General features: G+C 35.2%; 2 protein-coding genes and 1 non-coding gene across 3 annotated transcripts; all 3 read left to right on the top strand.

Annotated features, from left to right (window-relative positions):
* Nucleotides 1-5,009: 5,009 nt before the first annotated feature.
* Nucleotides 5,010-5,116, top strand: LOC112534287. The gene has a single exon (XR_003078583.1). It is a non-coding gene; the product is annotated as a small nucleolar RNA R71 (small nucleolar RNA).
* Nucleotides 5,117-30,375: 25,259 nt separating this feature from the next.
* Nucleotides 30,376-31,707, top strand: LOC8264461 (ribosome-inactivating protein gelonin). Its single transcript, XM_002514372.3, has one exon. It carries the CDS (start codon nt 30,593-30,595, stop codon nt 31,496-31,498), a length of 906 nt encoding a protein of 301 aa, XP_002514418.1. The 5' UTR covers nt 30,376-30,592; the 3' UTR covers nt 31,499-31,707.
* Nucleotides 30,593-31,498, top strand: LOC125370250 (ribosome-inactivating protein gelonin-like). Its single transcript, XM_048375250.1, has one exon. It carries the CDS (start codon nt 30,593-30,595, stop codon nt 31,496-31,498), a length of 906 nt encoding a protein of 301 aa, XP_048231207.1.
* Nucleotides 31,708-72,089: the final 40,382 nt, after the last annotated feature.

Genomic DNA, 72,089 nt, shown 5'->3' on the forward strand with positions numbered 1-72,089 from the left:
CTTGTAATTAAATTTCTAAACTTAATTAGAATTTTTTAATTACTAAAAGAGTTATATGAATAGTCAATACAATCAATGTAACTACAACTAGATTTATATTATTAATTGCAAAAAGAATGCAAGAAAGGAAACTCAACCAATCTCAACAATTCAATACAAAGCCAACATAGCAAGAAACCCTAATGGGTTCAACCAATCCAGCTACACATGTTCATGTCTAAAGCAAATAGTAATTCAATTACAATGAAAGAATAAAGAAATTGAAACATATACACCTTTTTCCTAGAATTGGATGAACAGCTCAAAGCCTTGATCTACACTGCAATTGATCTCTAGAATTGCTTCTTGATTTGCTCTAAAACTCCTCCTCAATCTTCAATCCAAAACCCAGCATCACGAATTTGACGTCCAAGATGTTCCAAGGTGGAATCAGTCTCTTGGAAGCCGCTGTAAAATGCCTGAAAACTCATCTAGCAAAATTACAAAGTAAGATGAAGAGTCAAAATCGCAGATCCGGAACTCTTCTCGCTCATTCAATTTTATACTTAATGCAAATACAGGCGTGTTCGAAGCCCGTGTTCCTCAACAGGGATGGTGTCTAGGCCGTGTTGGTCTTTAAATGATAGAATGAACTAAATCAAGTAAGAGCATTTTCTGGCCCATGTTACCAATACGAGCCGTGTTCTCGACTGTAACAATGGCGTGTTCTTGCCTGTGTTAGCCAACACGGGCGTGCTCTTGGGCGTGTTACCCTAAAAAAATGTGCTACTTTTAAAGTGCTTAAGGTACATGGCTTGGAATTTCTACACGGGCTCAAACATGGGCTATGTTGACTTCCCAAAATTCAACCCAAGTTCAAACGCCTCTGATTACGTCCGTTTTTGCTCGAAATTGATCTAAAATTGCTTGAACACTAATGATGGACCTATAAAATCTCCTAGAACACAAAAGGACACAAAACATGGTTGATCTTGGAATAAAAATAATAAATGCTAAGAAAATGCACAATAATATGCAAGTAAACATGTGAAAACTATGCACATCAAATCACCCCCACACTTAAGCTTTTGCTTGTCCCCAAGCAATTAACAACCCAACTCACAAAGATGTAGTCAGCAAGTCCTCAAAGTTCATGCCCCTAGGCCACAACAAATAGCATTCAATACATCTCAAAAGAAACTCAATCATAAGTTAAGTTGCAAATTATTAACATAGAATGGAGATAATATCAATGCATAAATAACTTAAACAACAACTCAATAACAAACATGAAAAACCAATGCCTCACAGGGATCACTCAAGTCACTCAAGGTGTATATAAGGTGAGAAACAAATTCCTCAAAGCAAATGCACAAAACCCGCTTACCATTAGCTTGCTCATAAAGGTGTATATAGGGTCTTTACCAGGGTTGTAATGGGGCTAAAGTAAAGGTATGGAGATTTGGGAAAAAAGTGTGAAAATGCTGGAGACTCTTGTAATAAACAACAATTTATGCTCAAAGGATTAAATGCCCAAAAATACAAGAAAATATTCACTAAATCCTCAATTTGTAGAATAATGCTCGAAAATACTATCAATCCAATAAAGAATAAAGAAATAAAGAATTTTGTTGTTTGTTTTTGTTTGTTGTTTGTTTGTTTTTTTTATGAAAACTGAACTAGCAGCTTATAAGAGAACTGTTGCATACAACTAAATAAAATAAAGAGCAAAAATACAATTTGGATTAAAGGGGGCGTTTAAAATATCAAAAGGACTTAGTGAATTTACCAACATAGCAAATGGCATTTAATCCCAAATAAGAGTGAGCAAATCACAAAAGATTACAGCATAAAGGTAAAAGAAAGATAAAATGAAAGGGCTAATATGTAAAACGTGAAGTGGTGTAAAAATGAAGAAAAAGGGTAAATGCTCAAACATGACTGACTAATAGAAACACAAAAGGTAGGCTTTTGGCCAAATGTGTTGAATCCTAAGTTGCCCAAATCATCTCATGGTGTTCAAAAATTCATGTAACATCAACAAGCATTACAGAGCAAGTTCTAGAAGCAAAGCCAAATACAATGCACACTCAAACAAGATATATAAAGAGCACGTGTAAAATGAATGCTCAAAATGGCTCAAAATCTCACATTTGAATTGTGGCATTAATTGCAATTAGTTCTCAACACCATCAATTGGGTCATCATTTAAGAAATACATGCATATGACATAATCAACATTCTATGTTACAATTCGACAACTTGAGAAACAATTAAATAACGCTGGTTTAACCTGGCAAAGTTGATGTATTAAACACCATTAATTGTTTTCCAAGGACAATGAACAACGAAGAAAAGTAACTACAATTCTATAAATCAAATTATTAATCAGCTCAAAAATAGCATAACTCAAGTGCATAAAGACATATTATTCTAGCATCCTAACAATATACAACATCAGCAATAGCAATTTCAGACACATCCAAAATCACAAGAAAGAGAAAAGAGCATACGGTTTTACCCACCCCACATTTGAAAAACACACTGCCCTCAGTGTAAAACGAAGTGGGTACCCCGCATGGGATGTATAAGTAAGAGAAGCTGAAGCAATAAAATCTAAGTACATAACATGTATGAAAAATAAAGTAAAAACAAAACACAGAAAATGAAAGAAAATCTAGTGGAGACTACCCTGATCATCCGCTGAGGTTGGTGGAGTGAAAATCAGTGCGTCCTCTACAAGAGCTGAAATTGGAAAATACAGAAATAACAGAAATTGAAAATGAGAATTAAATGAAATATGAAAACTAAAACTAAGAAAGTTTTCCAAAACTAAAGATCAAACTATCAAAAACATAAAATAAAATTTAGGGTGCCTCCCAAAAGCACTTCTTTTTCCCCAGAGTCATTTAGCTGGACTCGTTGACCATTCCCTGCATGTGCGGGTTTAACTTGTGCTGCGGTCCAATCGCTAGGTTATTGATGTCGTCCATAAGAATCCTAGATGAGCAATAAGTGCGGCTAATCCTTGGAATGTCAATAATCCTCCAAGCAAACGCTTTTTGGTACTACCTTAGAGAGGGCAATATCATCTTCCTCAGCGCGAATGTCAGGTCAATAGCTAGAATGATTGGCAACCTGTTATCCTCATATAGATATGCATAGTTGAGATGTTGTGGGAGCTATTTCAACTTGAGGACTGGTGGTTCCTCAAGTGATGGCCTCAACTTCTGCACACCTACCCTGTCAATCACAATAAACTTATCAGTATTGTTGCTTGGCTCATTGTTAATAGAAACTTAAACTGCTCCAACGCTTCCTCATTTGATAGCTCATGCTCATCTCCCCTTGGCAAAGCAACTTGTGGAGGGTCTTCAACTAAGACTTCCTACAACTGTGTCTTAATAGCATCATCAAATACATTAATAGCCTACACAATATCATCATAATCTAAAGATTGTCTCATAGAATTATATAAGTCATAGATGACAGTCTCATCCCTTACCCTAAGTTTTAGCTTTCCATCACAAACATCTATAATTGCCCTAAATGTTGCAAGGAAAGGTTTACCTAGAATCAAGGGTACACTACTTTCACCATCCATGTCTAAGATTAGAAAATCAATAAAAAATATAAATTTATCTACTTTTACAAGCATATTCTCTACAATACCCCTAGGATACTTAACAGACTTATCAGCTAACTGTATACTCATCCTAGTGGGTTTAGTCTCTCACAGCCCCAATTTTGCAAACAGGCTGTACAGCATTACATTAATGCTAGCTCCTAAATCAGTTAAGCATCATTAGTAGATAAGTTACCTATAATACAAGGAATAGTAAAACTCCTTGGATCATGTTGCTTTTTCAGTAACTTGTTTTGGAAAATTACTGAACATTCCTCGTTTAATGTCACGCATGCCAAGTTCTCAAACTTCCTTTTGTTACTAAGAATCTCCTTTAAGAACTTCGCATACCTAGATATCTGCGAAATAGCTTCAACAATAGGTAAGTTTATGTGTAGTTGTTTAAATATATCCAGAAATTTACCAAATTGTTGCTCAACTTGCGCTTACTTCAACCTAGCAAGGTACAAAATTTTGGGCTGGTATTCCCTTAATGGAATCTCTTTTGCCTATTCCTTATATAGTTCCTTCACCTTGGTAGCTTTAACTTCCCTGCTTGAATCTACCTGCACATCAACATCATTATTAGAAACTAGAGAAGAACCAGGAATATACTTATTTGACCACAACGTGATTGCGTTCACATGCTATATCGGGTTGGACTCTGTATTGCTAGGCAAAGTCCCTGGCAGCCTCTCAGCCAACATCCTAGAAATCTAGCTTATTTGATTCTCCAATTTCTGTAAGGAGGCCTCTTGATTTCTAAGACCTGCATCCGTCTACTGAAACCTGTTTTCTGAAGTGAACACGAACTTAATCATCAACTCCTCTAAATCAGGCTTCTTCTCCCGCCTAAGGCGGTTGAGGAGAACATCTCTGTTAGTTCACCGGTGCAAAATCTGGTGGTCCCTGGGTATTGTTATTTCGCCACCCAAAGTTGGGATGGTTTTTTTACCCTAGGTTATATCTGTTGCTATACAGGTTATTCTGCTGCCTAGGCGCATTTTCCATGTAATCAACCTATTCATGGTCAGTAGAAGAAGATGAAGAAAAAGCAAACATATCTCATACATTACAGTTTGCACTATAGTGCAGGCCACCACAAAACTCACAGCCAAGCTGTGCTGCTTGGACTGGCATCTGGAGCTGGTTGATCTTCTTAGCCAAAAGCTCCACCTGAGTTGCCAAGGCTGATGTAGAATCTACCTGGTTCACCACTCCCTGCCGTCTTGGCTTACTCCTAGAAGACTACCACTGATATGTATTCATGGCCATCTCCTCAATTAAGTTTTGCGCCTGCTCTGGTGTCTTACTATTGATGGCCCCACCTACAGCTGCATCTACCATCTGTCTCATGGCCGAGTTTAAGCCACTGTAAAAAGTCTGCACCTGCATCCATAATGGCAAACTGTGGTGTGGTCAAGATCTCAGCAAGTCCTTGTATCTCTCCCACGCATCATACATGCTCTTATCATCAAACTGCATAAAAGAAGAAATATCGTTACGCATTTTTTACAGTCTTAGCAGGAGGAAAGTACTTATAAAGAAACTTTCAGCCAAAAATTTCCAGGTGGTGATGGTGTTAGCTGGCAGGGACTGTAGCTATCTCTTTGCTCTATACCTCAAGAAAAATGGAAACAGCCTAAGCCAAATGGCATCATCGGTAGTTCTATTAATCTTGAAGGTATCACAAATCTCCAAGAAGTTCGCGATGTGGGCATTAGGATCTTCATTAGGCAAGCCCCCAAACTGTACACTCTGTTGCACCATCTGAATAACATTTGGCTTTATTTTGAAATTATTCGCTGCAACAGGTGGCCTCAATATACTACTGTGTGTCCTCTCCAAGAAAGGTCTAGCAAACTCATACATCATCCTGTTTGCTTTAGCGACATTGTTGTTGCCATCTCCCATATTTACTGGTGTATGGACAGGAATCTCAATATGTTCCTCCTCCTCCACATCTGATCACTTCCTTAGCTGCCTGAAGGATTGCTCTAGCTCGGGCAAAGGGTCTACTAGTGCAGGATCAGAACTCCTTATCATAAACTACCTAAAATGAATAAGGCAGCAATAAACCAAACAAATAAATGAATAAAAAGCAATGACAAAAACAGAAAAGAAAAATGGCTAAAGTAACAAATAACAAATTTCACTCTAGTTTTCAAACAAAGTCTCCCCGGCAACAATGCCAAAAAGTTAATGTGATGCTTATGCAACTATAACTAAGGCAGTGAACCTATCAATGTAGCCTAGCACAACGGGAATTATTAAAAATATCATATCCCTCAGGAAAGTGAAATTCTAGAGTTACTACTTCGTTCCTTGTTATCTAGCCTAAAATTTATAACGGAGGTTTCTAGATTTACCAATGACTAAAAACTAAATTCTAAGTGTAATGCAAGAATGAATAAGCAAAGACAATAATCCTAGAAAGAAAGCAAACCCAAAGAAGACCTAGACTAGTTAGCTATCAAATAAAAGATAACGAATTGTTAAGTTCGATTATGCTACCTGTGGATGGATTCCAAACTGAATTCAGTTTTCCTCTCGAGATAACCTAATTCCTAAACCTAAGAACCTAAAGTTAGAATCTCTTCCTAACAATTGATTATTAAGTAAGCCTTAAGCTTTAATCCACCTCTATTAAGCTTTATTAGTTCTTAATCCGGCAAATTAATTATCCTTACCTCTAAGTGAACATTAACCTGTTCTTACAATTAAATTTCCAAACTCAATTAGAATTTCTCAATTGCTAAAAGAGTTATATGTATGGTAATCAATCCAATCAATGTAATGACAACTAGATTCATATTATTAATTGCAAAAAGAATACAAGCAAGGAAACTCAACTAATCTCAACAATTCAGTACAAAGCCAATATAACAAGGAACCCTAATGGGTTTAACCAATCTAGCTACACACGTTCATGTCTAAAGCAAATAGTAATTCAATTACAATGAAAGAATAAAGAAATTGAAACATATATACCCTTTTCCTAGAATTGGATGAACAGCTCAAAGCCTTGATCTACACTGCAGTTAATCTCTAGAATTGCTTCTTGATTTGCTCCAAAACTCCTCAATCTTCAATCCAAAATCCAGAATCATGAACCTGACATTCCAATATGGAATTAGTCTCTTAGAAGCCACCCTGAAATGCCTGAAAACACGTATAGCAAAATTATAAAGGAAGATGAAGAGTCAAAATCGCTGACCCAGAACTCTTTTTACTCGTTCAATTTTATATTGTATGCAAATACGGGTATGTTCGAAGCCCGTGTTCCTCAACGTGGGCTGTGTCTAGGCCATGTTGGTTTCCAAATGATATAATGAACTGAATCGAGCAAGGGCGTGTTCTGGCCCGTGTTACCAACAGGGGCTGTGTTCTCGACTGTAACAAGGGTGTGTTCTTGCCCGTGTTAGCCAACACAAGCCGTGCTCTAGGGCGTGTCACCCTCGGAAAACATGCTGCTTCAAAGTGCTTAAGCTACACGGCCTGGAATTTCTGCACGGGCTCAAACATGGGCCGTGTTGACTCCCCAAAATGCAACCCAAGGTCAAACACCTCTAATTACGTCCATTTCGCCCGGAATTGATCTAAAATTGCTCAAACACTGATGATGGACCTATAAAATCTCTTGGAATACAAAAGGATACAAAATACAGTTGATCTTGGAATAAAAACATAATAAATGCTAAGAAAATGCACAATAATATGCAAGCAAATATGTGTAAAACTATGCACATCAGAAATTGAATACAGTGTATGTTTGTCTTTAATTTTATTATTTAACGAGTGGTTCTTGCATCACTACACCATTATCACACATTGTGCACTTTGGTCCTTATAGCCTCGATGGCGTTGGTTAGTGATTCTTTGGTTCCACTTGAACCTTGGAATTGCGACACTGACCAACCATCACTCACACGTTATGATTGAATTTCCTTCATCGCATGGACCCTTGATTGGAGAGACGAATCAAGGAAGAATATTTTTGCTTGTAGGATCCTTTTATCCTTACTTAAGACTTAGCCCATGGTAATGACAATAGAAAATCTCCCTTAGGAACCCTACTGCTTGCTATTTGGGATGTTTCTCTTTGTAAGTATTTTAGCCCACATATTGAAAAACCTTAGCCAAGAACATGTGGAATTAGGTCAAGACCCAAAATATGCTGGCTTCATACTTATATTGGGAAACATCACCTTGTCTGTTTAATTTTTTGCTTTGAGAGTTTATGGCATGCAGGTCGGGCCTACTATCCTCTTTTGATAGAAAGCTCAGACCCAAAACCCTAGGAAAGAAAGATTCACCACGAACCGTGTGCGGGAGTAACAAGGTTGGAATGATGTTTTGTATATTAATGTCTATGCTAACCCTTTTCTCTTCTACCTTTGAGCATAGCACATGCATCATACTAACTTTTTATTTGTTAGCTATATAGACACTCCTTTAGGTTGGAGGAGACAAGATAGTGGAAGGCTGGAGAGGATACCAATCTTACAGAGAATTTGGATTGTGTTAAGGCCTTGAAAAGCCAGGACATCAAGCTTCTATAAGTGAGACTGAAGATACATCTGAAATGGCTAATGAAAGAGATAATGAATAAGATGTTGAGATCCTTAAGAATGTCATAATCGACGATATAAGGGGTGTGATTCAGGTGGAACTCCAACAGCTTTTGGCTAGGATGGCAGCGAATGAAGCCCCACTTACCGCTCCGATTGCACCAATTAATCCCCTCGCTGCTATTGACCTAGTTGCAGTTATAACTGAGACTACTATTGCAACCGCTACCACCACTACTGCTGCTGCTAATAGCAATGCCGAAGACCTTGCTAAAAGGGGAGTGCCTCAAAATTTCTAGGATTTTGACGAGTATGTGCTGGACCAAGCTAAAAAGGAGACAGTCCTTGCCATTAATGAAGCTATAAGTGGCTTAAGCACCAGGCTTAACAAGATGCAAGGCATGCTAGAAATCAAAAGGTTAAACCCGGCCTATGATATTGAGAATTTGGCATTGAAGGGTGAAGACAAATTGCCTGCAAGAAGTTCAGGATACCCGAGATGAACAAGTACAACAGGACTGGTGATCCGAAGGTTCATCTAAAGTAGTATGTCACCATCATAGGAACTACATAGCTGAGTAGGACCCAAATTGCCAAACTCTTTATACCTGTCACTAAAAGGACCTATTATAAACTAGTATCATAGTTTAGAAAAATTCGCCAAAGCTGAATGGCGAAATTTATGTAAGTCATTTGTTAAACAATATGACTATATTATTTAGTCATGAATCCTTCTCTGATTTCTTGACCAGGTGGAGAGATAAGGTTGGGTTGATGAAGAATAGGCCCTTTGAAAAGGACCAAGTTCATATGGTGGTTCAGATGTTCTTCTTAGTTAGGCCAAAAGGCTTCAGATAATGAACCTGAAGACTTTCATGGATATGTATAATGATGGAATTTAGGTTAAGGAAATTGAAAATGATAAAAGAAAGACTATGCGAACTGGTAGAAGGTTGAATTATCACGCTAGAGGGAGCAGGACTTTGGATGTGAATGCTATCTAATAACCGAGGAAGTTCTCTAACTTCAGGCAATCTCTCTCAATGATATTTGAGAGGTTAGTACAGAATGGCATGCTCTGACCAGCCACCCTAAAAAATGCACCTATCCCAAATGGACCTAGCTACAAACCCAACAACTATTGTAAGTTCCACCAAGCACCCGACCACCATACAAATAACTACATCTAACCAAAACATGAAATTCAAGACCTCATTGATGCTGGAAAGCTAACCAACCCAGACTAACCCAGGACTAAAAGAAATCCTTTGTCAAATTACAATAACACACCACCACCAAACCAAGTATCCATGATCACCCCTGACTTCAGTGGAAAGGAGGTCATGAACTCTTTTAAAGACATATCTCAACCCAAGCTAGAGCCAGAGCCAAAACCAGATAGCCCATAAAGAACCTTCACTGAGCTAGGGGCATCACTATCTGTGGTGTTCCATCACCTAAACTTAACAATGGCTAGAATTGTGAGTATCACCAGGCTTTCGGGCATGTAATGGACCAGTGCAACTGTCTCAACCATGAGGTTCAGGACTTGATTGATCGTGGGGAATGGCAAGTTGAGCAACTTTCTCAGTATGAATGTGAAGACCTGTTAAGGCAGCCTTCATGCAAGTTTGATTTCATGGTTTGCTATTAGAGGCCACCTTCAACTGGTATTTAGATTAAGGATATTATGCTAAGCAGTTGGGGGTCAGACAATGAGTAAGCTGCTTATGAACCTTATCTTTTAGAGGTTTAGAAGGAACGAGAAAAGAAGTCGGTCATGACCATTGACATATAGATTAACTCTAGGGATGAGTATGAGGTCGAAGATATCGGGGCAAAGGATATCTGGGCAAACAATGACTCTGCCAAAGAAGTCGAGTCAGTGAGTAAGACACGGAAGTTCAAGAACTAAAGTAGGTTGAGGAAGCTCTTGAAGGGGATAATCGGTTATTAGAACAAATGAAGAAAGAAAAGAAGACAACTGACATCTAAGAGTTGCTGATGCACTCATTGGAGCACAAAAAAGCTTTAATCCAGGCCTTGTCTAGTATAAGCATTAGCACAGCGGCTACCCTTGAGGAGATGATTAGAATGGTAATTGACAAGACCATCCAGATGATCACTTTCTCGGATGAGGACTTATCACTCGAGGGAAGAGACCACAACAAGGCTTTCTATATAGCAGTAGAGATCAAGGGGAAAAGGACTCCATGCGTGATGGTAGATGATGGGTCAGCCATCTACGTGTGTCCTTCTTACATACTCCCTAAGCTACGGATGACTACAAAAGATCTAAAGTCATCAGATATGGTGATAAGAGCCTATGACAAGACAAATAAAGATGTAGAAGAAATGTTCTCAACATTGGTAAAGACATGTCCAATTGAATCTTAGATGGAGTTCACTGTCGTGGAGATTCCAGTAACTTTTGCACTGTTATTGGGAAGGCCATGGTTCCATGCCCTAGGAGGAGTCCCTTCCACTATGCATCAAAAGGTAAAGTTCCCTTATTAAGGTGAAATAGTAACCATTAATGCCAAAGATGATAAGATTGTCTTGGCTATTCAAGAAGTTGTGAAAGAGCTAGAAGCCCCTATTAGGTTCCAAGTTGTTGTTCTCTACGAGGACTATATGGATCCTAAAGTAGCTAGCATGTTAAAAAAGATGGATTTCATACTTGGAATGGGGCTAGAAAAGAACCGACAAGGTATTGTAGAGCTGCCAGACTTCAAGGGTCAGAAGACCCGACACGAGCTGGGTTATCATGAGGATGAAGATGAGGGCAAACTAAAGAGTAAGACTCTATAAGACATATTTGTCCAAGAGTACAAGACTTACATAGTTTCTATGATAATAGCTGGGACTAAGATGTTGGAATTTGAAATATTTTTGACATGATGGTCGAGTTGAGCATCAAGGAAGTTTGTAAGATGGTTGTCCGCACCCTTTTTCCAAATACAATTATCGAGGGAAAAACAAAAAAACCTTATTATGAGAGTTATTGATTTCTCGGGTCCCAAGAGCCGAAGGACAAGCGAATCCGAGTCTATGGTCAAGGTTAATCCAGCTGGTATTAGCTTCTTGAAATAAATTTGGACCTAATTTTCAGAAAAAATTAAGTTTAAGGGTCAAATGATAATTTTTACAAAATCAGGCACTAAATTGAAGAATTTAAAACTTATTCTTTAGAGCCAATCGGCTTTATATAGAGCCAATCAGTTCTATATAGTGCAAATCAGCTCTATGATAAGGCCAATCGGTTCTTTATAGAACCGATTGGATTTTGACTCCCCAACGTCGTTCTTTTGAACGATTTTATCAATAATTAATCTTATTCTAAATAAATAAATGGGATATTTATTGATATATTCCTAGGATCTATCTATTTCTATAGTGTTTCCTATGAAACCCTACCTCTATAAATAGTAAGAGGTGTTTAGGGTTTCAGGGGGGAGACAAGAATTGAGATTCGATCAAAAGTAATATTAAGAGAAAAGAAACACTAAACAAGAAAAAAAAAAGAGAAAAAGAAAACATAAGAGTTTGCCTTGTCGATCATAATCAGAATTCAAAGACTCAAGTCATTAAAGAAAGAAGAATTTTAGGAAGCTAGCAACTTAAGAAATAGCACTTTTTGAAAACTCTTTTTTAATTGACAGAAGATATACCAAAGTCAGATTCAGCTTTAAATTCCTACCAAGTTCTTGATTCAACTGCTTCCTCATCACCCGAGACTCGCAGATCCAACATACACGGTGGCAACTTGAGGCTTTCTTCCATTATACATCTACATCAATCATAAAAACTAGTTTTTTTATTCCTTTTTTTGTCTTTTATTTGTTTTATATTATTTTCTCTTAGAAACATTATTAGAATTTTCATCTTTGATCAGAATTATTAGATTAGGGTTTTTTGAATATGCATATTAATAGGATTTTAAATATGATAATAAGAACTAGGGTTTTTTCTTAGATTTGATGTTTTTGTCGATTAGGTTCTAGATTTACTTAAAAACATGTTATAGGATTAATATTTAATTTTTATCAGTATGCTTTGTTAATTAAGCCTAAATAAAAAACATTTGATAACCTACTGTCAGTTATATGATTTTAGGATTTTTAGCAATTTAGGATTTTTAGTTCCTGTACTTTATTTTGTTATTTCTTTAGCTATTTTATCTCATTCTAATTTCATTTAAACATTTTTGCATGTGAAAATTGACTCTGGAGTGTGAGATTGAACTAGCAAACAAGGGAGAATTGAAGAAAAACTGACTGAAGTGCCCCCTGGACTCTAGAGCCGATCGGCTAACTATGCTGGCCCGTATTTCTTTTGCTTTTTTGGCATTTTTTAATGTATTCTTGGCCCCTATTCAGTTTTAGGCCTTTCTAGTTTTGTAATTCTAATTATATGGGGGTTGTAATATTTAGGGTTTCTTTTTCTACTTTATTTTTGATGTGTGCTACTTGTGTTAGCTACAATCTAAGGTAGTGTACCTATCGATGCAGTCTAGCACTAATGGCGAGTATCAAGGTCGTATTCCTCGAGAAAGTGAAAGCCCAGAGTTACTCCTTTGTTCTTTGTTATATTAACCTAAAATGAGTGATGAATAATTTCTAAACTAACTAATAGCTACAAGTTAAGTTCTAAGGGAGATGCAGGAGTAATTGATAAATAAAATAACCAAGAAAAGAAAGCAAACCCAAAGGGAACCTAAACTAGTTGGCAATCAAACAAATGATAAAGGATTGGTGAGTCTAATTATGCTACCCGTGGATGAATTCTTAATCGAATTCTGTTTCTCTCTCGAGATAACCGAATTCCTAAATCTAATAACCTAAAGTTGGAATCTCTTCCTAACGATTGATTCTTAAATTAGCATTAAGCTTTAATCCGCCTCTATTAAGCTTTGTTAATTCTTAATCTGGCTAGTTAATTATCCTTATCTCTAAGCGATTATTAACTAGTTCTTGCTATTCAAAATTCCAATTGCCAAATGGACTTCTCAATCACACAAAGCAATCTAAACACACAATTCACAATGTCTCATGAATAATGCATTATCTTATTAATACTAAAAGCAAGAAGAATACGAAACTAACCCAAACAATCCAATAATATAATACTAAGCCAACATAGTAAAGAAATCTCAATGGATTTAATCAATCTAGCTAATCATGTTCATTATCAAAATCCACAAGAATTCAATTACAACAATGAGTAAAGGTAGAGAAACCCGATTACACCCTTGGATGAGAGTAAACAGCCACAATTCCTCTTGCTCGAATTGAATCGATTCTTGTTCCTCTTGCTCGATTTGAAAACCAATCAACAAACCTCGCCCAATCTTCAATCTTTGAAGGGAATCCGATTAAAACCTTTATCCAAGTCTTCATTTCCCTTGGTTCCAGCTCAGAAAACCCTTAGAGAGAGGGATATTAGGGTTTGGGACGTTCTCCCCTGCTCTCATTTTTCTTCTCTTTCCTCCCTTCTTTCTTTTAATTAATTCCCCCTGTCGCCACCAAAATGGCCTTGTTGATACCTATGTTCCCAACACGGGCTGGTGTTTATGCCCTTGTTACTCTCTGTGGCCGTGCTCCCTAAAAACTTCTTTTTCATTGATGTTTGATGCACCCAACACGGCCATGTTGGTGCCCGTGTTGGGAACACGGCCAGTGTTGAAATCAATAGGGCCATGTTCAGCTTCCTTATGCACATACTTAGCTTGTTTCAGCACCTTTGACGTCCAATTATGCTCCAATTCTTCTCTTTATCATTCTTTGACTTCTTTTGGACCTAATGCACACAAACAGACGCACTGGGTGAGTGTTGGGACCAATTCACATCCAAATGTCCATAAAATCAATCTTAAAAAACCCCATTTAGATGTGTGTATTTTACGCACATTAAATAACCCCACACTTAGCTCATTGCTTGTCCTCAAGCAATCAAAAGTAAAATAAGGAAAATAAACCACTAAGGAACAACACTTAAACTGACGGACAAACTAAAGAGCTCATTGATGAGCATAGTTTTACACATATTTGCTTGCATATTATTGCGTATGTTCTTAGCAATTATTGTGCTTTTATTCCCAGATCACCCGTGTTTTGTGTTCTTTTGCATTTCAGGAACATTTATAGGACCATCATCGGTGTTTAAGCAATTATAGATCAATACGTGCGAAAACGGATGAGAATTCATCAAGATCGGACAAGAGCCCGCGTTGCACACATTGAGCACGGCCTGAGTCAAGGCCGTGGTGATCATCACGGCCTGGACTCTGGCCGTGACTAACCATCGAAACTTGGTCTTCAAAATAATGGTTTGAGCACGGTTTCCGTAGCCACCACGGCTTCCAGCACGGGGAGCAACACGGTCATGGTGAAACCCTAGTTGGTGAGATCCACAATCTCAGCACGGCATGGACTCCGGCCGTGCTGAGTTAAATATATAAGAAAAAATGAATTTTTCTTAAGGGAGAGAGGGGGAAAAAGAGTGACATTGAGCCCCAGTGGCTGGTTCGGTTTCTGCACAATACTGAGTGCGAGAGAGAGTTGCAGTGAGTAAGAATCCCGGAATCGTAAGATTCCGAGTGCAAAACAGTAGTGGAGCAATTCAAGAGGCAGTTTGGGAGATTAATCAAAGTGTAGATCCAGATTTGGAGCTGTTCATCCAATTCGAGAGAAAAGGGTGTACATGTTTTATTTTCATTATTCTTTCATTGTAATTGATTTCCTAGATTGTTTTAAACATGAACATGTTTAGCTAGACTGATTTAATCCATTGGGATTTCTTTGCTATGTTGGCTTGATATTATATTGTTGGATTGTTTGAGTTGGTTTTGTATTCTTCTTGTTTCGGTGATTAATAAGATTATGCATTATTCATGAGACGCTGTGAATTGTGATGTTTAGATTGCTTTATGAGATTGAGAAATCCGTTTGGCAATTAGAATTTTGAATAACAAGAACTGGTTAATAATCACTTAGAGATAAGGATAATTAACTAGCCGGATTAAGAATTAACAAAGCTTAATAGAGGCGGATTAAAGCTTAATGCTAATTTAAGAATCAATCGTTAGGAAGAGATTCCAACTTTAGGTTATTAGGTATAGGAATTCGGTTATCTCGAGAGAGAAACCGAATTCGGTTAAGAATTCATCCACGGGTAGCATAATTAGACTCACTGATCCTTTATCTTTTGTTCGGATGCCAACTAGTTTAGATTCCCTTTGGGTTTGTCTTCTTGTCTTGATTATTTCACTTATCAATTACTCCTGCATCTCCCTTAGAACTTAGCTCGTAGTTAATAGTTAGTTTAGAATTTATTCATCATCCATTTTAGGTTAATATAACAAAGAACAAAGAAGTAACTCTGGGCTTTCGCTTTCCCGAGGAATACGACCTTGATACTCGCCATTAGTGCTAGACTGCATCGATAGGTACACTGCCTTAGATTGTAGCTAACACGAGAGCCACACATCAAGTTTTTGGCGCCGTTGCCGGGGAATTGTTTGAAAACTAGAGTGAAATTTGCTATTTGTTAATTTAGCCATTTTTTTTTCTTTCTTATTATTTTATGATTTTTTTTTATTTGTTTATTTATTTTATTTTATTTGTACATATTTATTTAGCTTAAGTTTATGATTCAGATAGTGAATGATAAGGAGGTTCAATGCTAAACCCAAAATCTTTGTATGACGCATTGGAAAATGAGAATAGGAACCAAGAGAGTGCTAAAAATTAGGATGCCCGTGCATCTTTAGATGCTCGGGTGGAATCGTTTTGCAGGGCTACCGATCAACTCTCTTCTCCTATCCTTTCATCTCAAGTCTTTTGTGAATTTTGTTGTGGTTTACATATGTGTAATGATTGTCCATTGTATAGTGATGTTGCTCATTGTTCTTATAACTGTGAATAGGTGAATTATACGGGAAGTTGGCCAAGTGACTCGTATGGAAGCACCTATAATCAAGAGTGGAGTACTCATTCACCCTTTGGATGGAGCTTAGATGGCCAAGAACCACTAGGAATTCAGCAACTACATCAGCAGCCTAATGTTGCACCTTCAACTTAAGATGAAGAGTTAGTGTCAGAGGAGCTGATGATGAGGTTCATAACAAGTCTTGAGGAAAGATTCCAACAAACAGAGAGGATACTTGAAGATCAACAAGCCTCGATTAACAACATAGAGCATCAAGTAGGCTTAATCTTCAAGTTACTAGCGGAAGAGCAATTGAGAACTCCATCAAACGCTGCTGAATCCAAGGAACATTTGAGCGCAATCACTTTGCGTTCAGGTGAGTGTTTAGGTTTGTGACCCTTGCCAGCATGCAGGTAATATCTCTTCTCGTGATGAGATGCCCCAAACTGGTGTGCAAGTCGTTGAGATTTTTGATGTTTGGGGTATCGACTTCATGGGACCCTTTCCCTCTTCATATGGTAATAAGTACATTCTGGTTGCTATTGAATATTTCTCTAAGTGGCCTGAAGCTCAGGCTGTAGCCACTGATGATGCCAGGGTTGTCTGCAGGTTCCTTAAGTGATTGTTTGCTAGGTTTGGCATACCTAGGGCGCTTATTAGTGATAGAGGAACACATTTCTGCAACGCCCAATTAGAAAAAGTACTTAAGCGGTACAGAGTTACTCATCGATTCTCTACTCCCTATCATCCTCAGACTAGTGGGCAGGTTGAGGTAACTAATAGGGGTATTAAACGTATTTTAGAGAGAACCGTTAGTACCAGTAGGAAGGACTGGACTCTTACGTTAGATGATGCATTATGGGCATTTAGGACTGCTTTTAGGACATTTATAGGTTTTACGCCCTATCGCCTTGTTTATGGAAAGTCATGTCATTTGCCTGTTGAGTTAGAGCATAGGGCACTTTGGGCCCTTAGAATTTGTAACTTTGATATTGATTCTGCAGGTAAGGAGCGACAATGGCAGCTGAGTGAGCTAGATGAGTGGCGCCGAAGCGGCATTTAAAACTCCTCAACTTACAAAGCAAGGACTAAGAAATGGCATGATCAAAGGATTCGTGAGCCTAAGGAGTTTCAGGTTGGGGATCGAGTGTTGCTTTACAACTCTCGCCTTCGTCTGTTTCCCGGGAAGCTTCAGACTCGTTGGTCTGGACCATTTCAGATCGGACAAGTCTTTCCATATGGAGTGGTAGAGTTGTATCATCCAGAGAAGGGAGACTTCAAAGTGAACGGCCATCGGCTAAAGCGATACCATTGTAACTCGTTGGATAGTGAGGAACGAGTTGACCTGGTTTTATATGCACAGGAAGGGTGATCCGAATGAGTCAAGCTTAAGACTCTGTAAAATAAATAAATAAATAAGCACTTTTGTACATTCAACTTGGATTATACTTTCATGTTTTTAATTAGTTGTGATTGTTTCATTATTTTCCTTTGACTTTATTATAGTTGCTTAACAGTAATTAGGGTTTTTAATTTTTCAGACTTATGTAATCGGAGAGGACGGACTCTTCCGTTTGACCATATCTACTTGTTTTATGATCTAATTACGTGCGTATATGTGTTAAATACAGGGAGCAAGGCGACTCGAGATGGCAAAGGAAAGCCCAGAAACACCCCGTTTCACCACGGTTTCCGTGGCCATCAGGGGCTACAACACCAGGCCGTGCTGAGGAGCACGGCCAGAGTCAAGCCCGTGTTGAAAGATAAAGAATAAATGGTCACGGCTTCCGAAGGCATCACGGGATACAACCCCATGCCGTGCTCATTAGCATGGCCGTGCCAAGGTGCTCACAAGAAGGCTAAAGGCTCAGCACGGGCTGAGTCCTAGCCGTGCTGGTCAGCACGGCCTTACCCTCACCCGTGCCGACCACGTGCCTATAAGAAGGGGAGGCCTCCGAAAATTTTGCTTCCCTTTTATTTTTCTTAGCTCAAAGGTGTTGTTCTTATACCCTTATCTCACCCTTCTCACTTTCCTCAGCGAACTCAAGTAAGTCTTTTCATTTGTTGCTTTATTTTTTTTTTTTTAATTTTTTTTTATGATTTGACTTCTATTTTATACATATACTTTTGTTAGGACATGCTAGGATGTCTTGGTGGCTTTATATTGTAACCATATGACCTTGGTTAGGTTAATTTACATTAGTTGTTGTGTTTGCGGTGTAGTCGGTTATGAAAATGATAAGTGTGGGGTTTTGGTGGAAATAAAATTTGCCTACAGCATGCAAAGCATGAATAATGTTTAGACTAAAATTGCAATTGCTGGTTCACGATAAATTAGATTGGTATGTATCGGCTTATTAGTTTATACAAGTTTTTGGTTAGTCGAATTATAATCATTATGCTGTTGATTTTCGGTAGCTTATTTCTTTCATTAACTTGAATTCTTGCACACACAAAAAACTAATAATTCGTTGCATTAGGTGATATGACGGACTGCGATAAATCTCGTAGAAAGCAACTGAAACGTGTCGCTACCAGCAAGCGATCGCATGGTGAAGGAACGTCTTCCTCCACAAAGACCGAACCAGCACAAGACCAAAGACTTCCACCTCCACCACAACAAAGAAATAGTCCGACCTCGGAAAGCACCTGCTGTGAACCCATCCACACCTGGCCGTCATCTATTGTGGACATTCCCTAATGCAGACAATGAAAGTAGATTCCAAGTCATGAGATGGAAGCAAATGATGGCGGGCCGTTGCATAGACTTCACATCCCTAGAGAGAGTGGGATTGGCTCAAGATGTGCACACACTGTTCGAGACTCTGTTGTATGCGAGATTCTTTGACATCATTGAGCCAACCTACCGTGAGCTTACGATAGAGTTCCTCAGCACCTTCTTCCTGCAGCAACAGATCACAAACTGGCATCAGCCTGATGCAATTTATTTCAGGCTTGAGGGAAGGGAGTTCTCGATGTCGGTCCCATATTTTAGCATGCATTTGGGATTATGGACTGAACAAGAAATCTTGGGGGAGGAGTATCAGGGATGTCTCTACATCCACCCAATTTCATATGACACCATGTGGGACTCATTGGTAATGAGGCCGGAAACATACTACCCAAGCAGGTCTAAGGCATCTAGCCTACCGAACCATCTCTGCTACCTTCACACCCTACTAGCTTACACCATTACAGGCCGAGGGGATAGTTTTGGGGCAGTAACACAGACTGATATCTTTATTCTCTGGGCTATGCAACATCAGAAGAAGCTAGACTTGGGATATTTATTGGCTCGCCAAGTCCGTTCATTTATAGTAGATGCCCAGAAGAAGATGCATTGTTGTTTCGGTCCGTATGTGACTAGGTTAGCTAAGAGACTGGATGTATTGGACGACTGTCTCTCGTAGCTTTCAAATATTGGTGACATGACACCACTAGGGATCAGACAGATGATCAACATGCAGATGATCACGGCCACTAGACATCCACATGGTATTGAATATAGGCTCGTGAGCACAATAGTCAGGGAGGCTAGAGAGGCAGCGGCTAGAGGAGCCCAACATCCGTCGTGAGATTCCGGATGTTAGGATTCCTAACCCAGCCTAGAGTGTTTATGCCCTCATCCGGAGCCTCATCCTCTCATTCGGCAGGGACATCGAAATCGATGCTATGGCCGTCTAGATCGAGTCTGCGATCTACAGCAGCAGATATCACGAGTTTGTGCGGTTTCAAGAAGAAATGAAGGCACAGTTTGGTGGTTTGAACAGTATGCTTCAACAGCTCATGAGTGGTTTAGAAAGGCAGGCCACCCAGACAGACTTCATAGTAGAGCAGATTCAAAAGATGGCAGAGACTGGAGCACAAAATCAGTGGCTCATTGATGATATGGAGTTCGATTTGGCAACATACTTCACGGACCCTGATCCACCACCGCCCCCCTTCCTCAAAGAAATTTCCGCCCCAACTTCCAGCAGATCCAACCAGTGAGGATACACCATCAGCAGACTCCTAGCGAAAAAAAATTTTATGATATTTTCCTTTCCTTTTTCTTTATTTTTTTTATTTTCTTTCAATTTATTATCTCCTTTTACTTTCTTGCTTGTAGCATGCTTAATTTTATGTTATTTCCTTGCATTTGTCTTTTTATGTTAAGTAGAACACTATGCCTTTTTAATTAAAAAAAAAATCAGCATGATCTTCCATAACCATAATGTGTGAATCATATGCTTGCTCAGTCTTAATCTCTCTAACACTGTGGACAGTGCTATACTAAAATATGGGGTAGGTACCTACCGATGTTGTGCCTATCTTGAGTTTTGTTTTAATTAAGTAGTTGATGACTTTTTCTCCTTTGAATGGATTCTCTTATAGCTTTTATCGAACCTTGTTGGGAAGAAGGCAATGAACGAATCTCTTAATTACAATCCAGCTAGGTAAAACTGGTATTTTTCCTTAATTCTTCCATTTTACTTTATCTTAGATATAGAACACTATTAATATTGTTGCTTATTATTGTGATTGACTATTTAAACTTTGGTTTGAGAATTCATGCAATTTTAACCCACTTAAATGGTGAGATTTTGAGCCAATTGGTGCATCACTATTATGCTCCCTTTTCTTTCATTAGTGAGCATTGTACAGAATCTCTGTTTCTAGAACTTGCTTTACGATATCTTTTGAGATTACATGAATTGTCAATAATCTTGAGATGATTTGGGCACTTAGGATTTATACAATTTGGCCAAAAAAGCCTAACCCTATTTTTCCCTTAGCCAACCAATTTTGAGCCTTAGCCATTCCTTTCATGACAATAATAACAGTGACACTCATTTTATCACTTCTATTCATTTGACCATTCTTTCTACCATTGTTGCTCGAAATTATATAAGTTTATGCTGCATTTTATTTTGGATCAATCTGCATTCATATATTTCACTAAGTTGTTAGATTTTTCATAGATGCTCCCTTCAATTCATCAAAAAAAAAAAGAGGGGATATTCAGTCTTATTGTATGTGTCAATAACCAACAACCCCTACATAAGCTGTTGTAATATATATACATAGTATATATATATATAAAAAAAAAGAGTATTAATTTAGTTCATTTCGAGCATCATCTTATTTTTAGAGCAACTTAGTATTCATTTTGGTACAGCTCTTGATCCTTCGTTACTTTCTTGCATTACTTGCTTAACTTCCAGCAACTTGTAGCCTACTTTCAATATTTATACATACCTTACCTTAACCCCATTACAACCTGGCTCAAGACCCTTGATCATGATTATTGATTATTTCGTAGTAGTGGAGATTTGATCCATAAGCAAGCCTATGGTAAGCACTTTTTCTGTATTTTTGCGTTGAGAGCTTGGCGATCTTCTTTCACCTATATACACTTGTGTGTTTTGAGTGACATCTTGTGAGGCATGGTTCTCAATTTCTCAATTTAGATGGTTTATCATTTTAACTTTAGCAACTTTATTAAGTTTGTTCTCTTTTAAGGATTTAGTGATTTGGGGATTTTGGAAAAAATCATTACGGAGTTTTGAAATTTGTTTTGAGCTAACCTCCTGCAATGCATTTGATTGAGTTATTTGGTATCTGTTTGAGGAGTGAGATGTAAATTGCTTGAGGACAAGCAAAATTTTAAGTATGGGGTAATTTGATAGGCATCATACTACACATGTTTTCATGCCCGATTGTTTACATTTTTATGCATGATTATCCCGTTTTATGCTAGAATCATCTGTCTTTTGTTTCCTTTCTCGTTTCAGGTCATTTTCGAAGGACATCATCAATAATCGAGGGAAATACGTGTGATTACGGACCAAAATCCATCAAATTAGGCGAGGACTAGCACCCCGAGGGTTGAGCACGGCCTGGACTTCGGCCGTGCTGAATTGCCAAGAAGCTATTTCCAATTGTGCCATTTCAGCATGACTTCCGAAGCCACCACGGCCTCCAGCACGGCCTGTGGTGGCTCAGCACCGGCTTGGGCACGACCTGGAAGGAGTCAGCATAACAGACTCCATGATTGACCGCCTGGACTCGGCGTCTTTGAATCATCACAGCCTGGACTCCGGCCATGCTGAATCAACTATATAGGCAATTTTGAATTCTTTTGGAAAGGGGGACGAATTTTGGACTCAATTCCAAGACACACACTTAATCAATTGTTTCCTATACCTCAATTGTAGACCTTGAGAGATCAAATTCATCAATTGAAGGAGGAATTTCACTTGTTCCAACATCGAATTGAAGATCAAGACAAACTTTGGGGAGCATTCAAGAGGCAACTAAGGTTTGAGATTTCGAATTTGCAATTTTAGGGTTTCTCATTCAGCTTGAAAGAGAAGGGTGTACATGCCTTTAATTTTCTTTTCCTTATTTTGTTCCCTAATTGCTTTAACCATGAACATGAGTAGCTAGATCTTTTGAACCCATTGGGGTTCACCTTTGTTGATGGATTATGCTTAATTGTTAGTTTTATAATTGTCATTCTTGCAATCTTCTTGCTATTTAGTAATAAAAGTTTGATTCAGTTAATTTGAGACGTTGAATTAATTGTTTATTGGGTTGTTTCTTGACATTGAGAAATGCTTGTTACAATTGGACATTGAATAGTAAGGACTGGTAGTTAACACTTAGAGATAAAGTTGATTTACTCGCCGGATTAAGAATTAATAACTCTTAATAGTTTTAAATCATACTTAATGCTAATCTGTAGTAATCCGATAGGAAGAGATTCCATTAGGTTAGTGTAGGTTTAGGAATTCGGTAAGCGAGAGAGAGGAACCAGGATTCAATTCAGGATTTAGGCACGGGTAAGCAAGATCGGCAATCCATAAAATCCATCTTTAGAATTCCATCACTTAGGCTCCCTTTTGAGTTTGTTTCTCTCTTTACAATTGTCTTTTGATTGTCCGTTGTTCTTCATTTACTTATTTGCACTCATAACCATTAGCTGGTACGTTAGAACTTTCACACCCTATTTCAGACTAGATAACATAGCAAACAGTAGTAACTCTAGGTTCACCCGATCTCCAGGGATACGATCTTGATACTCACTAGTGCTAGGCTGCATTGGTAGGTTCACTGCCTTAGGTGTAGGTTGCATAAAGAGTCCATCAGAATTCTAACTATGTATATTTTTTATTTAAGTAAGAAAAAATAATATTTTAAAATGGCTATACCATGATACTCCTTTATCTTTTGAAGCAATTTTTATTGGCATAATACTTCTGGATCTTTTGGATGAGGGAGAATTAATTCTACCAGAATTTGTAATTCGCCTGATAAAAGTGAGACATCATTTGCAACAGTATTCAGTGAAAAACTGTAAGTCAAATTCTTCCTAAATATCACCGGGAAAAAAAAATGTTTCAAATAAAAAATCATATTGAATACATTAATGTTTTTTAAATACTAATTACTTGCTTTAGTAAATATTTTTTTTTTTTACATATTTTTATAGGCCAGAATTTCAGTGAAGCCTCTTGTAATGGAAAAAACATTTTAAAATTCAAAGCTAAGTTCAAATTGACGTCATGATATACATTTAAGTACTTGGTTCTAATAATTAAAAAAAAGAACTTTGCCCTACCTAACGCATATGAGACATTTTCCCGCTTATTCTTTTGCCATGTTGATGGTATTATACAAATATGTAATGATGAAATATTTTTTAAAAATTTGTAAAGTTTTCACCATATGGAAGATGAATGTTAAAAATATTTTCATGCTATCTTCTGATTATACCACTCATATTTCAATACTATTTTTATTATAGAGTTAATAGATAAAAAAAAAAAAAGAAGAAGAATTTCGTGCAGGTGATCTGTTTAGTAGTAATAATAATAATAAATAAATAATTTTATAATTATAATTTATATATTACAAGAAAAACTATTAATATTGTCTTATATATATATATATATATGTTAGAATAAATTAAAGACTAGATATATACTAAATGTTTTATTATGTCTAAGCGGTTTTGCTACATATATTTCTATTAGTTTACTTTACACAAGATAGTTATATATTAATATTAATTATTTAACTCATTAATACTTAAAAATAAAATTATATATATATATATATATATATATGTAAATTTAGTATCATGAATATCTCTAATGTTACTATACTTACAAAATTCATTTATTATAGTAAATTCATCTACAAATGAAGTTATTTATATTTATAAAATCTATACTAATTATTTTTATAGTTAGAGGTAGATAAATTTTATGGATAATTATAGATAAGTACTCTATAATTTCACAATTTTATAATTTTTAGTATTGCAAATTTGGTATTTACATAAATCTTTTTTTATCTTTTAAATTGAGAAAATTAGAAAACTTAATTCTCTATGACATTTCCGGATAAGGTCTCGATTTATAGGTATTCAACCATCTTCGTTCAGGTCAGCCAACACTATTATATTGTTTGTATTTGATAATATGATTTAGTGTTTAATAATTCAAAACATTATTGTTTAACTGCTAAATCGGTATCATCAATCAGTAACTTCTTATATCGTGAATTGACGGTCCGAAAATAAAATTAAGAGTTATTAAACTCTAAACTTATATCATCAGATACATATAACATGATGGTTGATATGAGTGACTCTCCAATATTTTTTCTTATCAATTAACGAATAATTTATAAAGTAGTGTTTTTTCTAATATTTCTTAATAAATTTGAAAGGATGACCGCACAATTTTCCTAGGAGAACATTATATGTTATCTTACTCTTGTTATTTATTTTTCCTCCAATGGCATGAGCGTTAAGCACATGAGAGATATAAATGAAGATAAACATCCATGTCAGCTTAGAATTAATATTTGCAAATGTTAATCATGAATTAATATTAAAAACGATCATCGTATTTTAGTTTAAATAACAACAACGTTTTTCTTAAGTTTCAAATGTTGAAAGTAAAACTTTGTCTTTTATATTATATAGTTGACTGCTTATTAATTAAACCTCCTATAAACTAAAATATATAATTACTAAAGTATGATAAGCTGGGTTACATGCGAAACTTGCTTCGTCCAACTAAGTTAATGTGATATGATGTAAAACAATTCAAATTTTATAATCTTTACATCTTTCTAAATTTGGAATTTAATAATACAAATTCCATCCAATTCTTTTCACTATTAATCTTTATAGATTTCCTGCAAGTCTAAATTATTAATTATTAGTCTACAATTTTTTCGAAACAACTTAGATAATCAAAATTCGTATGTAATAGTTAATACAAATTATACTTATAGAACTTCCAGTCAATTAAATTTATTTAATTATGTTTTAGTGAGAAACGGATTAAAGAAATAGAAAAGTATCACTTATCAATGAAGATTTTAAAAGTTCCAGTCAATTAATATTGTAAAACAAATATTGATAATAAATGGCGTTCAGAGGAATTTACTACTCCCAACCCATTTGAAGAGACAAGGTTCGGATTGAAAAATAATGGAAAAAAAAAAAGAAATTTTAAATCTTTTTTTTTATTGTTGTTGGGAGAAAACATATTATTAAACCGCAAATTACCAAACTCAGAATTATGGATAACTTTATCAAAAGATTAAAACAAAATATAAGTTACTAATATTATTAAGTAAGTTCTCCATAAAAAGAAATGGACATACTTATTTGGACAGCTAAGTCATAGATCAGATAGACAAATAGCATAGTATTGAAGAACTGAATTTTACGTATAGTTAGATTCTGTAATATATAAAATTGAATATATACTAATAATTTTTTGGGAGTACATATAATTAGTTTGATATTCGTGCATTATATTAGACTTAATTAAATATTTATTAATAAGTTATATATATATGTAAATTATATAAATTATTTAAAAACTAATTTATTGTATCTGTGAATAAAATTATATAATTAAAGACAATAATCAAATTATCAATTTTTATTTAAACTATTATAATTTATGTATATTTAAATAATCAATAAAACATATATGCTAAATATTTTTTATTATTATTAGTTTATTTTTTAAATATGAATATTATAACTATCCTAGCATGTAAAAGATAAAAGTTTTGACAATAAAATCAGTCGATTCTGATTCACGATTTCAGTTTTAGTTAGTTTTAATTAAATTAAAAAATATAAAAGTTTAATAAAAATAAATTAAATTCTTTTTATGATTTGAAATAAGAGTTGATGATTCTGATTCTAACCGAGGCAATTTCTCTTTTGATTTTATACTAATTTGAGTCTGATTCTAATTTTAACTAATCTAGTTCTGTTTCCAAACTAGCTTGTGATCAGCCTAGATTGAATCTAATTCAATAGTTTTAAATTAATAATTAATGGTAAAGAAGACTATACTATATAATTAGAACCTTTAAAATATATAATAAAATGACAAGTGCAATTCATTAGTTAATAAATAATTATATAAAAAGAATAAATTAAATAATTAGAACTCTTAAGAAATATAACAAAATGACAAGTGACACTCATTAATTAAATAGTAAATAATAGGTGGCAAACTGATGTTAATCCATTCTCTTTGTTTGTTATTTACTATTATAAAAGTATTAATTAATTTTTTAAATGTCTTTCCTAAACTTTTTAATTATATTTTAAAAATTATTGGTCTAAACTTTTTTATTAGTGTTGTAATTTAAACTTTATTTGAACAATATTTATTAACTGATTATTAATATTTACATAAATTAATACTGTAAATATATTTAATATTATTATTTTTTAGAATTACAAATTATTGTATAATTAAAAATTAATTTATTAATTAATAAAAATATTAGGAATTTAATTCATAATTTTAGTTCTTAGAAGTAGAATTGTTGTCTAATTAATTTATTAGTTAATATAATATTAAAGATATTATTAAGATACTATTTTTAGAATTAGAGTCATTGTTTAATTAAGAATATAATTTATTAATTAATAAATTAATAAAAAAATAATAAAATCATAAGAAATTTGAATTTCATATGTCAAAAATAAATATCAACATAGAAATTATATATACTAAAATATAGTCATATATCTTAAAAAACTTTTATATTTTAAAATTTAATTTATACTAGTTATTTACTTGCGCATTATAGGCCATCATCATTATTTTGATTAAATAATAATAAAAATAAATTTATGGAAAAGAATTTAACAAAGTTTACAATATGTAACATAATAAATAATAATAAATTAAATATTTTTAGATATTTTTTAAAATTTTTAAAATTTTAATTTATTAATATAATAATATAAAATTATTTTAAAAATATTTATTAATTAATTTTAATATATAAAAATTAATATATTATTGTTTTTAAGATTATATATAATTAGAAAACTGACTTATTAATTAATATAATATAAAAATAATAATTTAAATTGCTATTTTTAGAATTAAAATTTTTATTTAATTATAAAAATAATCTAATATCAAAATATAATTATAATGCTATTATTGAGATAAAAATTATTCTTTAAATAGAAATTTAATCTTTTGATTATTGAATAAATATAAAAATTATAAAATTATATATAATTTTAAATTTTATATGTGAGAAATAAGAATACATGTCAAAATAAAAATCTTTAAAATAGCGGCATATGTTAAATAAATTGTATGTCTAATATATATATAAATATTTTTTTTAATCATTAATTCTCAACTTTTAATTCATAGAAAAGGATGAATAAGTATTGAGAGAAACATTTAATTTTTCTAAAGCCTGGACTTTAATTGAGTTGAAAATTTAATTTAAAACTCTTTCAGACTTAATCTTAATACTTCAAATAATTTCAAGTATGTTTACTATCTTTGTATAGTAATAATGTTTTAACTTGTAAATATATTTTTTGATAATTCTATTCTAATCAATTAGTTTAAGTGTAAGTATAATTATAATATGACATCTTATGTGAATAAAAACTCTAATAGAGTATATCTCAACTTGTACTTATCACCCTAGAATTTTAGAAAAAAAACTCTCAAATTAAGGAGCATAAATTGATAAAGCAATTAAAATATAAAGATTCAAATATAATAAAGAAATTTAAGTTTTTTTTTTTTATTTTTTTTGCGTATGAGAAAAAAATTGTTAAAAATTTCTACTATCATCCACATGAAAATCATCTAATTTTTTTAAAATTAGTTAAAATAATATCTTACAGAAATTATAAAAGATCAAATATAATATCTAGAAATAGTTTTATTGGCATAGTCAACGTGCCTGAATACTACATGTATCTATATTAGCATAAATAAATTTAAAAATAATTAAATATATAAATTCAGATAGTTAAAAGAATCTTAAAAAGTTCAAAAAAATGCTAATTTTTTTTTATGTGCAAGTTAAAATATTTATTTATCTACTTCCCATTTAACCAAACTTTATTAAAAATATAGAAGCTATAACAGTTTAACATAAATGAAATAAAACTAACAATTAAATATATTTATATAATCCATAAAATAAAGTAAAAAAGTATTTTTACCAAAAAATGTAATCAAAGTCCTAAATTTTAAAGTAATTCATTTATATTTCTAAAAAAATTATATTCTTTGAACTAACTCATTTTTTATTAGACAATAATATTATTAATTATTAATTTTTTGAAATGAAGGAGAAATTATTATTATTATTATTTATTTATAACTACTAGAAAGCAAAACTGAGTTTTTTTACACATGCAAAAAGTATGAGTTAGAAAAAATTAAAATTATTTCATTTAGTATCTATAACTAATTGAATCTCATGCCATTGAAGGATGAAATAGATAAAATTAGCATTAGTAAAACTTAAGGATCTAATTACCCTTGCGTCGAAGTTCAAAAACTTATTTATACTTTTTACCTAAAATAAAAGAGAATTCTTGACGAAACTGCCCTTGCAAACTGGTTCACTTCACTCCTACCAAAAACCCATATAGAATAAAGATATATAGATGTTTATTATATATTCTTATAGTCTAATTCTTTATTTTGTCTTAAATGTCAAACGTTTAACGAATGATATATATATATATATATATATTGCTTATAGATATATATATTTTTTAATTTCTTATAACAGATGTTTTTCTATTTATTACTTATGTTTGCTTTAGGTTTTTTAATTGATAACAGCTGTATTTAGTCAAATTTTAATTCTGTATTAAAATAAAAGGATAAAGTACTAACTTATTAAATATTTTAAATTTTATAAAACTAATTAAAAAAGTTAAATATTAAAATTACATGTTTTATAAGTTAAAGATTAACTTATTAAAATTGGACAACAATATATTATCAATTTTGTCATCTAACTGTCATATAATTAAAAATAAGTAATCTAACAGTAATAAATTGTTAAATATTTCTATAAAACAGTGCACTATAAAAGAACTCCATATGATATAATTAGCTTGTCATAATTTTGAGAGATGTCCATCGTTAGTGATTATCAAAGAACAACGAGGTCTTTCCTAAGCAGAAAGGGATTATATATAAAATTAATATTAGATCAAACCACACAATTACATGTGAAACTTGCTTTGTCAATCGCAATTTACATATGAAACTTGCCTTGACAAAGGGAATCTCAACAATAATTTGCATAGTGCCAAGAGCATCATTACATAGCATCGCACGTAAATTAATTAAGGCGGAGATGTTAGAAAAAATGAATGTAAATACAAATTAAAAATAAAAAGTGGGTAGAAAGAAGGGGACTTCTCCTCTATAAAAGCGGAAGATTAGGGTGCTAACAACCATATCTTCTTTTGCTTAGCGGCTTGTAAGTACTGGAAAAAGCTTACAATTTTTCAAATTACCTCTTATATGTTCATAATATTTTTCCCTTTGTTTTTTTAATTCATGGAGAGGGCACGTTCTTGCTATATGAAATTGCTTTTAATTCTTCCTATGTTTATTATTTACTTGATTCATCTACATTAATACATATATATATATATATACAATTTCTTTGTTTTATTTATACGTCCTTATTCTAAATTTCTTGTAAATTTATTAAAATTTATATTATTTATTAATTTATTATACTATAATTTATTATACTACATATATTATATATTAATATATGTTAATTTCATTTAATATTTAATATTATTATATTTAAAATTATTATATATATATATTTATATGTAATAAATATATATTATTTATATAATATTAAATGTACAAAGAGACTATATATTTCAATTTAATTCATTATTGGACCAAATTATACTAAAGCAATGCTCTGAGATACATTTAATATGTTTTTTTATTTTATTTTGTTTTCATGCAATTTATTTTTGGTGACCGGCAGTATAGAGTTTTTTCTTTTAATCTTTAGTTATCTTCTTAATAGGAAATGATTCTTTTATAGCATTATACTTAAGGAATTGTACCTCAAGGAATTGAATTATGTCAATAAGATCAATTTTAACTGAAATATTTTGTAAATGTAGGAAAATTTCAACATGGTTCGGCTTCTCATTGTGGTGGCAGCAGCAACATGGTTTATTTGCTTGGCTTTTGTTTCTGGATCTGCCAGAGTATTACCCTTAACAAAGAGCTACTCCAATGTGACCTTTTACGTAGACAGCAAGGATCCTTATACCTACAGGCTCTTTATCCAGCAGTTACGCGATCTTCTGGCAGAAGATGGCAGTGTTAGCCATTCTATACCAGTGTTGCCCACTAATGTGCCTGCCACTAGTGACAGGAGGTTTGTTCTGGTCATACTGGAAGAAGTGGGCAACTACACAAATCTAGCATTAGATGTAATTTCCGCAAATATTGTTGGGTTTAGTGCTGAAAGATATTCCTACTTCTTTAAAGATGTTCCCGATGATATATATGCATCTCCACTTTTCCTCGGCACACATAAAACCAGGCTTCCATTTGGTGGTAGCTATGGGAGTTTGGAGGATGAAGGAGCATATAGGGAGAGTACAACACTGGGAAGTGGCCCATTCAACGATGCAGCCACGCAGCTCTATGCTTATCATTGGGACAACACAATAGACATTGCTCCTTCTCTTCTAGTTGCTATCCAGATGATTTCAGAGGCGGCACGATTCACATATATCGAGCAAGAATTGTTCGATATCTATGTAGCAGGGCTTGTTCCGAAATGTGACATACTCAGCCTACAGGATAACTGGAGTACCCTTTCTAATGCAATCCAGACATCTGTAGATGGAGACTTTCCCCCGGTGCAGTTGCAAGATGATGCATGTAACACATTCAATGTGACAAATGTTGAAGAATTAGCACCAATGATGGGAATCTTATTGGGCATGACTACCCCTGATAATAAACAATCAATGGATTGGCCATCCAAGGGAGATCGTCTCATCAAGATGCTGTCATCAGTTTTTTGATGATTTGATTCCTTGTGTTTTTATGGGTAAAACTTGCAGCTTATTTGCAGTTAGTTCTTAAACTAAAGGACATCAAATTATTTGGTGTCCAACAGTAAAACTATGCAATAATGATGTCTAGCTGTATTGTTACAAGTTTCCCTGTGTATGATCATCAAAGATCAGTAACTAAATAATGTGATGAGTAAAACTTTGATCCTCAAGATTAATCAAGGAGTCATTCCTCGTCATATTTTGCAAGAAACTAAATATAATATTTTTGCATATATTAATCAAGAGTCATTGCTCATAAAGATTCTGCAAGGATAATCATTAATAAAAGGCTTTGAATGGATGGCAGGAGGTGCCCAAAGACTAATATATCTAGGTGGTAATAATTAAAAAGAGGTTTTTTCTTTATTATTTTTAATATCTCTGCATATTCAAACCTCTCAAATCCAATTTTTTCTGCTTTTTCTAGTTTAATTCACTCGTTGACAGGATGAAAAATAGAGTGAAAAATAATCAATCCTGAAACTTCTGTTAGCCTCCATCTATGATGATCTTATTTGTTATTGATCCTGAATGGTACTCATCACCAACAACTTAGAAGTATTCTCAATTTTGTGTGTTTTAATATTTTTTTTATCGATTTAGTATTAATTTAATTTCAAGTACTAATAAATCTGAAAAGTAGAACTTTATTTTTTGGCAGTGAAAATCAAAAGGTAGCTTATTGCTATTAGGTACTTATTTTTTTAGCTTAATTTTCTAGGAATTCATTTATTGGGATTGCTGCATCCATTGTGACTAAATTCTACTTGCATACCAATTTGCTAAAGATAGACACTTTAGCTAGCTTATTAATTAAGTTGTTAAAGAAAATTCTTTCATTTTGTTTGATGTCATGAATAACAAATAGAAATAAATGGTTGAAATTGGACTGTTTTTTATGATGTGTATTTAAGTTAAAATCTGTAAAAGCACACAAATATGTAAGAAAGTGAAAAGTGATAAATTTGCTTTTAATTAATATTCTTGGTGCTATTTTTTTAAATATGTTCAGAGTTTCTAATTTTACGCTTTAAACTATTAATTTGCTCATGCTATTTATATTTAAGATTTTTATCTTATATATATTGTATATAATTTATAATCTTTAATTATATTAATATAACAAAATAAGTTTTTTTTTTACTTTTATAATTTTTAGTTTAAATTTATCCTAATAATTTTATAATATATTTTTATAAAATTTCTATATTTTTATATATTAAGATAGTATATATGAGAAGTATATATAGTTGTCAATTTTAATTTTTTTATTATTTCTTGCACTAATAAATTCTCAGATCTAATAATTATTTAAAATATTAGATTATTATAATTCTTACTATTTATTTTTTTATTATTTTTTATATCATATATATATATATATAAATTATTTTCTATTCATTATATATTGTACTAATAGGTTTTTCAACATGTCGAAAAATCCTATTAACTGATTTTATGTTCCAAATTTAATATTTTTATATTATGATTATTATTATTATTTATTTTTACATATATGAGTACAAACATAAATTTTTTTGTAAAGATAATTAAGATTTATAGTTTATTTTTCTTCTTTATCTTGAGGTTTATTTTCATTTTTACTTGATTAAACATTTTCCCAAGACTTTTTTGCACTGGAAAGAATACATTGCTTTCTATTTCCCTTTATATGCGTTTGGTGAAAAATTATGAGCATGCTATGTCTGTTGATACATGAACAGCTGCGATTAGTGTGCCATAAATTAAATTTCTAATAAAATTCTCGTGAATTTCTAAACTTTCTTGACAATTTGTTTAGATCCTCAAGCGACTCCACAAGAATGAAATAATGAATAGTATTAAATATTTATAAATAAATAAGCTAAAGGATTTATATTTACTTTGCTGGAAATTTGCATAAACAAACTGGTATTTTGTAATAAATATAAATATAAATAAATGATTGAATGAAAAAGTTTATTGAAAACTAACATCTTTATAGAGAATTTGTGCTGGAGTATCTATACTGTGTAGTTGTTATTTGGTTGATGCTAGGACCCTTTTTCATTCTCTGCTTTTGTTTTTTATAGAGAATCCCAAGTTTCACTTTTTTTAGGAAGTTAATTTCGTCTTTTGTGGAGATAACTGCTCCATAACTTCTTCAACCACTTCCGGTCAGTTGTATCTCATTATGGACTTACGGTCTTGGCTCTTTATTATTATTTGTACTAGGCCTGAACTAAAAAAAGAGGGAAAATGCTTTTTTTAAGCCTTACATGTTGTGTAATATAACATAATAATTATCATTTTTTTAATAGAGAGAGATGGTTGAGTGGATTAAAGCGTTGGATTGCCAATCAGTTGTATGAGTTATTTGTATCGTGGGTTCAAATCTCTCTCTTTTCAATTTCGGTGATGATGTGAAACTTTTTATTTTCTTTTTAGTTTAGCGAAATTTTTTATTTTAATTAATATTTAAAAATATAGAAAAATGTAGAATAGTAAAATGCTAAGAACATTGAAAAATCAAGAAAAATTCTTTTTTTATTTTATTTTAGTTTTACATATATTTATATTTTATTCTTTTATTCTTTATGTCTAGGATTACGTTCTGAATCATTAGATAAAAATCTAAAAATAAATAGAAAAACAAAAAATATCATGACTATGTAAATAAAGAGTTTGAGAATAAGCATTGTAAAATCTCTTAAGATCTCTTTTTTTTTTTGGAAAAAATAGATCTCTATTTTTATACCATATATTCTATTTTGACACCAAGACATATTCTCTATTTTGCCAATGACATGTCATCCTAGTGGCATGTCTTTGTGGAGCTGCCACATCATAAAAAATTTGCCAGAATCTCAATTGGTACCTTGGCTTAAAACGAAAATTGATGTTGTGGTAAAGTAAAAAACCAAAGATCTGACACCAATTGGAAACATGTACCAAAGAATTGGTACCAACAGGGCCTTTTACCCCTGTATTGTTACAAGTTTCCTATATATAAGATCATCAAAGATCAAACTAGTAAATAAGGTGATGAATAAAACAAAGAGCTCTTTGCTCTTTGTTTATAGGTTTGATAATTGTTTTTGAGAAATTCGTCTTTTTATTTTTGATATAAAAGTTCACTTTTAAAATTAATATAGTTATTTAATTAATACTCTTTAAGATGGGTTTGGCTAGAATATACATAATTCTCAAAGTATCGTTTCAACTACCATGGCTATATGTACTTAGATATGGCAAATATGGAACGTATTTCTTTTCTAAAATGATTTATTGTGAACACTCCTTTTCCGGATCCAGATATTAAGAAAAAAATAGAAAATCGAATGATAAAAGTTACTGCCTTCTCGAGTCTCGGAAGGTGAAGGACAAGTGAATCTGAGATTAAGATCGAGGTTAATTCAGCTAGAATTATCTTTTTAAAATCAATTTGGACCTAATTTTTAGAAAAAATTAAGTTTGAGAGTCAAATTGAGAGTTTTTACAAATTCAGAGACCTAATCATAATTTTTATAACTCCTCTACATAGAGCCGATTGGGTTTTTTACATTTTGACATTATTTTTTGCGATAATTTCATGTCCAGATACAGATTCTAGAAGGTTTCCTTGACGATAATAATTATTTTTATTGATAATTATTTAAATTTTAAAATAGAAAAAAATAATTAAGGTTTTGGAGGAGAATGAAGAGCTAAAAATTGACAGTAAGTGAGATCAATACTTAAGAGACATTGAGAAAGAAAATCCATAAAGAAAAAAAAGAAAAATATTGTAGTTCTTAATTGACAATAGAGGATTCAAGCCACTTAAAGAACCGTTTTAGGAAACAAGCCACTGAAGTAAGAACCATTTTTGGAAACTATTTCTTAATCGACAGAAGGTTTCTCTACACTAGATCCAACACTAGATTCCTATATGGCCTTCGACTCAACTGCATTCTTATCGCCTGAGACTTACAGATCCAACATTAATAATGATAGCCTCAGGATTTCTTCAATCATATGTTCACTATCATCATAAAATTAGTTCTTTCGTTCCTTTTTTTGTGTTTTCTTTTGGTTATTTATTTTTAAAAATATGATTAGGGTTTTAATTTATGATCAGCATGATTAGATTAGGATTTTTGTAAATATGCATGTTAATTAGGCTTTGAATCTAATAATAAGAAATCTAGGATTTTAAAATTTAATATTTTACCAATTAGAGTTTGAGATCTAATTAGAAACATGTTATAGGATTAATATTTGGATTTACTTTTCCATTACGATTAGGTGATTAAACATGTTAAATATGATTGCTTGATTGATTTGCCATATGTTAGTTTACTGTACTTAGGATTTTTTATTAGTTTAAGATTTTGATCGTTCAATTGACTTTTGTTGCTTTTTTAATGTTTTTATTCTATTTTATTTTATTCTAATCAATTTTAATGTTGTGCATATGAAATTCGGTTCTAGGGATGCGAAAATGTACTGATGAAGGACGAAAACCAGCCTGGAATTTCTAGAGCCAATCGGCTCAGTGTAGAGCCAATGGGCTCTACTTTGAACCGATCAGCTCTACATATAGAGCCGATTAGTAGTTCATGCCAACCTATATATATATATATATATATATATATATATTGCTTTTGGATGATTTTTTTATGTATCTTGGCTTATGTATAGTTTTTAGATCTTTTCTTTTGCAATCATAGTTGTAGACCGGGTTGTAATAATTATATTTTATTTTCTACTTTATTTTATTTATTATATGGTAAATTAAATATGTGTTATATGATTAATTAATTAAAATGGTCCAGATAAATTATCAACACCCCTTTTCCTGACCTAAAAATCAAGGAAAAAAATGGAAAACCTTATGATAAAAGTTACTACTTTCTCGAGTCTTGAGAGGCAAATGACAGGCTAATATGAGACTGGGATCGAGGTTAATCCAGTTGGAAGTAGCTTTTTGAAATTAATTTGGACTTAATTGTAAGAAAAATTAAGTTTGAGGGTTAAAATAATAATTTTTATAGAATCAAGGACTAAATTTTAAAATTTAAAACTTTCTCTAATGAGCCAATCGGCTCTATAATAAAGCCAATCGGTTCTTTATAAAACCTATTGGATTTTGACTTCCTCACATTGTTTTTTAGATGATTTTACATATAGATATAGATTATTATATCATGAACTCGTAAACATGAAAATACATGTACTTAAGATCAATACACGTGCATATTGTTTGGTAAGATATTAATTGATATTTTATATCATTAAATAGCTAATATAATAAAAAAATAAAAATAAATTAACACCACAAATTTAAATCCATTATAAAATCGATGAATCAGTATATTATAAAATATTTTTTATCATGTTTTTTCCCTTAATTTTATATTCTATTATTATTAAAAATTTATTATTATATTCTTATTTCAATTTTATAATTGTTGTATTTTATGTTTCTTTTTTACTATAATATTAAATTTATATTTTAAGAATATATTAATATTTTTATAAGAAAAGTACTATATACATTAAAATAATAGAAATTTTAAATATACATTAAAATAATGGAAATTTTAATCAACATAATTAAGAGCAAACATAAGAAAAATAATTCTATATTTCTAAAAGAATAAAAGTCTTAACCTTTTTTTCCTCCAAGCATCAACATTATGATTTAAATTTATAAAATGAATAGTAAGTTCATATGTTATAAATTATAGATTCATCATAGGTGTACTTGAGGTCCAATGATAATAGCCTAAAGAATCATAAATTAAAAAACACATTCATATGTTAAAAAAATTTTGTCAATAAAAATTAATGAATATATACTTCATATTTAATGAATCTTACACTAATAATAGATGAATATACAATTTATAAGTAATGAACCTAAAATTTATGTATTAATAGACTTGAGACTACATATAAATATATAAGTAATGAATCTAAAGTTTATCTTTAATGAACCTAAAGTTTATATTTAATGAACCTGAAGTTTATCTTTAATGAACTTCGTCAGCACCTATTTTCCGGATCTAGATATCGTGGGAATTATGGAAAACTTTATGATGAAAGTTACTGCCTTTCTCGAGTTTTGGGAGATTGAGGAGGAATAAATCCAAGTTAGGGTTGAGGATAATAAAATCAAAAATTAATTTTCTAGAATCAGTTTGGATTCAATTAGTGGAAAAAATATTAAATTTGAGGGGTGAAACTATAGTTTTTACAAGCTCGAGGACTAGATTAATCAAAATTTTAAAACTTTTCACCCTTAAAGCCAATCGGCCCTGTGCAGAGCCGATCGACTCTACACAATGCCGATTGGCTGATTTCCAAAATTGAACGCCATTTTACACTTGTTTTCGACTAAAAATGCTAAAATTAGTAAACTAGGTTTCTAAAAGTGTTTTATGATAATTATTGGAATTCTAAAATATATATTTGGTGATAATTATTTAAAGTTTAAGGATTTTAATTTATTTTATTAGATATTAATTTTAAGAGATTTAATTATCTGATAAAAGGAGAAGATAATTGTTTCTTTTTAATTTAAATAATTAAGTAGTTATCTAAGATTTTCTAACTCTACTGCTATAAATAGAACATGATGTCCTAGGTGTAGGGTTGGCAATTTCAATTATAGATTATTGTTACTGAATATACTGAAATCCTACGTTCAATTAAGTAGAGAGTGTTTTTTGTAACTAGAGGGCAAAGCCACTAAGAAAGAATCCTAGATTAGGAAACCTTTTTGTAAATGATAGAAGCTTTTCCACATCTCAAGCAACACTGGATTCCAAAACTGTCTTTGATTCAACTGCATCGTCATCTCTTGAGACTCATCGAATGACCATCTACGGTGACAACATGAGGGTTCCCCTACATCCACTATCATCCATGTTATCTTCTAATAAACTGTGAAGAACAAAGGAAAATCGCTTGTACAAGCCATAGAGCTGATCGGCTCTGCGTTGAGCTTATCAGCTTTATGCCCTATAACCGACCGGCTTAACTCCCTCTAAGCCCTAATTTTTAGTTTTTGATGGATTTTGGATGTATTTGTGTACTGTAACTGGATTTTTAGGCATTTTTCTTTCATTTTAGTTGTGGGCCGGGTTATAATAGTTAGATATACTTTTTGCACTTTTATTTATTTTGTTTAATGCATGCCAAATAATTGTAACATGATTATTTAATTAAAATAGGTCATATAGACTTTAGGTTAAAATTGGACCCGACATGAAAATACTAGTCCATTAAGTAAATCAATGGTAATTAAGCTTAAAACCTAAATCCAATATAGACTTAATGGGCTTTGCCATACTTTAGTTAGGTCGATTAGGCTATGTCAGATTTTTAGGTCATATAATTGGGCTTTTATCGTAATAAGTAGTTCATCTAGGATAAAAGGCTTGTTGGAACATAACTTTTAATTGGGCTAGACTAGGAAAGTCTTGTACATAATTAATTAGTAAATTAGATTAATAACTTTAAGTATTCGGCTGGTGTTAATAAAAATGGGCTAGACTTAAGTGAACTATATATGTTATATGGTATGCTTGTATATGAACTGTTGTGTTTATGGAGAATAACTTGTTAAACAATAAAGTTAAAGACTAAGATACACAAATAAGGAAGTTGGCTTTCACATCCATTTCTGGATTTGTGGTGTAAGCTTTCTTGTGGAATCTAAGAAACGTCACTCATTAGTAAAAGTGTTTCGTTGAATTATCCGAGTGACGACTTTCATCTCCACGCTAGTCTTAATGATTAGTTAGCGTGTTCCCAATCAGGTTGAAAAGCCTTACAATGCCGTAGTCACTAAAGACACTTGGGTGAGCACCTGAAATCGCCGCCCACAGTGGCGACTCCACTAGGGATAAAAAAGCTGATTCTAGTGTATGTTTGTCTTTAACTTTATTATTTAGAAAATTATTCTTGCATTACTATACCATTATCACGTTGTGCACTTTGGTTCCTATAGCCCCTATGGCGTGGGTTAGTGGTTCTTTGGTTCCACTTGAATCCTAGAATTGTGACACTGTCTAACCATCGGTCATAAGTAATGAGTGGATTTCCTTTGTCGCATGGATCCTTGAGTGAGGAGTCAAGCCAAAAAGACCACTTTTTACTTATAAGAACCTTTATCCTTACCTAAGACTTAGCTTATGGTATTGTCCGTAGAAATCTCCCTTAGGAACCATATAGCTTGCTATATGAAATGTTTCTTCTTATAAGTGTCTAAAGCCCAAGTATTAAAAGCCTTGGCCCAAAACATGTGGAGTCAGGCCTTAGGCCTAAAATATGCAGGCTCTTATGCTTATATTGAGAAACATGACCTTGTTTGTTTTAAATCTGCTTTTAGAGTTTATGGCATGCGTGTCGGGCCTACTATCCCCTATTGATAGAAAGTCCAAACCTAAAATCCTAGGGAAGAAAGATTCACCATGAACCATGTGTTGAAGAAATAAGGTTGGGAAGATGTTTTGCATAGTAACTTGTAAAATATCATGTGTTTGCTAACCCTTTTTCTTTGTCCTTGTACATTACATGTGCATCGTGCATCTCATGCATCGCATGCATCACACTAACCCTTTTTTTAGCCATATAGATTCTCCTATGGGTTGGAAGATGCAAGCTAGTAGGAGGCTGGAAAGGGTACCCATTTCTCTAAAAATTTAAGCTGTATTAGAATATCTTGAACAACTAAGATGCCAGTTACTATTGAAGCTACATATGAAATGGCCAACAAAAGAGCTAACGAGCAAGATGTTGACATTCTCAAGAATGCCGTCATTAATGATTTGAGGGGTGTGATTCCGAAAGAGCTCCAATAACTTTTGGCTGGGATGGCCATGAATCAAAGCCCACCTACTACTGCCACTACAACTACTATTGGTATTGCTATTAATGCTAATGTTGAGGATAAAACTAGGAGAGGAGTGCCTCAGAAATTTGTAAGAATTTGATAAATTTGTGCTAGATTAGGTAAGAGGGAGACCGTCCTTGCCACCAATGAAATAGTAAGTGGCTTGAGCACTAGGCTTGACAAGATGCAGGGCATGCTAGAAATCAAAGGTTTGGACCCAACCTATGATTTCGAAGAGCTGGTTCTGACAGGCGAAGACAAACTGCTTGCAAAGTTCAAAATGCCCAAGATGGACAAGTTCAATAGGATTGGTGATCCAAAAGTTCATCTAAAACAGTATGTAACAATCATAGGAACTACTCAACTAAGTAAGATCTAAATTGTCAAGATATTTATGTTGTTTCTTTAAAGGACCCGCTGTAAATTAGTACTATAGTTTGGAAAAATCTGCCAAAGTTGAATGGCATGATTTATATAACTGTTTTGTCAAGCAATATGATTATGTTACTCATTTGGAAGTCTTGATTAGGATCTCGAATCCACCAAGCAAAAGCCAAAAGAGTCTATTTTTTGATTTCTTAACTAGGTGGAAGAATAAAGCTGGATTGATGAAGAACAAGCTCTCTAAAAAGGACCAAGTTCATATGACGGTCCAAAATGCTCTTCTAGAATGGGTTGAAAGGTTGCATATGATGAACTTGAAGATCTTCATGGATTTGTACAACGACAAGCTACAAGTCGAAGAGATCGAAAATGATAAAAGAAAGACTGTGAGAACTGGTGGAAGGACGAATTACCAAATTGGAGGGAGCAAGACCCTGGATGTGAATGCTGCAACAACCGAAGAAATACTCCAACTTCAAGCAACCTCTCTCAAAAATCTTTGAAAGGTTAGTTGAAAATGGCATGCTCCAACCTACTACCATCAAGAACCCACCTAACCCTAATGCACCTGGTTATAAACCTAAATACTACTGTAAATTCCACCAAGCACCCGACCAACACATTGACAACTTTATTTGGTTGAAACAAGAAATTCAAGAACTTATAAATGTCGAAAAACTAACCGACCCTAACCAACCTAGCACTAAAAGAAATCCCATGCCAAACTACACTAACACATCACCCCCAAACCAAGTGTCTATAATCAACTCTAACTTCAACGAAGAGGAGGTCATGAACTCTTTCAAAGATATAACCCAACCCAAGCTAGAGCCCGTACCAGAACCAAACCATATATAAAGGACCTTCACCGATATGGGAGCATCACTATTTGTGGTGTTCCGCCATCTAAAGTGGAGCGGGAAACTCAAGTCCTAACCGCCAAAGGACAACCCTAAGCCTCACAATGGCTAGTATTATGAGTATCACCAGGCTTTTGGGCATATGGTGGATCAGTGCAACCATTGCAAGCACGAAATTCAAGACTTGATTGACTGTGGGGAATGCCAAGTTAAGCAACTTCCTCGGTATGAGTGTGAAGACTTGCTAGGGCAACCTTCGTGCAAATTCGACTTCAAGAAATGATATTCTAGGCCTCCTTCAACTAAGATTCGAATTGAGGATATTGTGCTAAGTGGTTGGGAGTCAGATCATGATCAAGCAGCTCATGAGCCTTATTTTCTAGAGATTTGGAAAGAAGGGGAAAATAAGTTGGTCATGGCTATCGACATTTCGTATAGCTCTAGGGATGAATATGAAGTCTAAGACACCGAGGCCAAGGACATCTAGGTAAATATCGACTCTGATAAGGAAATTAAGCCAATGTGTAAGGATAAGGAAGCTAGAGAACATGAATTGAAGCAAGATAAGTAAGTACCTAAAAATGGGGATATTAGGTCACTAGAGCAGTGGAAGAAAGAGAAGAAGACAACTGATGTCTAGGAGCTACTAATACATTCATCGAATCATAGAAAGGCTCTAATCTAGGCCTTGTCTGGTATAAGCATCAACATAATGGCTATCCTCAAAGAAATGATCAAAACTGTAACTGACAAGACCATCGAGATGATTACTTTCTCAGATGAAGACTTACCACTTGAGAGAAAAGACTATAACAAGGCTCTCTACATAGCAGCAGAGGTCAAAGGGAAAAGAATCCTATGGATGATGGGTCAGCCATCAACGTGTATCTTCACATACTCCCTAAGCTAGGGATAACTGTAAAAGACCTGAAACCATTAGATATGGTTATAAGGGCCTATGATAAGACAAAGAGAGATATGGAAGGAACGTTTTCAGCACTAGTGCAGATGGGTCCTATCAAATCCTAGGTGGATTTCACTATCATGAACATCCTAGTAACTCTTGCACTGTTATTTAGAAGGCCATAGTTCCATGCCCCAGGAAGAGTTCTTTCTATTATACATCAAAAGGTAAAGTTCATGAAGGCAAGATTGTCACTATCAACGCTGAAGGTGGTAAGGTTGTCTTAACCATCTAAGAAGCTGTCAAGGAGCCGATGCCCTACTAGATTCCAATTTATTGTTCTCTATAAGGACTATATGGATCCTAAAGTAGCCAGCATGTTCAAGAAGATGAACTTCATGCTTGGAATAGGGATGGAAAAGAATCAGCAAGACATCATAGAGCTGCCATACTTCAAAGATCAAAAGACTCGGCGTGGGTTAGGTTATTTCGAATAGGAAGACAAGGGCAAACTAAAGGGTAAGACTCTAAAAAATGTATTTGTCCAAGAGTAGAAGCCCTATTGTGGGAGTCTGACCTTGTCACTATAGTTAGGACTTAGGTACTAGGGTTTGAAATCTTCAAGAATCTGATCATCGATAGGATGTTCGAGCTAAGTATCAAGGAAGTCCGAGAGGAGGTCACTACCAAGATAGAGGAGCTGAAGCTGGAATAGTTCACCTATTACCGGAGAAAATGAGTTAAGAGGAACTAGCTGCTCTTATAGAAGATAATATTGTTCATGTCTTTTATGATGATGTAATAATGTTCGACATTTATGACGGCGATATTTCTTTCATTTCTAAGATCAATGATATGAATGTTTTTGCTTACTTGTGCATTGTATTTTCCTGATGGTATTGTGCATTTTGATAATCATGACATGTGAATTTTTTACATCAATTCCATAAAAATTGATTCATTTAATTAAACACAGATGAAAATCCACTAAATATTTTTGATAGCTCATGATATAACTCTTGAGGAGAGGAGAGAATTTGAAAGAATAATAGAGAAAAAAAAATGGTGTTTGCTTGGTTATATAATGACATGCCAAGTCAGGATAGAAAAATAGCAGAGCATTATATTTTAACTCATTAGAACATCAAGTCGGAAAAATAAAAGATGAGAAGATTAAGGCTAGAATGGGCAAAGAAAATACAATAGGAGGTAAAATACAAGAGGAGGTAGCTAAGCAGGTTAAGGCTAATTTTCTTGACGTGGTTGACTACCCTGAGTGGTTGGCAAACATTGTCCTAGTCCCGAAGAAGGATTGCAAGATTTGGATGTGTGTGGATTACTAAGATTTGAATAAGGCATGCCCTAAGGATGACTTTCCTCTTCTTCATATAGACGTAATAGTCGATAGCGCCACCTCAAATGCAATGTACTCCTTTACGGATGGGTTCTTCGGATACAATCAGATCATGATGGCGGTAGTGCACAAGCCGAAAACATCATTTATCAATTAATAACGAACGTAGTGCTACAAGGTTATGCATGTTGGACTAAAGAACGCTTGAGCAACTTATCAGAGAGCAACCACTATTTTGTTTTATGACATGATGCACAAGGAGGTGGAGGTGTATGTAGATGACATGATAGTAAAGTTCGAAATGAGGGAAGGGCACTTCCAAGCTCTTGATGAGTTTTTAGGGTTAGTGAAAAGGTATAACCTGAGACTCAATCCAAAGAAGAGTGTATTCAAAGTTATATCAAGGAAGCTATTAAGGCACATAGTGAGTTAGTGAGGCATAAAGACCGATCCGGACAAGGCGAAAGCTATTCAAGAGATGCCAGCGATGAAGACGGAGATAGAAGTCAAATGTTTTCTAGGATGCTTGCAATACATCGACAGGTTCATTTCTAAGCTCACAATGATTTGTGATCCTATATTCAAGCTTTTGATAAAACATCAACCCGTTTGTGTGGGATGAATATTATCAAAAGACCTTCGATAGAATCAAGGAGTATTTGATGAAGCCGTTGATACTAAAGCAGCCGAAGGATGCCAATCCGCTGATTCTATACTTAGCCTTGGAAGAGGAATCCATAGGGGCAGTGGTAGCATAGTGTGGACCTAATGATATGGAGCATACAATCTATTATCTTAGTAAGAAGTTACTACCCTATGAGTCAAAGTACAATCTCATAGAAAAGACGTGTTTAGGCTACGAGGAAGTTGAGATACTGTTTCCAATCTTATATGGTGCATGTAATCTTAAAAATAGACCCATGAAGTATTTGTTTGAAGCTCCATCTCTTATAGGGAAATTGGCTAGGTGGTTAATGCTCCTAATAGAGTCCGACATCGAGTACGTTACCAAGGAGGTACTCAAGGGTAGGGCTGTAGCATAAATTTTAGTTAGAATGCTATCGAAAGTGATGACCCTTGGGATTTAGAGTTTCTTAATGAAAACCTAGGGGCAATCGAAATACAGGAATGGACGATGTACTTTGATGGAGTTATGTATGCAAAAAGTACAAGATTAGGAGTAGTTCTGATCACACCAGAAGAAGAAATGTTGCCAATGGCCAAAAGATTGGACTTTAGAGTGACCAATAAAATGACAGAGTATGAAGCATGTTTATTTAGATTACAAGTGGATGTGGTAGTGGGAGCGAAGCAGTTGATGGTCTACCGGGACTCCATACCGGTAATCCAATAAGCCTTTAAGGAATAGGAAGTAAAAAAGGAGAGGTTAAAGCCATATGTCAACTATCTCAGGACTTTAATATGTAATTTTTCCAAGTGTTCATTTGTACACTTGCCTCGAGATGAGAATCAGATGGCGGATGCATTGGCTACCCTATCGTTCCTATGGGTCAACCCCTAGTAACTTTTCATAAAGCCTTCGTTGATTATGAAATCGGGTGCACCTTGTTATTAAGGAGAACGGGTAATGCAAGTTCAGATAGGACTGGAAGAGAAGCTTGGTTTTATGGTATGAAGAGGTTTATAGAAAACATGGAATATTTAGAGGAAGCGACTTCTAGGGAAAGATATGCTCTATAGATTCAAGCCAGGAATTACATTAGCCATGAGGGAGTCCTATATAAAAGGATGGTGTCGGGTGTACAACTCCGGTCTGTGACTAAGATAGAAGCTCAAGTAGTGATGGAAGAAATGCACAAAGGAGTATGCAGGCCTCATATAAATGGCATAGTATTAACCAGGAAGATCATGCGTTAAGGATATTATTGGTTAACAATGGAAAAGGATTGATTAGCATTGGTGAAGAAGTGCCTTGAGTATCAGCTGTATAATGACTTGAGTCACATACCTCTGACCGTGTTGCAAAACTTAACGTCTCCATGACCTTTTGTAGCTTGGGAAATCGATATCATTGAAGAAATAAAACTTCCCTCGAATAGTCATAGGTTCATAATCGTAGCAATTGACTACTTCTTTAAGTGGGTTGAAGCTGAGTCATTCACTGTCGTAGGGGCAATGCAGATGGCGAAATTTATAGAAAGGGACCTAATATTGAAAATACGGGGTCCCACATCATGTCATAACGGATAATGGGGTGCAGTTCATAGGTGAAACAATGGACCTACTAGCATAATACAAGATTGAGCATTACAAATCTTCTCTATATAGACCTCAGGCAAATGGAGTAGTAGAGGCAGCCAACAAGAACTTGAAGAAAATACTCTCGAAGATGGTATGGAATCATAAGGACTGGTAGTTTCGGTTACCTTTTACACTTTGGGAATATCGAACTACCAAATGAACGTCGATTAGGCAAACATTATTTTCTATGGTTCATGGGACTGAAGTAGTTTTATCGATTGAGTTGGAGTTGAAGTCTTTGAGAGTTGTATTAGAGGCTAAAATATTAGAGTATTAATGGGTTGAGCAGAGATACCAGCAGTTGGCTCTTGTCAATGACAGAAGGATGAAAGCCCCAATACCATATGCAGTTGTATCATAAAAGGATAGCTAGGGCATTCAAGTAGAGCTGATGATCTAGTATTGAAGCATACAAGATCTACTGCATTTGACCCGAGAGGAAAATTCAAGCCTAATTAGGAAGGGCCGTAATTGGTAAAGAGCATACTGCCTAAAGGTGTTGCTAAAATCTCAAACTTGGAGGGGAATGAATTCACTAAATCGATCAACTTAGATCGTCTTAAGAAATACTATGTATAAAAACAAGTAATAGAAAAAATAGCCTGCTAATCAGGAAAACCTGAAAAGGTTGAGAGCAACAAGAGAGAAAATGATCAACTAGAAAATCTCAAAAGACTAGATGATGACAGGAGTTATATCTTTAGAAATTGAAATGTATAGATATGGGCTTTTACTAAATGAATAAATTTTTAGAATTGTTATCAAAGTATATATGTTTGTTTACCATTCTACACACCAACTGAAAGAAAAACAAAGCTAAAAGTCTTAAGCAAAATAAGGGAGATCTAAAGAAGAAGCATGTTTTCTATCTTCTTCTGTTTGCATCTGCATCCCTAGATAGAGCAGCTAGTTCTCAAATCCTCTTGAACCATGCAATACCAGAGAAGTGGAAATCTGAAGATCAACCCAAGCCTTTAAGTTGTCATTAGTGGTCAAATCGCCTTTGGAGTCGAGGTTTCGCTCTATGTCTCGATGGGCCAAAGTATCTTGATCTTATTAAGAAAATTCAGGAGGGAATTCCAAGTTTCATTACTTCTGCCCATACTAGTAAGAAAGTCTCAAAGGCGTGTAAAAGGTGGATGCCTGTAGTCTGGATAAGGGGTACATAATCATCATACACTATAAGTGTGTCATGCTTGATTCTCTACCAAGGGAAACTCCAAGGAAAAGAAGACATGAAAATGCAAGGGAGGATATTACCCACATGTGTGCAAGTGCTAGGAGTATGGTGATCTAGTGCTCCATGACACCATAGGGGCTCTAGTATGAGACCATAGGATCTGGAAAGAATGTGACGCTCCCTGGGGCCATATTGGACATGGTTGTAGGAGGTTCCTTAGAGGCAGCAATAGTAAAGGAGCTTGTGATGTGGGAAGGCCTGGAACATTAGGTAGATCGCCCCTCAGTCGACTCACGAGTAACGGGGGCATGGTGGATGAGTTATGAAAAAGTGGTTAGAGAAGTGGAATATAAAAAATGAAGAATTCCAAGTAGACCAAAAAAGATACTTGAGCCATAATATCTCGTCGAAAGGTACAATCTCTAGCAATTTAGGAATAAAGGAAGTGTAATCCGTCCTCCGAGACCAGATGGTGAGATCCTCAAGCTCATCATATCCTGTTAAACACTCTACTAGTTCCTCTTCAGTGAGGTCTGCCGTCTAAAACATAGGGAAAGGAGGAGGTAAGGGAACTTGACGTATATTAGGGCCTCGCTCGCACCCATAAAATCTCTCACCTAGGTACCACGCTAGACAGGTAGGTCCGACTAGTAGAATCCTCCTCTACTCAAGTTTAGCTGCAGAAAGCATATAGGGGTCTCAATGACAGTGCTCCCCCAGCCAATCACTCCGAATCTGTAAACCGAAAAGGTATATATATGTATCACGAGTATGACTAATAAATTTTGTTTACTTTGTCCCAGGTTAGGGTGTTGATCCATATGCGGTGCACATGAATCTAGGCCTACTATAATGGAACGCTCCTACTCGAGCCCCAACGACTTAAGCGAGGGAAAGCCCTCGACGTGTAGATAGGTTGTGAGCCCACCAAAAGGCCGATCTCCAAAGCCTAAACCTATAAAATAAGAATTAACATTTGTAATACTAATAAAAGAAACTAGAAAAGTGAAGTTAGAGAATTACTTACATGGATCACGTGCTAGAAGCCACATATCCTCTTACTACCTCAAACAGTAATGTTCATCTAGTGATACAAGTATGCTAGAGCTGCAGATCCCTAGTTGAAGGAGGAGACCTAGTCCAAATCCTACAACGGGACCAAATAGTGGAAGTTTAGTGAATTCTTCGAGTCATTGAACAAAGTCATACTGAAGAGGTACACCAGATTGGCTCAGGCCATCTGATCCACCTCCAAAGTATCTAGAGGCACAAAGCCCCGATAGCAGAGAGGTATGCTCTAGTAAGCGACACACTGGGTGTTCTTGCACGCTAGCAAGAACCTAAGTAAATCAGTAATGAAGCGCTCCCAGACATCGAAGCTCTAATCATGGATCGTATCATCAGATGGCACGGGCATGCTAGTGAAATCAATGCCTATGATGGTAGCAAATGAGAAAGGGCAGAGAGTTAGCTCATCGACCGGGGTATGGAATGTATGGGTGGTGTCCATCCACCTCTCGAGCAAAGCATAGGCAGAGATCTGGTTTGTTCTCTAGTGACTAATGGAAGTGTAGCCATAAACTGACGAAAGCCTGTATCGCTAATCCTGGCCTAGAGGGAGCTAGGGACTCATTAAACCACTTATGAGCCCTATAAAAGCTTCCAGTGAATCAGATTGATACAACATCACCCTAGAAAGCCAGACACACAAGTATTAAACATAATTTATGCACAAAAGACTCTAAACATGTATATATATTTATTTGTTGATATTTTGTGTAAAAATGCCATGAATTCCCCGTTTCGCCCCATGCACAATTAATTCGGACTTTGAAGAGCTTATTAGCTATACACAGCCAAATCGGCTCTATGGGCTAGGGCATGCGATTTTTCGACATTTTTTCATAATTTCTCATGAATTTTGAGCAAATAACATGTGTATCTACTGTATAAATGATAGAAAATAAAGTTTAAGACTAGAAAATACCTCTCCGGTGGTTGAAAATGGCCAGTGAGTGTTCAGTTTCGACGAAAGGGGAATTTCCTCTCCCTTCACAAGCCCTAAGCTGTTTTGGCTAGAAATTGGAGGTGAAAACTCCCACTTTGGTGCTTAGGATATGTCCAACAAATCTAAAGGAAGAGGCTGCTATTTCAAGACCAGTTTCATGAATTTTGATTGAGAAAAGGGTGAGAAATCAAAGAAAAAATGAAAAGTGATTTGTGAATGGTTGTGAAAGCTTACATAGGACCTAAGGAGGGCAAAAGTGTCGTTTAGGTTCCTGACCTATCAAAATCGCATTTTAATCCAAAAATCAATCCAAGTCCCCAAAAGACACATAGAAGGCCAGTTGGCATCTAGAGGTGGAAGTTTCTTTGAAAAATTATAAATTTGGTCCTTGACCCATCAAATTTACATTTTAGTCCCTAAGCGGGCCAAGTACCAGTGTAACTTTCAAAAGACATCAAACAAATCAAATCATACATAGAGGTGGGAAATTCTAACCAAAAATACCTAGAAGTGAAAAATTACTAAATTGACCCGAAGTGGTAAATTGTTTTTAGAAATGGAAAATAGCCAATGAAAAGTCTTTACAAATATCAAATTAGCGGGCGTGGTCCCTATATCAACGAATCTAGTTATGAAATCACTGGATATGGTTCCCTAAATAGTAGGCGAAGTCCTCAACCTAAGCAAGCAAAGTCCTCAATCTAGGCAAGCAAAGTCCTAAAAAATTCAAGCAGGCGTGGTCTCCACATCAAATCAACAATCAAAGTTCGAGCTAATGAGGCATAGTTTCTACAGCTTACAAAGATATTATTTTTACCGTATCCTTGAAATTTATGATTTGTCTCAATTTATTTAAACGCATTGCATGCCTATAAATTTTGACAAACTAGGGCAACTGCCAGAATCCATTTTCTGGATCTAGATATCAAAAGAATTACAAAAAATCCTATAATGAAAGTTATTGTCTTTCTCGGGTTTGAGAAAATTGAGGAGGGGTGAATCCAAGTTAGGGTTGAGGATAATTAAATCAAAAATTGCTTTTCTAGAATCAATTCGGACTCAATTGGTGAAAAAAATTAAGTTTGAGGATGAAACGACAGTTCTTACAAGTTTAGGGATTAAATTGACAAAAAATTTTAGAAACTTTCACTCGTAAAACTAGTCAACTTTGCATACAGCCGAATTAGATTTACACAGAGCCGATCGGCTGAGCATAGAGCCAATCAGCTTTGTGCAGAGCCGACCGGCTTTATATAATGTCGATTAGCTGATTTTCGACTTAAAATGCCAAAATTAGTAAAAATAGGTTTCTAAAAGTGTTTTTTTGATAATTATTGGGATTTTAGAATATATATTTGATTATAATTTTTTAAATTTTAAGGATTTTAATTTATTTTATTGGATATTAATCTTAAAAAAATTAATTATCTATTAAAAGGAGAAGATAATTGTTTCTGTTTAATTTAAATAATTAAGTAGTTATCTAGGATTTTCTAACCCCGCTGCTATAAATAGAATATAATGCCCTAGGTCTAGGGTTGGCAATTTCAATTATAGACTATTGTTACTGAATATACTGAAATCCTACGTTCAATTAAGCAGAGAATGTTTTTGGTAACTAGAGGGCAAAGTCACTAAGAAAGAACCTTAGATTAGGAAACCCTTTTGTAAATGGCAAAAGTTTTTCCACATCTCAAGCAATACTGGATTCCCAACCTATCTTTGATTCAACTATATCATCATCTCTTGAGACTCGTAGAACGACCATCTATAGTAACAACTTGAGGATTTCCCTACATCCATCATCATCCATATATCATCTTCCAATAAACCGCGAAGAACGGAGAAGAATCATCTATACAAGCCACCGAGCCGACCGGCTCTATATTGAGCTGATCGGCTCTATGCCCATAGCCGACCGGCCTAACTCTCTCAAAGCCCTAATTTTTGGTTTTTGATGGATTTTGGATGTATTTGTGTATTGTAACTAGATTTTAGGCGTTTTCCTTTCATTTTAGTTGTAGGACAAATTGTAATAATTAGATTTGCTTTCTACACTTTTATTTATTTTGTTTAATGCATGCCATATAATTGTAACATGATTGCCAACATGAAAATCCTAGTCCATTAGGCTAATTAATGGTAATTGGGCTTAAAACCTAAATTCAATATAGACTTAGTGGGTTTTACCATGCCCTAGTTAGGTCGATTAGGTTGTGTTAGATTTTTAGCTTCATATAGTTAAGCTTTATCATAATAAGTAGTCCATCTAGGATTATAGGCTTTATAGAATATAACTTGTAATTGTGCTAGACTAGGAAGGCCTTCTATATAATTAATTAGTAAATTAGATTAATAACTTTAAGTATTGGGTTGGGGTTAATAAAAATGGACTAGATTTAAGTGAATTATATGTGCTATATGGTATCCTTGTATATGAATTGCTGTGTTTATAGGGAATAATTTGTTAAACAATACAATTAAAGACTAAAATACACAAATAAGTAAGTTGGCTTATGGATCCATCACTCATTAGTAAAAGTATCCCGGTGAATTATTCGGGTGGGGACTCCCATCTCTATGCTAGTCTCATTTATTAGTGGTCGTGTTCAAAATTAGATTGAAAAGTCTTGCAGTAACGTAGTCACTAATGACACTTGGGTGTGGGCTTGAAACCGCAGTTCACAAACTTGAAGTTTATGTTTAATGAAATTGACAATAATACTAAATGAATATACAGTTTATAAGTAATGAAATATACCATCTGTGCATAAAACAAATCAGTACTCATAGGTTCATAAACAACATATTCATTATCTACAAACTAAAAGTTTATCAAAGGTACACTTAAGGTTCATTTAATATAATACATATATTAACATCTATAAAATAGTTATTTAGTCTCAATTAGATATTTGTTTCCTATAATTAAGACTATTAAATGCTTTCTTAAGCTAATGAAATACAAAAGAATGTCAATTAGTATGGAATGGAGGTGTAACTACTGAAAACATTTAAATAATGAATAATTAATATTTAATTAAAAAATAAAATTATTTTTAAAATTGAATGCTTAATAAAATTATTAATTTATCAAAAGAATAAAGTTCAATTTGGCCACTAACCTTGTCATGCAGGCTTAATTTAATTATTTTCTAAATTTATGGACTTTTTAGCCAAACATTTGTATATTTAGCTCAAATTAATTCTATTTTGAAAAAAAAATAAGCAATCAAAGGAACAAAAAAACTTATAAAAAAGATTAATTGCATATAATACAAATTAAAATTCACCAAAATCCAAATAGCAAGAAAATTAGTTCCTGTATATTGCAATAATAGAAATAAAGATCAAGGAAAGAAGATCTCAAACTATTCATAGATGATTAGAGATGAAAATCTTTAATCTTGGAAAACAATAATGGAAATGATGTTCTTTCTTGAAAATAACTAATAAAACCCTACGAAATGAAAGTAAAACTAGTTTTCTAAGTGTTATTCTCTCTAGCAAATGAAAAAATGACAGACTACCCTCAAACAACCCTAAAGTTCATTTAAATAGTAAATTTTTATAATTGACATGGGCACCAAAAGGTCGTGTCATGTCCCACGTATATCCGTAGCTAAAATCTATCTTCTTGGTCACATGAGCATGTAAGCTACCCGTGTGAACCTCATGCACAAATCTGCCAAATCTTGACTAGGTGATACGGGAAGGCGCACGGGCGTGCCACCTTCTCATGTAAGATCCTTCACAGTCTGCCATATTGCTCAATCAACACGGGCAAGCCACATGGCCGTGTGCTTATCGTGTCAGGATGAAAACTTTCTACCACTTTAATATTTTTGCTCCAAATTGTGACACGAGCCAGTGTCTTCCCGTGTCATGCCTATCCGGGACCTTAACCTTGACAGAAATGTACTCCTTTAGCCCGATTCTCATGCTTTTTAATTCCAAATGCCTCATTGCCATGTAAAATCTTTACGATGTCTAAAAGAATTGAAAACCAAGCTCTAAACAAACAAACCAAACTCAATTAGAAGTAAAATCAATATAAAATATAGGTCAATAGTAAGTGCTTTTAACACTTATCAAATTCTCCCACATTTGAGAAATTGCTTATCCTCAAGCAAATTGAATAACATCAAAAAATTGAAATGATAAACTCTCTTCCCAACACTTAGACATTGATAAGCATCATAATACACATGTTTTCATGCCCGATTGTTTACATTTTTTATGCATGATTATCCCGTTTTATGCTAGAATCAATTGCCTTTTGTTTCCTTTCTCATTTCGAGTCATTTCGAAGGACATCATCGAATCGAGGGACATACGTGTGATTACGGACCAAAATCCATCGGATTGGGCGAGGAGTAGCACCCGGAGGGTTGAGCACGACTGGACTCGTACTGAATTACCAAGAGGCTATCCCCAATTGTGCCATTTCAAAGACGGTTTCAGTAGCCACCACAAATTTTCAAGACGCCCGTGGTGGCCAACACGGGGAGAAACACGGCCGTGGTGAAACCCTACTTAGTGAGATCCACAGGACGGCCCGACCCTTGAACACGGCCGTCTTGAGTTAAATATATAAGAAAAATGAATTTTTCTTAGAGAAAAGAAGAGGGGGAAGAAGTGACATAAAGCCCGGCTGGTTCGGTTTCTCGCACGATTGAGTGCAGAGAGAGTCATGGGAGTAAGAATCCCGGAATCGCAAGGTTCCGAGTGCAAAACCGTAGTGGAAGCAATTCAAGAGGCGTTTGGGAGATTAATCAAAGTGTAGATCCGGATTTGGAGCTGTTCATCCAATTCGAGAGAAAAGGGTGTACATGTTTTATTTTCATTATTCTTTCATTGTAATTGATTTCCTAGATTGTTTTAAACATGAACATGTTTAGCTAGACTGATTTAATCCATTGGGATTTCTTTACTATGTTGGCTTGATATTATATTGTTGGATTGTTTGAGTTGGTTTTGTATTCTTCTTGTTTTCAGTATTAATAAGATTATGCATTATTCATGAGACGTTGTGAATTGTGATGTTTAGATTGCTTTATGAGATTGAGAAATCCGTTTGGCAATTGGAATTTTGAATAACAAGAACTGGTTAATAATCGCTTAGAGATAAGGATAATTAACTAGCCGGATTAAGAATTAACAAAGCTTAATAGAGGCAGATTAAAGCTTAATGCTAATTTTAGAATCAATCGTTAGGAAGAGATTCCAACTTTAGGTTATTAGGTTTAGGAATTCAGTTATCTCGAGAGAGAAACCGAATTCGGTTAAGAATTCATCCACGGGTAGCATAATTAGACTCACCGATCCTTTATCTTTTGTTTGATTGCCAACTAGTTTAGATTCCCTTTGGGTTTTTCTTCTTGTCTTGATTATTTCGTTTATCAATCACTCTTGCATCTCCCTCAGGACTTAGCTTGTAGCTATTAGTTAGTTTAGAAATTATTTATCGCTAATTTTAGGTTAATATAATAAAGAACAAAGGAGTAACTCTGGGCTTTCACTTTCCCGAGGAATACGACCTTGATACTCGCCATTAGTGCTAGACTGCATCGATAGGTACACTGCCTTATATTGTAGCTAACACGAGTAGCACCCATCAAGTTTTTGGCGCCGTTGCCGGGGAATGTTTGAAAACTAGAGTGAAATTTGCTATTTGTTAATTTAGCCATTTTTTTTCCTTTCTTATTATTTTATGATTTTTATTTTTATTTTTTTAATTATTTTATTTTATTTGTACATATTTATTTAGTTTAAGTTTATGATTCAGATAGTGAATGATAAGGAGGTTCAATGCTAAATTCAAACTCTTTGTATGACACATTGGAAAATGGGATCAGGAACCAAGAGAGTGCTAAAAATTGGGATGCCCGTGCATCTTTAGATGATCGAGTGGAATCGTTTTGCAGGGCTACCGATCAACTCTCTTCTCCTATCCTTTCATCTCAAGTCTTTTGTGAATTTTGTTGTGGTTTACATGTGTGTAATGATTGTCCATTGTATAGTGATGTTGCTCATTGTTCTTATAACTCGTGAATGTGAATTATACGGAAGTTGGCCAAATGACTCGTATGGAAGCACCTACAATCAAAAGTGGAGCACTCATTCACCCTTTGGATGGAGCTTAGATGGCCAAGAACCACTAGGAATTCGAAGAACTACATCGAAGCCCTAATCTTGCACCTTCAACTCAAGATGAAGAGTTAGTGTTAGAGGAGCTGATGATGAGGTTCATGACAAGTCTTGAGGAAAGATTCTAACAAACAGAGAGGGTACTTGAAGATCAACAAGCCTCAATTAAGAACATAGAGCATCAAGTAGGCTTAATCTTCAAGTTACTAGCTGAAGAGCAATTGGGAACTCCATCAAACGCTACTGAATCCGAGGAGCATTTGAGCGCCATCACTTTGCGTTCAGGTGAGAATTTGTTTGGTTTATCTACTATGTTTGACGATGATGCTTCTGTGCAGGACGATTTCTTGAACATGGAGATGGAACCAGAAAAGGAAGAGGCGAGCATAATTCCTCTGAAAGACTATCAACAGGAATGTACAGTTGATGATGCTGAGTTGCAGTTAGAGGAATTGTTGGTAGATTTTCCACAAGTCCCTTTGATGATGGACGATAAGCACGAGTTATCCAATGATGAAGTCTTGGAGGAGCTCGAGTTTCTTCTAGCAAGTGAACCAAGCCAGGGACTGAAGAAAACCATCGACACTCCTGAAGAGATTGCCCAACCATCGATCCTTCCAATTGGTGAAACTCCAGCTTTCAAATTGGAAGAGCCCCTAGAGCTTCATGACTACGTGCAATTATACGAGGAGCGGGTCTTGCCCATCATACTAGCAACTTGCTTGATAGTCGGGAAGAGGAAGTCGACGATTATCCCTTTAAGCGGATACTTGAAGCCATTTACTTGGAAGAAGGATGGATGGTCGTCAATCCCCACCGTTTACTTTTCACCATGAGTCCAGCTAAGAAGACTCATCATATCGAAAAGAAGCGCTTTTGGGAGGCACCCCAAATTATATTTTTCAATTTGAATACTTTACCCTTGCATTGTGAACTTAGTTGATTAGGTTTTATAGTTGGTTTTTGTTAAGTTTTATTTATGTTGAGTGTATAAGTTGAGGACTTATTGGTTTTGCAGGTGAGAAAGAATGAGAAAGTGCTGACTTTTGCATTATCTGGAGAGCAACACGGGCGTGTTCAAGACCGTGTTCATTAACACGGCCTGTGTTCTAATTGAAGAAAATCAAACAAAGATGAACACGTTCACAGAAGCTAACACGGGAATTTATGCCCTACCGTGTCCACAACACGTTCCCGTGTCCAAGACCGTGACCGTAACACGGGCGTGTTCTCAGAAGTGGTAAGTCAGCACATTTTAATTCGCTTAACACGGCTCGATATCATGACCGTGTTCATGAACACGTCCCCTGTTGGATAACACGGGCATGTTCCGCACACTGCCTATATATATCACTTCATTCAAAATCTTAAAAAAATTTTGCTCTCCCCTTATTTTGGCAATTATCTCCTCTTTTACTCTCTCACTTCTTATTTCTCATCTCGAAGGCTTTGGATATTGCGTTTGTCAAGTAAGTACCCTCCAACTTTGTTTTCCATTATTTTATTCTGATATTAGTTCGAATTTTGTGTTTCAATTATTTTTTTTCATTTTTTTTATTTTTTTGTTTATTTCCTTATTTTATTATTTGGTGCATGCATTTACATTCATAATTGTGCTTGAATTTCTTTTATTTTCTTTAATGTAGTTTATATACTTAACTTGCTCATATTTTCTATTTTTCTTTTCTACCATTATTTACGATTGTAATTAATTCCTTATTTTTCTCTTTATTATTATTGTCGGCCGCTAAACAATACGCTCTATCATAGATAGTCGAGTCTGTTTGTGTCTGTTTTATATTAGCATGTTGGTTTGCCTTGTGATGGATAATGGCGAAGTAAACTCCATATGGATGAATTGCAAATTTAATTGGTTAGCATTGCTTGGCAGTGTTGTGGATTAAATTTTCTTTGCAGGACATTGAGCAGTTTAATTTTATCGAGTTAAATCGTTTGGTTTATTCATTTTATGCCGTTATGCCGCTGAATTTTGTTGATCCTTAGTACTAAAAGTTTTCTTTTCAGGTACCATGTCCACCGGACTAGGATCGGGGAGTTTACAAGAGGAGGCCGACCGATGGTTCCTCTTCTTCTCGATCGTCAGGCCGCACCGACCGGTTTAGGCCAAATTAGACTACCGTAGCCATCGATTCCTACTTTTCCAAGGGCAGCCCACCTTTGAGCGGTAGATATCAATCGATGAGGCACAAAGATTTGGGAAAGGGCGTAGGATAGATCGCCAAGATCGGAGATCACGGACTTGCACCGCAATCACCGATATCTTAAGATGCCCCCATTTCAATATTTCTTTGACATTGTTGAACCAACATATGGGAGTTGACTGTGGAGTTTGCCAAGACTTTCTTTCGCAAAGCCGCCATGGACTTCCAACAACTGGATGCGACCGATTTCAGACTAGCAAGGCGATTTCACGATGAGTGTACAACAGTTTGGGGTACACTTAGGCTTGTGGACCGAGGAGGATGCACCGGAGAGGTTTATACGCCGATACACACGCTCGGTGTGTCATATCCGCAGATGTGGGCCGAGATTTCTGATGACACCGAGGAATACAAGGTCACCCAAGGCGTCTAACTTGCCTCGAGGGACTACGGTACTTGCATGCATTCTTTGGTTAGGACCATCGCGCGGGGGAGATAGCGGTGGTGTAGTTACCCAAATGGACTGTTTATACTTTACAAGATGCACCAAAGCACCAATCACGACATGGGGTACTTATTGGCCGGGATAGATCGTTGCCTTCGCAACAACTCAAAGAAGGTATTTTTCCCGTTTTGGGACTTACATTACTCGACCGGCTAGGAGCTTAGGAGTTTTGGAGGAAGCGATACCATATTTGACAGAGCTCGGGGGTGATGGAGACGTTGGGACTTCCCGGATGGTTAGTATGGGGATGGTGACTGTGCGTGGTCCGCTAGGACCGAGTATAAATCGAGGAATGCTCTCTTGGCGACTCGGAGAGGAGCGACCGCCCCACGAGCCCATGGTACATGGGATGTCCCACCTTCTTCTGATATTCCGGAGTCTTCCTCTAGACCATCTACTTCAGCTCCTTCTGGGTCTTCTTCAGCTGTTTTAGGAGTCTCCCTAATTGAGTTTAGAGAGCTGAAGCTTAGAGTGTAGAGGTTGGCAGAGGAGCAGCAGCAGCATTTCATTCGACAAGAGGCTTTTCAACAGGATCTTTTACAGCTTCAGGCTGAGGTTCAGAGCTAGACGATGGCTCAGTTTGAGAGGCAGAGGGCTATGCTTCAGGCCCTGATTGAGCAGGGAGGTAGGTTAGAGGCCTCTATGGCCAATGACATGTTTGATGATACTTTTTGCTACAGACTTTGCACCTGCCTGTCCACAGAGCCGGGTTCCAGAGTAGAGCCATTTTGACATCCCTCTAGCGGATGATCCAGCTGGCCCTCCCTCTCTGACTGAGCACTTTTCAACACAACAGCCTAACGAGCCTCATATTGATGCTGCTCCTACTGATCCACCAGCTCTTGCATGTGACACTACTTTCGATCCTCATAGAGCAACCACTCCTCCACCACAGACCAGCCAACGCCCTGATATACCTGCTGATGCACCTCTTTTCACTCCGGAGCCATAATCGTATGATTAGTTTCTTTTTCCTTTTTCATTTCATATATTTTGTACACTGAGGACAGTGTGTCCTTCAAGTGTGGGGTGGTGATATCAATATATACTTACTTTTATGTTATATTATTTTGTATATGAAATTCAGATCCTTTTCTAGTGTATATATCGCATTTCATTTATTCCATCTCAGTTATTTGTTTATTCTTTGTGCAATTTTTTGTAAAATTTTGAAAATTTTTCACTTTGTTTCGATGCTCTTACTGTTGACTTGCTTTTGAAATCCTGTTTATGTCCATGTGATCGGGTAAAACCGATAGTGTTGAGTCTTGCGTAAGAATGTAAGATAATTAGTTTGAGTTTTGCACTAAGTTGCTTTGGATTATTTAATTCTGTTTTGATGATTTTTGTTTAGAACCTACTCAAAAAGCACACTTGTGAGAAATTGAGACTAAATTGTAAGCATACACTTTATATGCTTGTATTTATTTCTTGTTGAGAGTACCACCATCGCCTTTACTTTTAGAACTTGCTCTAGAATGCTTATGAGGGCCACAAGGAGAGTTTAACACTTTGGTATGTTAGAGGCACTTAGGTTTTTCATTCTAGCCAAATAGCCTTCATTCGTTTATTGATTCTGTAGATAATCCTTTCTTTCACCATTTTTTATCATATTATATTACCACTTAGTTTTATTCTGCTTTGGGTTATGATTTTGCACATGAGTTGTTTTTATTGGGAACTTTTGTCTTGGGAATAGCTTTGGAATCTTGTAGCAGCTTACTTCAATCCAAAAAGAAATTCACTCTATTATGTGAATGTTTTCCCTTATGATTATTCAAAAAAAAAAAAAAGAAGAATAAGAGGGAAAGGTGATGAAAAGAAAGAAAGTGAGCTAAACATTTTGACTTGATTCCTATTTCCCACCTTGGACTACTATCCATCATTTACCCCTTGTGATTATTGTGACTTGTGTGCATGTCATATATTTCATTGCAGAACACCATAGGTTCAACTCTTACCAAATTTACCTACCCCTACCTAATCCCCATTACAACCCTTATAAAGACCTCTTGACATGGTTGTTGACTCTCCATAAGTGGTAGGAGTAGGATTTAAGAGCAAGCATATAGTAAATAAGGCAGTAGTTGATGCATTGAGCAATTAAACACTACCCTTTAAACACTTTGAGTGATTTAGAGTGAATCTGGTGAGGAGTTGGTTCTGAATAATTTTGTTGAGACAGTATTGTGTGAATTATTGGCATCTTGGTTGTGATACTTGAATTGATTGCTTCTTTTCTTTTTGTTTGACTTGCGCTTGTTAAGGATATCTGCAGGAGCTCTCTAGCTTATATGTCAGTTTAAGTATTGTTCCTTAGTGGTTTATTTTCCTTATTTTACTTTTGATTGCTTGAGGACAAGCAATGAGCTAAGTGTGGGGTTATTTGATGTGCGTAAAATACACACATCTAAATGGGGTTTTTAAGATCGATTTTATGGATATTTGGATGTAAATTGGTACCAACACTCACCCTATGCGTGTATTTGTGTGCATTAGGTCTAAAAGAAGTCAAAGAATGAAAAAGGAAAGAATTGGAGCATAATTGAACGTCAAAGCTGCCGAAACAAGCTAAGTACGAGCATGAGGAAGCTGAACATGGCCGTGTTGGTCTCAACACTGGCTGTGTTCCCAACACGGTCACAAAGACAGGCCGTGTTACCAACACGGGAACCAACACGGCCGTGTTGCACACCAAAGAAGAAGTAGATCTTATGGAGCACGGCCACAGAGAGTAACACGGCCAGGAACACCAGCCCGTGTCCTTAACACGGCCAGAGACACGGCCGTGTTGGAGGCGACAGGGGATATTAATTAAAAGAACGAAGAGAGAAAAAAGAGGGAGGAGGCTAGGGTTAAAACGTCCCAAAACCCTAATTTTTCTCTCCCTAAGGGTTTTCTGAGCTGAAACCAAGGGAAAAGGAGACTTGGATCAAGGTTTCAATTAGATTTCCTTGAAGGATCGAAGATTGGGCAAGGTTCGTTGATTGATTTTCAAATCGAGCAAGAGGAACAAGAATCGATTCAATTGGAGCAAAAGGATTTAGGGTTGTTTACTCTCATCCAAGGGTGTAATCGGGTTTTCTCTACCTTTGCTTATTGTTGTAATTGAATTCTTGTATATTTTGAGAATGAACATGATTAGCTAGATTGATTAAATCCATTGGGATTTCTTTACTATGTTGGCTTGATATTATATTGTTGGATTGTTTGAGTTGGTTTTGTATTCTTCTTGTTTTCAGTATTAATAAGATTATGCATTATTCATGAGACGTTGTGAATTGTGATGTTTAGATTGCTTTATGAGATTGAGAAATCCGTTTGGCAATTGGAATTTTGAATAGCAAGAACTGGTTAATAATCGCTTAGAGATAAGGATAATTAACTAGCCGGATTAAGAATTAACAAAGCTTAATAGAGGCGGATTAAAGCTTAATGCTAATTTAAGAATCAATCGTTAGGAAGAGATTCCAACTTTAGGTTATTAGGTTTAGGAATTCGGTTATCTCGAGAGAGAAACCGAATTCTAGTTAAGAATTCGGCCCACGGGTAGCATAATTAGACTCACCGATCCTTTATCTTTTGTTTGATTGCCAACTAGTTTAGATTCCCTTTGGGTTTTTCTTCTTGTCTTGATTATTTCGTTTATCAATCACTCTTGCATCTCCCTTAGGACTTAGCTTGTAGCTATTAGTTAGTTTAGAAATTATTTATCGCTAATTTTAGGTTAATATAACAAAGAACAAAGGAGTAACTCTGGGCTTTCACTTTCCCGAGGAATATGACCTTGATACTCGCCATTAGTGCTAGACTGCATCGATAGGTACACTGCCTTATATTGTAGCTAACACGAGTAGCACCCATCAAACTACCAATTAAAAACCCTAGCAAAAGGCTAAGGTTTAATTATAAAATTGAGGCCAAATCAACCAAATTGTAATTCAATGAATGGTTACCCATATTATCTTTAACATATTCATTAGAGAGTGAATAAATCATAACAACATTTTAATAAAATTCAATAAGCTTGATGGAAAAACCAGTTGCCAAAAGACAAAAATAGAAAATAAAACACTAGAAAACCTTCCTCCACACTTTTTGGACACTATATCCTCAATGTGTTTGTATATATTGTTAAAAACAAAAGAGAATAAAGGCTTCTCTGGATTCAAATAATTTGCATACTTTTAAGTCGAAATTCAATCAATGAGGCACCTGTTTAACTGTCACAAATTGAAAATATGGCAAAGGTAAAAGCCAAATAATGTCCAAATTTAATCATAATAATGAACTAAATTAAGAGTATCCAAAATAACATTAAACAAAACCAATAATGCTTAAGAAATTGTAGAAATTAAATAACAATCCAAATCAGAATTAAAAAAACCAAAACTAAACTAATCAAACCAAATTATCCAAAAGATCAATAGAATAAAATAAAATGATATAATGCTCAGCCTCCATGCCACCATCATCCTCATCAGTGTTGTCTTCCTCCTCGTCGCTGTCGTCAAAATTAACATCATGAAACCCCGGCTCCGTCATCCGATTACACTTGATGTGCTTGATAAAAGCTCGGTGGAGGCCTCAGTGGGGTATATCCTTGCGACTACTAATAATGCATCATTGAGTTTGGAGCCAATCCATACAATAAAATTGTATGCCATCCAATCCTTATATGTCTCACCTCTAATAGGTGGAGGGAAAAAGGATGAAAAGGAAGGACGATTAGTAGAGGGGTTAGCTGATACATCTAGAGTACTCGCTATGGGTGGCGGTTTCAAGCACATACCCAAGTGTCTCTATCGACTACATCACTACAAGGGTTTTCAACCTAAAGCATGCTAACTAGTCACAGAGACTAGTGTGGAGATGGAAATCGCCAGTCGAGTAATTCTTTAGGACACTTTTACTAATTAAGTGGCGTATTAGATTCCATAAGGAAGCTTCGCCACATCTAGAGATGGATACGGAAGCTAACTTCCTTATTTTTATATTTTAGTTCTTAATTTTATTGTTTAATGAGTTATTCTCTGTAAATGTGATAGTTTATACTTTACAAGCATCCATTACATCATATGAGGTCCTCTTATGTCTAGCCTATTTTATTCAGCCTAGCTCGTATTTGATTTGTTAGCCTATTTTACTAATTAATTATGTACAGGGGTTACTTAGTCTAGCCCAATTATAAATTATACTTTGATTTCAGCCATTAAAACTAAGTGGACTACTTTTTATGCTGAGGCCCAATTAAGTGATCTTAAATCTAACGTGGCCCAATTAATTTAATTAAAGCATGTCAAACCCCACTAAGTCTATATTGATTTTAAATTTAGGCCCGTTTGCCATCCTTTAACCTAATAGACTACTTTTTCATGTTAAAGTCCAATTTTAACCTAAAGTCTATATATCCAGTTTTAATTTAATAGTCACGTAGCAAATATTTGACATCCATCCAATATAAAATGAAAAATAAAGTGCAAAAATGAAATCTAACTATTATAATCCTCCTATAACTAAGAAAATAAAAGAAAAATGCATAAAATTAAGTTAGAATACATAAATATCACAAAAAATCCATTAAAATTTGAAAATTAGGGCAGAAAGGTGCAAAGTCTATTAGCTCAACGCAAAGGCGAATCGGCTCTAGGGCTTGGGATGTTCCGTTCTATGATTTCTCTTTAGATTCTCATGCGTAGGAGCCGATTGCACATGAACAAAACATAAAGAAAATCAATTAAAACGTGTAAAATGAAATAAGAAGTCAAAACATAAAATTTAACCCAAGAATCTAAAATCATTCAAACCTTAAAAATCAAAATAGATAATAAGCAAATAAGATATTTCAAGATAGATTCTAAATTTCAATGACATAACCCTAAAGATCTAATCCAATTATATAGAAATACAAGTTAATCATGTTATCCTAATCATTTAACTAATCAGATTCAAAATCCAATAAAAGACATATTATCATATTCAAAACCCTACATGTTTATATCATCAAATTCAAAATCCAGCATATAAAAAACATGTTAATTCATAAGAAACCCTTATCTAATGATGTAAAATATATAAAATAAAATAAAATCCTAATCATGTTTCTAGAATCATGAAAAAGAACTAGTTAAAGGGGAAGATGTTGATGATGCTAAATATGGGGGGAACTCTTAGGTTATCACTGTAGATTGTTGTTCTATGAGTCTCTAGAGATGATGAGGTTGTTGAATCAAGGATTAGTTGAGAATTCAGTACTACTATTATCATAAATATTCAAAAACTAGAGTTATATGAAGCTCGATAATGAGAAGGTTTAGTTGGCTACAAATAGAAAAATAGAAAGGAACTGTGATCCAAAAAACCCTAGGGAGATTGCCCTAGAGCGAAAAGGAGAAGAAAAATACTAAAAGATATTAGTCTCGAGCTTGACTTCATGCATGTCCAGTTTGACCCTATGCGTATTCAATCTGAACTTGCATAAGTGGACCTAGACATTGCGCAGTCCAAAGCCTCGCACTTGCCCTATGTGAGCTCGGGTGCCTTTAGGATGAGCCCGTGCAACTTCACTGAGCACTTGCACAAAAAGAGATGTTGACCTAGGGGAGGTGATGCAACAAAGACAAGAACTACAAATGATCCCTTAAGCTTTCAAGGAGGTCCAATGATAAGATCCAAGTCCAAAAGGAAGCAAGAAGCTTTGTTTGGAGTTGAATTCAAGTGCTAGTTTCATTGTTGGAACTAGTTTTCCCAAACTTCACTTGAGGAGATCCTTGGATTTTGGAGTCATATTGATTGGAAGGTATTCTTTTGCATTCCGTATGTATCATAACTCATTATTTATTGGGATGTATGGTTGCTAAGATGATGATTCCCTATCATTTGGTATCAGAGCTTGCTTTAAGTTGAGGTTTGCTTATCTTCATGTTTTGTGTGTTATTGAAGTTTCTCTTCTTTTTCACTTTTTCTTTATTTGTGCCGAATTCTTTTTGTTTCAATTTTTGTCCTTCTAATTACTCTTTCTTTTTAATGTTTTCACCTTTGTGTTCATAAAATAAATTTTAATTGTCCCTTCTTGTTAATCTCTTTGTGTTGTTCTTAATTTATTTTCACTTTTGTTATTATCATAAAAAAATAAAAAAATAATCAAAAGATCAAACAAAAAGAAGGTTTAAGTGGCGTAGAAACCCTATTCTATTGGTTTCTTTCATTGTTTTCTTGTGTAGCTACTTTAAATTTAGCCTTACCTAACAACTTGATATAGACCAACCTTTTTTTACTCCATTGAATTGCCATAATCTAATTTGGTTTGTTTAGGTGATTAGTTCATCTAAGAACCTAAAGCAAAAGCAAGAGAGGAGAAAGGCAATACTGGTGAGATTAGCATTGAAAAAAGCCAAACCTTGAGTGAGACATGAGTGGTGTGACATTTTAATTGAGAGAAATACATGAGGGAGTGTTTTTGTGAGGCTATCCTAACTTGTTTTTCAGGTTTTGCGTAATGTCAAAAGAAAAAGTTTCAAGTAGTGTTGGAGCATCCATTAAGTAAACTTTGCAAGCAATGCAAAAGGAATTTGAAAGAATGTATATGCAGATGGATGATGTTGATGAAAGTGTGAGAAGGCAAGGTAAAACTATTACAAGGATTCAAAATGAGCCTAGAAGAGAAAGGCAACTAGCCTTTGAACAAGAGGATTATGATGCCGAAGATGACTTGGAGGATGACTAAGCAACCACTCTTGGTGGAGATGACCATCCTAGGAGACATAATAGGAGATCAAGGCAAGATGGTGTAGATCGCAACCTAGGTAGCATCAAATAAAAAATCCTTCCTTTCAAGGAAAGAATGATTCTGATGTGTACTTGGAATGGAAGCAAAATGTGGAGATGATCTTTAAATGCCATAACTATTCGGAGGAGAAAAAGGTAAAACTTACCGCCGTTGAGTTGTATGATTACGCTAATGTTTGGTGGCATTAATTGCGTAGGGAAAGGAGATGAAATGGAGAAAGACCCGTAAGGTCATGGATGGAGATGAAACGCATCATGAGAAAAAGGTTCATTCCTAACCATTACTATAGAGATTTTTATCAACGATTGCAAACTCTAAGGCAAGGAACCATGAGTGTGGAGGAGTAGCATAAAGAAATGGAAATGGCTATAATTAAAGTAAATATGGAGGAGTTTAGAGAGGCCACCATGGCAAGATTCTTGAATGGTTTAAATGTGGAGGAGTTCAGGACACGGGCTGGTGTTCCTGGCCGTGTTACTCTCTGTGGCCGTGCTCCATAAGATCTACTTCTTCTTTGATGACCAACACGTCCGTGTTAGATCCTGTGTTGGTAACACGGCCTGTATTTGTGACTGTGCTAAGAACACGGCCAGTGTTGAGACCAACACGGCCATGTTCAGCTTCCTCATGCTCGTACTTAGCTCGTTTCGGCAACTTTGACGTCCAATTATGCTCCAATTCTTTCCTTTTTCATTCTTTGACTTCTTTTGGACCTAATGCACACAAACATACGCATAGGGTGAGTGTTGGTACCGATTCACATCCAAATATCCATAAAATCGATCTTAAAAACCCCATTTAGATGTGTGTATTTTACGCAGATCAAATAACCCCATACTTAGCTCATTGCTTGTCCTCAAGCAATCAAAAGTAAAATAAGGAAAATAAACCACTAAGAGACAACACTTAAACTGACAGACAAACTAGAAAGCTCCTGCACATATCCTTAACAAGTGTAAGTCAAACAGAAAGAAACGAAGCAATCAATTCAAGTATCACAACCAAGATGCTATTGATTCACAAAATACTATCTCAACAAAATTATTTAGAACCAACTCCTCACCAAATTCACTCTAAATCACTCACAGTGTTTAAAGGGGTAGTGTTTAATCGCTCAATGCATCAACTACTGCCTTACTTACTATATGCTTGCTCTTAAATCCTACTCCTACCACTTATAGAGAGTCAACAACCATGTCAAGAGGTCTTTATAAGGGTTGTAATGGGGATTAGGTAGGGGTAGGTAAATTTAGTTAGAGTTGAACCTATGGTGTTCTGCAATGAAATACATGACATGCACACAAGCCACAAAAATTATAAGGGATAAACAATGAACAGTAGTCCAAGGTGGGAAATAAGAATCAAGTCAAAATGTTTAGGTTACTTACTTTCTTTCTTTTCATCACCTTTCCCTCTTATTCTTCTATTTCTATATTTTTCTTCTTTTTTTTTTTTTCATAAGGGAAGAACATTCACATAATAGAGTGAATTTCCTTTTGCATTGAAGTAAGCTGCTATAAGATTCCAAAGCTATTCCCAAGACAAAAATTCCCAATAAAACAACTCATGTGCAAAATCATAACCCAAAGCAGAATAAAACTAAGTGGTAATGGAATATGATACAAGAAATGGTGAAAGAAGGGGTTATCTACATAATCAATAAACAAATGAAGGCTATTTGGCTAGAATGAAAAACCTAAGTGCCTCTATCATACCAAAGTATTAAACTCTCCTTGTGGCCCTCATAAGCATTACCGAGCAAGTTCTAAAGGTAAAGACAGTAATCGACACTCTCAACAAGAAATAAATACAAGCATATAAAGTGTATGCTTACAATTGAGGCTCAATTTCTTACAAGTGTGCTTTTTGAGTAGGTTCCAAACAAAAATCATCAAAACAGAATTAAATAAACTAAAGTAACTTAGTGCAAAACTCAAACTAATTATCTTACGTTCTTCCGTAAGACTCAACACTATCGGTTTTACCCGATCACATGGACATAAACAGGATTTCAAAAGCAAGTCAACAGTAAGAGCATCGAAACAAAGTGAAAAATTTTCAAAATTTTATAAAAAATTGCACAAAGAATAAACAAATAACTGAGATGGAATAAATGAAATGCGATATATACACTAGAAAAGGATCTGAATTTCATATACAAAATAATAGAACATGAAAGTAAGTATATATTGATATCACCACCCCACACTTGAAGGACACACTGTCCTCAGTGTACAAAATATATGAAATGAAAAAGAAAAAAGAAACTAATACTGCCCTGATTATGGCTCCGGAGTGAAAAAAGGTGCATCACAGTATATCGTATACCGGCCGGTCCGTGGTGGAGGAGTGGCTGCTCTATGAAGATTGAAAGTAGTGTCACATGCAGGAGCTGGTGGATCAGCAGGAGCAGCATCAATATGAGGCTCGTTAGGTCATTGCGTTGAAGGGTGCCCAGTCGGAGAGGGAGGGCCACCGGTTGGATCATCCGGCTAGAGGGATGTCAAAATGGCTCGCTCTGGAACCCGGCTCTGTGGACAGTGCAAAGTCTATAGCAAAATATCATCAAACATGTCATTGGCCATAGAGGCCTCTAACATACCTCCCTCGCCAATCGGGGCTGAAGCATAGCCCTCTCTAACCGAGCCATCGTCTGGCTCAACCTCACCGTAAAAGATCCCGCTGAAAAGCCTCTTGTCGAATGAAATGTCTGCCGCTCCTCCGCCAACCTCTGCACTCTAAGCTGCTCTCTAAACTCAATTGGGGAGACTCTTAAAACAAATTTGAAGACCGGAAGGGCTGAAGTAGGCAGTGCGGAGGAAGACTCCGGAATATCGGAAGAAGGTGGGATATCCTGTGTACCATGGGCTCGTGGGGCAAGGTCGCCTCCTCCGAAAGTCGCCAAGAGGCATTCCTCGCCTATACTCGGTCCTAGCGGACCCTACCTACGAGTCACCATCCCCATACTAACCATCCGGGAAGTCCCAACATCTCCATCACCCCGAGCTCACAAATGTGGTATCGCTTCCTCCAAAACTCCTAAGCTCCTAGCCGATTGAGTAATGTAAGTCCCAAAACAGGAAAAATACTTTCTTTGAGTTGTTGTAGAAGGCATCAATCCGTTCGGCCAATAAGTACCCCATGTCGACCGGTGCCGTGCATGTCAGAAGTATAAACAGTCCTACTGGGTAACTACACCACCGCTATCTCCCTGCCGTTGATGGTCCTAGCCAAGAATGCATGCAAGTTAGACGCCTTGACCGGCCGGCAATGTATCCCTCAATGTCATCAAAATCTCAGCCCACATCATGATCCTCCTCGGTCCACAAGCCTAAGTGTACCCCAAACTGTACACTCATCGTGAAAGTCCGCCAAAGGTCCAACCGATCCGGTTGTTGGAAGTCCCGCAATCGGCTTTACGGAAAGAAAGTGCCGGCAAACTCCACAGTCAACTCCCTATATGTTGGTTCAACAATGTCAAAGAAATGTTGAAATGGGGGCGTCTCAAGATATCGGCCGATCGCAAGCAAGTCCGGGGCCGCCTATCCTACGCCCCTTTCCCAAATCTTTATGCCTCATCGATTGATATCTCTGCTCAAAGATGGGCTGCCCTTGGAAAAGTAGGAATCGATGGCGCTGCGGTGGTCTAATTTGGCTTGAACTGGTCGGTGCAGCGCCTGACGATCGAGAAGAAGAGGAACCATCGGTCCGCCTCCTCTTGTAAACTCTTGATCCTCGTCTGATGGACATGGTACCTGAAAAGAAAACTTTTAGTACTAAGGATCAACAAAATTCTGGCAGTATAACGACATAAAATGAACAAACCAAACGATTTAACTCGATAAAATTAAACTACTCAATGTCCTGCAAAAAAAATTTAATCCACAACACTGCCAAGCGATGCTAACCAATTAAATTTGCAATTCATCCATATGGAGTTTACTTCGCCATAATCCATCAAAAGGCAAACCAACATGCTAATATAAAACAGACACAAACAGAGTCGACTATCTATGATAGAGCGTATTGTTTAGCGGCCGACAATAATAATAAAGAGAAAAATAAGGAATTAATCACAATCGTAAATAATGGTAGAAAAGAAAAATGGAAAATATGAGCAAGTTAAGTATATAAACTACATTAAAGAAAATAAAAGAAATTCAAGCACAAATATGAATGTAAATGCATGCACCAAATAATAAAATAAGGAAATAAAGAAAAAAATAAAAAAAAATAAAAAAAATTGAAACACAAAATTTGAACACAAAGAAAACATAAATTCGAACTAATATCAAAATAAAATAATGGAAAACAAAGTTGGAGGGTACTTACTTGACAAACGCAATATCCAAAGCCTTCGAGATGATAAATAAGAAGTGAGTGAGTAAGAGAGGAGATAATTGCCAAAATAAGGGGAGAGCAAAATTTTTTTAAGATTTTGAATGAAGTGGTATATATAGGCAGTGTGCGGAACACGCCCGTGTTAGCCAGGGGGACGTGTTCATGAACACGGGCCATGATATCAGTCGTTAAGCGAATTAAAACGTGTCGACTTACCACTTCGAGAACACGCCTGCAGTTACGGACACGGTCTTGGACACGGGAACGTGTTGTGGACACGGCAGGGCATAAATTCCCTTGTTAGCTTCTGTGAACGTGTTCATCTTAGTTTGATTTTATTCAATTAGAACACTGGCCGTGTTAATGAACACGGTCTTGAACACGCCCGTGTTAATCTCCAGATAATGCAAAAGTTGCGATTCTCAGCACTTTCTCATTCTTTCTCACCTGCAAAACCAATAAGTCCTCAACTCATACACTCAACATAAATAAAACTTAATAAAAACCAACTATAAAACCTAATCAACTAAGTTCACAATGCAAGGGTAAAGTATTCAAATTGAAAAATAGAATTTGGGGTGCCTCCCAAAAGCGCTTCTTTTTGATATGATGAGTCTTCTTAGCTGGACTCATGGTGAAAAGTAAACGGTGGGGATTGACGACCATCCATCCTTCTTCCAAGCAAATGGCTTCAAGTATCCGCTTAAAGGGATAATCGTCGACTTCCTCTTCCCGACTATCAAGCAAGCTGCTAGTATGATGGGCAAGACTCGCTCCTCGTATAAATTTGAAAGCTGGAGTTTCACCAATTGGAAGGATTGATGGTTGGGCAATCTCTTCAAGAGTGTCGATGGTTTTCTTCAGTCCCTGGCTTGGTTCACTTGCTAGAAGAAACTCGAGCTCCTCCAAGACTTCTTCATTGGATAACTCGTGCTCATCTTCCATTATCAAAGGGACTTGTGGAAAATCTGCCAACAATTCCTCTAACTGCAACTCAGCATCATTAACTGTACATTCCTGTTGATAGTCTTTCAGAGGAATTATGTTCGCCTCTTCCTTTTCTGGTTCCATCTCCATGTTCAAGAAATCGTCCTGCACAGAAGGATCATCGTCAAACATAGTAGATAAACCAAAAAAATTCTCACCTGAACGCAAAGTGATGGCGCTCAAATGCTCCTCGGATTCAGTAGCGTTTGATGGAGTTCCCAATTGCTCTTCAGCTAGTAACTTGAAGATTAAGCCTACTTGATGCTCTATGTTGTTAATCGAGGCTTGTTGATCTTCAATATCCTCTCTGTTTGTTGGAATCTATCATCAAGACTTGTAATGAACCTCATCATCAGCTTCTCCGACACTAACTCTTCATCTTGAGTTGAAGGTGCAAGATTAGATGTGGTTCTTTGAGATTCTGGTGGTTCTGGGCCATCTAAGCTCCGTCCATAGGGTGAATGAGTCCTCCACTCTTGATTATAGGTGCTTCTATACGAGTCATTTGGCCAATTGCCCATATAATTCACCTGTTCACAGTTATAAGAATAAGGAGTAAAATCACTGCATAATGGACAATCATTACTCAAATGTAAACCATAACAAAATTCACAAAAAACTTGAGATGAAAGGATAGGAGTGGACAGTTGATCGGTAGCCCTGCAAAACGATTCCACTCGAGCTTCTAAAGATGCACGGGTATCCCAATTTTTAGCACTCTCTTAGTTCCTAATCCATTTTCCAATGCGTCATACAAAGAGTTTGAGTTTAGCATTGAACCTCCTCTATCTGAATCATAAACTTAAACT

Source organism: Ricinus communis, chromosome 6 (genome assembly GCF_019578655.1).
Source record: "Ricinus communis isolate WT05 ecotype wild-type chromosome 6, ASM1957865v1, whole genome shotgun sequence".
In the NCBI taxonomy this organism is placed as follows: domain Eukaryota; kingdom Viridiplantae; phylum Streptophyta; class Magnoliopsida; order Malpighiales; family Euphorbiaceae; genus Ricinus; species Ricinus communis.

Excerpts from the sequence above, each read along its gene's own strand:
- LOC125370250 (XM_048375250.1), top strand. The coding sequence starts at position 30,593 with ATGGTTCGGCTTCTCATTGTGGTGGCAGCAGCAACATGGTTTATTTGC.
- LOC8264461 (XM_002514372.3), top strand. The coding sequence starts at position 30,593 with ATGGTTCGGCTTCTCATTGTGGTGGCAGCAGCAACATGGTTTATTTGC.